We start from the raw sequence: 71,397 nt of genomic DNA, 5'->3' as shown, positions 1-71,397 counted from the left end.
TCTGATGTTGAAATAGTACAGTTAATGAAATTACATGATTTTGTGGCAAGACCAGCAAAAATGTAATTATTCAGAGGCAGGGTTGTGAATTATTTTGGTTGGGTTTTGGCATTACACTTGAAGTTAAGTTTGTTTCATGAATCAGAAAGTCTGCTTTTGGAATGAGATATATGTAAACTCGTTCACAGCATTTCCTCTCACTACCAATCATTCTTATACCATGTGTTCTAAACTAAACAGTCTAGATTCCAGATGAATGTTGATGTCTACAGTACAAACATCTGGTTTATCATCCTTTAGTACTGGTGAGAGATTTCCTCTGTTCAACTCTGAGTTGTGTATGGAAAAACATTCTGTCTGTGAATTGACCAGGTCTCATTATCCTCAGTTATTCTGACTTCAGCACAAATGTGGGTATTTCAAACTGAGCCTTACTGTGTTGATATCATTTAAAGTTGCTACTGCTCTTGACAGGAATGTTTTCAAGTTTTCATAGGTCAGTGTAAAAAATAGGTTTTTATAATCTGCTGTACCTAATTTAAAAATTGTTTAAATGTATTTTTGCCTTATCTGGGTTACTCCTCCTCCTGTAATCCTATATGTTTGAAAGTTAGCTGTAGAAACCTGTGCTAAGCTTCTCATAGTATGACTTTCTTCATGGAAGTCACATCTCATATTTAGTTGCTTACTTCATCAGGCTTATTTGCTTAAATTCTCTGCTCTGTCAGTGCTTAACAATTTAATCCTTTACAACACTTAAGTATTGCATCACCTCTATAAGATTTAGAAAGCCAGTGACCAGGCTGGATAATTTTAGGAACTCAGTTTCTGTATTAAGCTTAGAACTGCGAGTTAATGATCGTTCTCTCAGACAAGTTAATTTTCCCTCCCTGTTTTATTTCTGGTTTCAGCCTTTGAGAGTTTAGAATTTTCTAAAAAAACCCTGGAAACAAGGGTTCTTCTCTGAAATATATGAAGAAGGCAGGATCAAAGTTTGTAAATAAGAATTCTGCATAGAATTGAGTACATGACTTTTGTTAGAATACTTGTTGAGGTTTTATATTACAGTTGTGAGATTAAATTCATTCTATCAAATGAGAAACAAATTACAGTCTCCTTTGTGCGAGGATCTGTCACCTTATATAAGCATAGATACAGGTCTTCCTCTATGCCCACATCCAGTGGCTTTTTTATCACACTTTTTGTTTTCTACCCTGAGTATATATGAGGAAGGATACCATTACACAGGCTTTCCAAAAGATTTCCTTTTTGCAATGAACTTGCTGCCAGGCCTCTGACAAAATTCAGAAAATGTATTCAGCTGTATTTATTAATTCAACAGAATGATATCAGTGATACTGGATGAGCAAAGTATGGTCTAACACTCAAGACATTAACATTTCTGGCTACAGTGTCTTAATTTCTAATAAAGCCATATCATTTATTCCAAGATTTCAAGGAATACCCTGAATATAACTTTGAAATTTTCAACTGATTGTGTTTATGCATGGAAAATCTAGTTTCTGTTCAGTTTATCTGATTTTATTTCATGTATCTTAGCCTCCTGGAACATTTCTAGGTGGTCAAGCAAAGAACGTCAGAAGCCCTCACATAAAACAGAAAAGTAGGGACTTGTGGTTTAAGGGTAAGCACTAACGAAAGGCAAGCAAAGTAATAGTTGTTGAAATGGATGGAATTGATGAAATGAGAATTCTGGTATGATTTCTTTTTGTTGACAGAAAACATGATTTTTCAAATGTAAAATGTTTTCTTAGAATGAAAAGAATTCTTGTTGTCTTGTGGAGAAGCAGATGAGCTGCTTCATTTAAATTCTGTTTTCCAGCCAAGCAAGCAAGAGCCTGAGGGAAGTGTGGAGATACACATTTATTTCATTTACAAAAATGCAGCTATTATATCTTTATTTTCAAGGCCTCCTTGCACAGGAAGCTTCTGGGTCTGAAGATCAACATTCACTGCTTCACGTGTCCCAGACTGAAAGATATTCCACATATGATGTCTTGTAACATCTTGCAGGGAGACACTTGGAGACAACTTACTATGCAGGGTTTCATTTTGCCACTGTACTGTGGAAGGAACTACTGCCATTAGACAAACTGTTTGGATCAGGAAGGCACTAAGAAATCCATCTAGCTACTTGAAGTTTAGTCAAAAATTGCAGGGCTTTGTCCTTGTGAAGCAGCATCCTGCTGGTTCCAGTCCTTTCTGCTAGCACAAGTGGCTTTGTGTGGACTGGTTTACTTTTAAGTCAGTTATGTCAGACATGTTTCATATGTCACATTATGCTTTACTGCTGGAAATAATCCAGTTCTGAGTTTTTAGGTTAAATGAATAGCATTGTTGAAAAATGTAAGCTGTCCCTGCCTTGATTGTAGTAAGCTTGTATGATCATGATGACACCTACAGTTTATCAGTCTCCAGCAATTTGAGCAAGGAATTGTGAGGCTTGGTAAATTGGAAAATGAAATTATGCCTTTCTTGGTCCTTCTAGAATGTAACCCATTTGTCTTTCATACGTTTTCTGCTTCTTAAGGATGACTTATTAATTATACAGGGCTTAAAAGTCAGAGCATTATATAGTTCCTTCCTGTTTCAACATTTCACAGAATGGTAGTAATACACAGACTATTCATGAAAAAGTTAAAGTAAGTTAACAGTACAGTGATTCCCTAATGGGTGTGTTTCCAGGAGTTAAAAAGAACAAATAACAATGCATCAGCCTCATGCTAAAAATAGGTTCCTGGTGTGTATGATTGAGTGATATGACTATCATTTATCACTGTGCTCTGATTTTTATTACATTTTGTTGAGTCAGGGTTGATTAGCTTCAATAAAAAACTTGGACAAGAAACATTCACGGACACTTTGTGTTTTAGGAATTGGTATTAAAAATGCAGTATTTGAGAATCACTCTTTAAGGAAGGTGCAGGGGGAAGCTGTAATACAGAGGTGTCTTGGAAAGCAGCCATTTGTGGTTCAGTAAAGATTCTTTTCAAGGTTGTTAACCTCTGTATCCTTAAATTATGTTTATATAGCTGCCTAAATTATTTCTGCAGTTTCAGTTGGAATATATTCCCCAACCAAAACAGTTGTGTAACACAGCTTTTACCATTTGCCCTGTGGACACTTACCTTTCAGTTACAGCTGAAGTAATCTCTGGCTGATCGCTAATATAGTTGCACTGGTTAAAATTTTTCATACTCATGTGTTTGAATATTAATTAGGGGTTTAGGCTTATTAATGTTATTATTACTGCGTTTTGTCAAGACATAGGGCTGTCATCCAAGAAGTCTCTGTCTGTTGGTTTACAATCTTGCCTGAGGGTTGACAACTCTTTTGTTTTTAGAATTTGGAGTGTATTTGTTGTAATCAACTGTTGTTGCTAAAATGTTTAAATCTGTAATGTAAATGCACTGGAACACTATGAAAGATGCATTGTTTTCTACTGAATATAATTGTCAGTATTTTTTTAAAATGAATACATGTTATGTTCAACAAAAGATATATAAACATACCTTGTTCTATTTCATTTTCTCTTGAAAGTGCTCATATATTTTCTTCCTTTCTTAACAGTCACAGTTTTTGCAACAGAATGGAATGTTTGCATTTGAATAATTTTTCAGCAGAGCTTATGTTTTGTTTTTTGTTTGTTTTTTTTTTTTTCAGAATGCTGGTATCTTACCCAAAATTTGGCAGGTAGCTACAGAGAGCAGGAGTGTGTGAGCAAAAACAGCCCCTTACAGTTCAAATCTTCCCAAGGTTCATGCTCCTCACTGAGGAACCATGACATGGCAAAGTATTTTGAGGTTAATGAGAAACTTGAAGGGTGTTTTTTGTAATAAATACCAGGTCCAGACCTATACAGTGAATCTGCCTCTTACAGCCGTGTCAGTTCATGTTGTCAGTGTTTGCTGTTATCACAACCCGGGCATAAGAGACAAGGGACTGATTTTTATCATGCAAGATATTAAGGCATATGTCACATGAATTAGGGTAGTGTCATTTTGCTTCTCCAAATATGTGTGCTTGGGTAGAGGAACTTGACAGAACAATGATAGCTGTTCCCTGCTCTCATTGAACACAAGAGGAGATAAATACTTAACTAAGTGCCCAAGCCAACAGCATAATAAAAAAGGAGGCATTTCAGTTTCCAAAAGCTCAAATTACCTTTTAAGAGTAAAAACCCTGAACCACTGGAGTTTGTGTATTAAGCGTCACACTGACATTTTGTGCTGCCCTTAATGAGATGAACCCACAACTTACAGCATTAGCCACACCTACCTGTCCTGTATTTTACCTAAATCTACCTGTCTTAGAAGTGTCTTAAAAATTAAGTTAGTCTTAATTTTGATAGTCTAGGTGGGTTGCCTGTCCTTTCTCAGTCATGGTGAATAACTCTCGGGCTTGCTGAGGGAGTGGCCATGGATGATGTTTCTAGGAGGTGTAACATTGTGGTACTACACTCCACCTTGCCTGAGGCAATAGTGAAGTGGTTGCATTAAGTCTGTGTGCACTGTGCATGTCACTTTTCCATGCCCCTGAACAAAACTTTGTGATTTAGCCAGAATAATTTTTAAACTGCATGAGTAAGAACACTTCTGTAGTATGCATTTTTAAGTTCTCTTCTAATAGAGTGTTATTTTGCCCTTTGCTAGGCCTTTTTATTTGAGTGGTTGCAGAGGTTAATGGGGTGTCTTGTGTTCAGATTGCAATGCTACTTTTATATGGCTGCAAAAAATAGCTTGGTGATACAATCCTTGTACTTGTAAGCCTGAGGAAGTATAGGATCCCTGGAAGTGTAGGTCAGTTGCAGTATTGAAGGGCTCTTATTCACTCAGAGGCACTAAAATTTTAACCTTTTTAATGTTTGCATGTGAATAATCATGTATTGTTAGAGTTGCACAATTACCAGTTCCCCCCACACACCCCCAGGCCTTGTTGTGATGTGCTGTTGAGCTGAAAATAAGAACCAATCTCCCCCTCTTGGGCTCTGTTCCAGTGGTGTTTATGTCCTTGGGAACAGATGCTTCTTTCTCATACTGCCTGCTGTTTGCCTGCAGTTGTTTCCCAGTTCCTTTAAATCACAGCACTGAGATGCCAGCAATCCAGATACCAGAGATTCTGCTTCATTTCTCCCGGCCAGAAATGGGATTTAGCAGTTACCTGTTCTTTGACTGGAACTTTTTAAGACACCTTAATTTTACGTATCTGGGCTTTCTGTAAAATACTTCATATGCTGTAAATGAAGATGTATCATCTCAGAAATGAGAGTCACATGATTAATTGCAAATGACTAGAGTTTACTGCATTTTGTTGTAATTTGGTGATGTCCTCAGCCAAGAAACAGCACATGACTCTTTGTAAGCCTGCCATCTCCAGGAGGAAATTCGATAAGGCTTTCCGAATCTGCGTTGTAAGGCCAGTAATTGCTGTGATCCAATAAGGGAGCGCTCTGTGGTGGCATCACTCGAGAGAGTAAGCGTGGTGTGACTGCTGCTGGCTTCTCGGATCATGCTGTCTAATGAAAGATTAATGAGGAGATGATGCTTTGTAACAAACATCTAATACTGCCACCAGGTCACAAGTTTGATTTGAACCAATCAATACCATTCATTCTCTTAAAGGTAGCTAATGATAGCATGCTTATGAGAAATGAAATGGCCTGCTATCTAAGACAGCCTGCTCATTCTTACTGTGTCAGCTTTAAAGGAACAGTATTCATTTTATGGTGTCATCTAAGCCTTGGGAAGAAAGAAGAGCTTAAATTCTGAGGGAAAATGTTAACTTATTTTATAAAAATGCAACTCAAGAAAACTCAAATAAGGGAATCCTTATATTAAAAATAAATTAGAATTAAAACTCAATGAAACATAAGTTGGAAGGCAAAAAGTCTCATATTCTCAGAATTAATAGTATCTGAAAGAAAAAAAGAGAGTTTGATTTGATCTTTGGGTTTAAAGATCAGATGTACATTAATGTGTGTGTGTTCTTAATCCATGGCGTGACTCACTTGTGCGTGAAAAGCAGGGGGTCACGTACCCACCTATGTCATATTGACCCATCTGAGGAGAAAAGAAAAGAAATTGGACCGTCATTTCTCCTTCAGGACCAGATAATTTGCTGATGTAACCTAATGAGTCTTTTAAAAAAAATTATACCAGCTATATTAATTCCAGAAAGCAAGTATAGGACACAGGAAAGTATGTGTTCAAGTATTTCCCCCAGAGATAATCCTATGAGGGACTGAACAATTTTAGGATTAGGGAGCAGAATGAGTAAATTCAAAAGCAATCTTTTCTTCTGAACTTGTCCCTAAAACATTTTGCATTCTTGCTTTTATCTAAGTAATACTGTGCTGTGTGAAAGTGTTTGCAGTTACTGTAGCTACACATGGAATAAAATACTGTAAAATACGGATAATGGAGTTTGACTTTTGAGCTCTTGATTATGAGACTTCAGTGTTCCAAGATGCAAAGTGGGAAATCCCTACTTTTCTTTTAAAAAAACCAAAACAACCCTAAAAAAAGTGCCTCAAACTCAAGTTCGAATTGTCTAATGAAATATTCTGATTTTCACAGCAAAATAGTATTGCTGTTCTCTAGGTATATATAGGACCCTACTGACCTTGCTCCAGTTACTTCTTAGGTACAAAATAATATTCTAAAAAATCGTGATCATTTATTTCCTAGATGAAAATAGTATTTGCTTAGTATTTAGGATACTTGCCTGCGTGGTACTTTCTTTCTAGGTCGGTAACAACATAAACCTCTTAAATGTTAGCATTATTTTCATTAACAATGTTACATTCCTGTTACCTGGAACAAATTGAAGTTGTCACCAAAAATATCCAATTGTCATCAAAATATCAATACTAGAAAAAGATATTAAAAGCAGAGCAAATTTTCATGCTAGCATCAATTTCCAGGAGCACAGCTGCACCAAAATGCTCCCTTGCAGTGAGTAAGCAGTGTTTGGTGAGTAAGCCACTTCTAAAGCACTGAATAGAAAATCTAAGAGCAATTTCAGACTTTTATTTTGCTACTTTTTATTTTGCTACAGTAATAAGAAAGATATATATTGTCATTAGATGACACTTCTAAATATTTGAGCTTTCTAGTTTTCATCATACAGTAGGGATAAGAACAAAAAAGTCACCCCTAGCTGCAATTTGAGGATCTTTGCTTCAGTCACTGAAGCAGTATCTGTTTGATTTGATTTCTTCCCCTCTATATTGATTACATTTTCCTTCCAGACTGCACTGTGATCAATTGCTATCGCATTTCTTGGATTAACTTGGATTTCTCATCTTTTCTATTTCCTTTTTTTTTTTTTTCATTCCAGTAAGTGCTTTAAAGTTTTAAATGTTTAAATAGAACCTCTTTCCCATAAAGTCTGGAATTTGCCAGGATCCCTTCTTAGAAGAGGAGCATGGTCTAATGGACAACAACCTGAGAGATGGAAGTTGCTCTGTTCTTATCCTAGTTGATTTACTTTCATGGTCTTAGGCAGGTCTCTAAACTACTTGCAAGGAGAGCCACGAGGATTAATTGAACAGACAAACTGCCATGTAATGCTTAACATTGTCTGAGGTGAAGAATACTGTACATTTACTGCCAGTCTTGAAAACAAAGCCTGTGATGTTAGTGGGGGAAATGATGGGATTTTTAGTGATCTTGCCTGAAGAATGACAATAAGATTCTTGACTCCAGCAGTACAAATTCATAGTTGCACAGACTTGAAGAAAACACTGCCATTTATTTCTTTTTGATAATTGATATTCCTGCTGAAATTTCCTGTAACTCTTAGGGAAAAATATAAGTTTTTCTGTCATTGTGAGGATCCATTTTGAAATGAATTTCAAACTTGTTGCTATCCATAGTCCTGGAACAGAAGATGGAGACAAAAAAGAGACATGTAGAAGAAAAATCTGCCAAAACTGATGTCTAGAGAAACAAAGTAGTGCATAATGCTGGTCATTTTAATTTGTAATTATTTACAAGTAAAGGGTATTGTAAAGGAAATATTCAAAGTAGTGAATTTTGTCAGTTTATTAATAGATCAGAATTTTCTTTCATATGACTTGTTTTCTCTACATCTTTAGCATTTATCTTATTTTTATTAGTGTCAAACAGAAGTTCTCTGTAATTGCTCTATTGTGATTTAATTTTTCTTGACTGTGAGTGACAGGATCTTGCATGTAATATATTTCATTCTGGTTAGCACTTTGTATCCTGACATTAATACTTCTCTTGTCTTTCCTGACATCTCACACAAAATATCTTAGTGTTATGTGTGCCACATCATAGTGATTGCTCATAGTCATCCTCTGATGCACTAGAACACCCTCTTCTTTCTCATTTGTAATTTCCAGCTTGTCACAGGAATTCTTACTCCTATGTGTGTGACCATGCACTTTATGTAATTTCATTCTGTTTCTTATTGCAGAGTTGTGTGCTGTCCTTTGGTGTGGAATACAGTCTTTCTTTGTACTAACAGCTTGTCACAGACCTTGTTTCTCTGCCAAGGTCACAAGGGAAATGATGAAATATGTCCCAAGACAGATACTTGAGGAATTACCCTAACAATTTCTCTCTATCCTGATATTAGAGTTGTTTGAATTGTTTTCTTTTTAAGTAGTGCTGTAGAAATACAAGGGCATATATCCAAAATATTCCCTTTAAGTGTATACACGGATCTTATTGTAAAAATTGTAAAAATCGTATTGAAGGATGAAAATGGATCCTCCAACAGTGGTCAGAGAAGTCTCTTAGGAAGTTTCGGACATTCTTCAGGTATTTGCAAAGCAGCTTCACTCAGTCTGCTGTGCCAGCACAAAGATTTCCAAGCCAAGCATCACATTTAAAAAGCATCACTGCAATTGCTCCTACTCTGCTCCCCGTGTAACCATGAGTAACCATGAATACTGCCAAGGCTGAAGCATTTGTAACCTCTTTGGACAACCTGGTACAAAGTTTGGCCGGTGAAAAAGTTTATTCTCTTTTCAAGTTGCAGCCTTTCTTGTTACAATTTGTCATTTTGTGTCTCATCCTTTGGCCATGCAGTGCTGAGAAGAGCCTGGCTTCATCTTCTTGGTGTTGAACCCCTCCTTGGTGTCAGCACCTCCTTCCAGGTGTTGAAAAGCTGCCACCAGCTCTTCCCAGAGCCAAGCTGAACAAGCCCTCTTCCCTCAGCATGTCTGCAACCCAGCCTCTGCTCCAGCATCCTGACAATCTTGGTGGCCTTCAGCGAACTCACTCTGGTTTATCAGTATCTTTCCCATACTGAGAGGCCCAAAAGTGGGTGGAGTACTCTCAATGCAGTATTCTCAATGCCTGTATGAAAAAACCTGCCTGGCATTTTTCCTTCACAACTTCCAGACGTTTGTTTGTTCTTTTTGAATTTCATAATTTTGTATCAGCCCAATCCTCTAGCCCATCTAGGTCCCTTTGGCTGGTGGCCTTGGTCTTGGGTATATTTGACTGGCCTACCCAGTTTGGTGTCACGTGAGAACTTGGTGAGAACACATTTCATTGCTGTCTCGAGATCACCAATAGATGTAAAACAGAACAGGTCCCAGCACAGACCTGTGTAGTACTCTACTTGTTACAAGCATCCAGGCTGAGAACAACCCATTAACCACAGAATCCTGAAACCAGCTATCAAAGCATTTTTTTACCCCTTACATCAAGTCATCAATGAGAATTTTTTAATATACATAAATCTGTTATTTTAGAAATACACTTCAGCCATGATAATGAGGGACCAGGATAATCTAGAGCAAAGCAAACTGTGGGTAACACTACCGCTTTTAAAGCTAAACTTTCAATCCTCAATTGATTTCATTTATTCTTAGCTGATCCTGAGCTAAGAAGTCTCTGAACTGGCTCTTCAGTGTAGAGTTGCCCCTGGTGCATTGTAATAATGTAGTAATGATACCTTGAACCTAGTGAAGTTCCCTATCTCAGAGGAAGAGCTATGTTAATTCTGAACTATGTTAATTCTGAGCTCAGGCTTGCCTGAGATCATTTGTGTGCTGTTGCTTAGGCGTGATGCACTTCAGCTAGCAAGCACATCACTGGTTTAAGCATCTCTGCCCTGTGTCCTCATTTATATGCAAAATATGTAGCCCACTCAAAAATTTGACTGAGTTTTTGCATGTGGACTGACAGTGGAGTCTCTTAGTAACTTGATGGTTGAGCCTGAACACATCTTTAGTTCATATTCTCCAAGGCAACTTCCTGCTTCTATTTGGCACATATACTTTATTTGTATATTGGCAAATATACTTTAAATCATTTAGTAAACTTGTTCTCCAGTTTCATTCACAAATTAAGGAAATGTTTAAATGATCCTGTTTATCTTTATAGTTATTTGAAATTGTAAAATAAAAGGTGAAGCAGGAATCTCTCTAAAACTGAGGCCCTGAACGTTTTGTTCTTGAGTTTCAATTGAAGTTGAAACTTTTGGAAAACTTGCCACTGATGTCAATGGGAATAAGGTGGGGCATGTTTATAGAATAAAGACATTATGTTGGCTCTTAGTGGTGCAATGCATGTGAATAAGAATGGTTTATCTCACTAAATGTTAAGATGTTTGCCTGAAATCACTTTCAATATCCTTTTTTGTTCTCTATACAGTAAAGTATGTAATTAGGGAACAGGTTATACAGCAAACTCAGTTTGAAAAATGGATTTTTAAAGCATAAAAGAGGCAGTGACTGAAGTCCTGCCAGGCTCTATCGAATACTCACATGTATTATATTGTAAACATAATATGGTTATACTGTATGTTGTCATAATAATTGGCAATGGTATTGGAGTCAGTCATTTAGTGCTTTGTTCATGTGGTAATAGATGGCAAGGGCTACAACATTTGTTGGCAGGAAACTTGTTTTTCTTTCTGTTTTTCTTTGTAAATTGGTTTCAGAATAGTTTTGTGGGTTTTTTTTCAAACTGACTGTCTTAGGATCCAGATGGCTTTATCTCTTTTTAATGAGATTTGGGATATTCTCCTTAAAAGTGTGTTCACTCAGTGCTTCCACAAAAGCCGCATTCTTCAGTTTTCTTAAAGCACGGCACTGTGACAAGAGAGACAGGGAAAGACTAAGTAGTGATGAACAGCACAGAGGGGTGGATAGAGATTCATTAGGATCCAGGGGATGAAAGGTAGCCTGAGTCAGGGGAGAACATGAAAAATGAGTCTGGAGGGCAGCAAATAATTTTAGATTGCTGGATAGGAACAGCCTATCTGTTTGTGTCTGTAGGCTTGATTTCTGTCATCCTACCTCGTGCAGGCCATGTTACTGGGTTTCAGCAGGCTGACATGGGACAGGACATATTCCTTGTGAGTAACTGTGGCAAAACTGCCCTTATTCATTTGTGAAGGTTCTGAAGGGGCAGTCAGAGTAGGTAACAGTGGAGAAATGGGCATTTTTTCCTGCAGAAACTTCCTAACATTTGCTTCTGAATTAGTTGCTTCAGCTTTACAGGACATAACCCTCTTCAATTTATTTCTTTAAAGATCCAGACCACATGCAGGACAGGGCTCTGCAGGGTCCTGAAAGACAATTTGTAGTGGCTTGAGGCATTCACAGTAGGTATGCATTTCTGTTGTGATGGAGTGAATTTCACCTTATACAGGTTTAAAAGCTGAAAAAATGTTTCCTGTACCAGCTTTTCACCTTCCATCAAGTTCAGACTATAAGCCTCAGCTTCAGATTCTTGTAAAATCTGAACCAGCACACAAGCTGTGTATCACCATTCTTTTACCGTTACATATATATTTTAGTTTTTGCCAGTTTGAGTCAGCTCTTCCTGCCTTTAGTTACACATAATATATCCACATGCTTCTACCCTTTTCAGCCTTCTATGCCTTTTCTTGTAGTGTTTATGTGCTTGTCCTGCCTGTCCCTGTGTCGATCATTTTCCATCTCATTCCACGTTGTGTACCAGTCTCCGTCTCAAAGCCAATTTATGTCTTGTCTCCATTCTCACTGTTATTTAGTGCCTGATGCATTTTTGGTAGTCTCCTTTGGATTTCCATCTGCAGAATGTGCCACCTCCACATATCTCTAGTCCTGCCTGCAGAGAAGCAGTTGCAATGGAATCAGTTCTGTGAGAATGTCTTGTGCCTACAAAGCAGACATAACTTGATTATGTTTTGCACTGATGTGTGCACTTTGGCTTTCTTTGTTGTGCACAGAGGCATTCAGGATCTGCCTGGGTAGTTATATAGAAGGGATGGCATTCAGCTGCCATGAGGTGTCTCTACATGTAATCAGCATTTAGAAACTGTGTAGCTGTGAGTGGAGAACAGCACCTTTAGATCAGTCTTGAGATGGAAATGGAAACTGGTAGAATACTTGCCCAAAGTTATATTTATCATGACCTCTGTCGCTCTTTTCCCTCTTGGAAGATGCAATCAGATGTGTGACTTCCTATCTGATGTGGTACTTCCCAAATGATATGGGGGGATTTAACCCAGTACTGAGTAATAGGGAAAATTAGTTGGAACCACTAATACAATTCGGAGTAATATCTTTGTTCTTTAGGGTTCTCCTAGCTAGGGTATATCCTTCTATAACTATATTTAGTTTGTGAGTATCTTTTAAAATTCACTGCTCAAGATGTTTTGGTAGTTTAAGACTATATTGAAAAACAAATATCTCAATATCTTGTCAAATATCTCAACAATTTCCACTTAGAAAGCACACAAATTAACATTTGCAATGTTTTTTCAACATTGTAAAGTGGTTTTTTATGTACTGGGATGTAGTTCTGTATCTGATGAAATTGCTGTGTTTTTTTTCTCACTAATACATAGCAACGTGTGTATGTGTGTGTGTGTGTGTGTGTGTGTAAATGCTGTTAAACAGTGGATTCTTATCTCAGGTATCATCATTGCAAACTGCAGTTGGCCCAAGTACTTTTCTCCTCAATGTTCTGATTGTTAGTTGTGTAGCTAATCTCCATTTTAAAACCAAATTTGTACATAAAGAATTATTCATTAGGACATGCTAACAGGTTCTCTCCCTACACCAGTGCTCTGCACAGTAAGACATTCATTAGCTGCATGGATCAAAACAGAATCAGAACAGGAGAGTTTTCACAGCACACAAGGCAGCTGAAAATTGTTTTTCAAAACCACTATAAATTTTTTGTGGTGTACTTTACACCCTGTGAAGGGAAATCTTCATGCAACGATGCCCAATACTGTAATTGGGACTCATTTAGTTTGTACTTAATAAAAAAGTCCTCATGTCTGCACATTTTTCCGTGACTTTTGTCCACTGTGCTTCTTTAGCAATCAAGATTTTTAGACCATGAATAATCTTGCAGGTAGGGCTGTACTTAGCCACCCACACCTCTCTCTGTGGGGAATGGCAGAATCTGATAGAAAGGTTTCTTGTACTGGAGTCAGTAACCAGAAGTTGGGGCTGCTTATATCCTCTACACTTGAAAATTCAGAGGAGAGTAGGTTTGACATTCCTGAGATTCTAAGGTAATATGCTTGAAGGCACACAACAACCTAGTTGTAGGAAAATTCCCTCTCCAAATGTTTTACAGCTTCATTGTACTGTGTAGTAAAGAAGGAGAGGAGCACACAGGCACAGCTTTTCCTTGATGAGTCATCTTATTTATTACAATTCTCCCTTTGAAACAGTTATTTTCTAAGAGGTTTAAAGCTCTTGTTTTCTTCAAACTGGCACAGTTTGTTAGAAAACTGAAAGATCATGTATTATCTTGTACATGTGCATCTTACATGAAAGGTTGTGTAAGCTTCTCCTTCCTGCACATTGATAAATTCTCACCTTGTTTTGGAGGCTGCTCAAAGGACAGATGCAGAGTTTGTAAGCATGAATGGGTGCTGCACCACTTTGGAGTCATGCTGAACTCTTTGTCCTTCATAATACTCTAGCCTTTCAACAAGTGCTGTGGAAAATGTTGGCTGCCATCCTTTAAACAGCACAGTATTTGCATTTCCCTTGATCATCTGTCCCAGAGCAAAGTTCAGTAGGTTGAGGAAGTATTGTTTGAGTGCAATTGATCTAAAAATATATCAAAAGGAAAACTAACTACTGTATATGAACAAATCATGGAGAGGCTTTGTATAGGCTTGTTGATATCTGTAAATACCTAAAACAAGGAAGCAGCAGCTTATGACATGGTTATTTGTGGAAAAGCGGAAGGTCTGACTGTTGTCATTATTATACCATATCCAGAGCCAAGCAGTTGCTCCTGGAGAAATTGTGAATGGCAGTAAGAATCCTCAAATTAGAAAATTAGAACTATTTCTGTTGGGTTATGAACTGTTCGCTCCAGGTCTTGCCTCTGCAAATCAATGACAAATCACGTATTAATGCCAATGTGATCAGGCTTTAGTGAAGTGGTGTCAGCTCACTTCTTCAGAAGAGAGAGAAAAATACATTTACAGTATCCAGGTTGGGGGATAAAGCTAGAAGGACCTACTAAGTCAGACAGTTACTTTGCTGTCTGTATCAAAGGTCATTATTACCCACTGACCTCTGTATAGAGTACTTTATGTTCAACTGTAGTAGTAAGCAGGCAAAAACATGCTGAGCTACAACACTCAAAGAGGTATCCAGACTTGAAGACCTTAAGAGCTGAACATGCCATCGAGAATTCCCATGGTAATTTCAGCTATAAATAACTTGTTGTTTAATATGCCATGTTTCTACATGAACTTTGTGTTTACACTAAATAACCGTTAGGAACCAGTATTTTCTCTATATTAGGTCAAGGTAGTTAACAATGTTAACAAATGAGTCTTTCCTTCAAACATGTCTCTGTAAGACATTTTCCTCGTCAAATAATTTTGTCTGCCTTTTTTTTTTTTTTTTTTTTTAATTCTATTTTGAAATCATTCTTTCTGAAATGTGAAACTTGGTGTGGTGATTCACTGCATGTTTCACTAGTGAAAAAGCTGGGTTTGCTTTTCATACATACAAGGAACAGATTAGGAGTGGCTCTTTGGTGTGTGGTTTTGGTGTTTGGGGTTTTTTTGCTACAATGTCAGGTGTTTGTCACCTGTAATTCTTGGTACCTTTCAGACCATGTGTTTTCCAGGGAGGGGGCTTGGCTGGTCGTGGAGCTTTTCGTTCGAATCCCCATGCAGTTGGCTGTATTAAGACATGTTTAATTAGAACTGGCTGAGTTTATTAGGTGATTCAAATTATTATTACTATCTTTAGTTTTCATCCTCACAGTTTTATTGACCTCACAAATCTTATCATGGATGTATATATTTATTTTCATATCATGAAAGCCCTAAAGTTTGTTGCAAGTCTCCATTCATTATTACTTTGTTAGATCTTTCAGTTTTCAGTTCATTTAATAGATTTTATTGATATTATTATGATAGTTTTCTTAATGAGAATGTCATACACTATTAAGTCCACTGCTCTCCACAAATATATTGCAAATATACAATTAATTTCATCATCCAAATGTCTGTCTCATCAAACAATGCAATAACATTATTTACTAATCTGTTTGCCACAAAACTGGGTTCACTGGTTTTATAGTAATTATACTCCATCACTTTAATTATTTATTAAATTTATAACAACTTTATTACCTGGAAGCAAGGTCAGACTAACTGTCCATTAGCTCTCTTAGTCATCCTTCTGGCCTTTGTTATTATTGGCACAACAGTAACACTTTTCCAGTCAAATGGGATTTCCCTGGAATGCCCTAATTTATTAAAATAAACACGATTGGCTCTCAGGTCTTCTCAGTCTTAGTTGTGAGGCAAATGAATTGGCTGATTTTAAAATGTTGATTTTTAGTGCATGTTGTATAACATCCTGCATGCTTACCAAGGGACTGGAAAATAGTCAGCATCATCACGTGACATAAGAACAGCTGTCCAAATATGGAATCAAAATATTTCTAAAAATGTCTGTCTGTTCTGCATAACTATTAAAAGTTTTATCATTTCCATCTGGCAAAGAGTTTCTATAACTGCTGAGGATATTGTGGTCTTGATAAGTTTGGGGGTTTATTAAATTCTTCACGTTACATTGGTGCTGTCAGCTGTGGACTTTCCACTGATGATGCTAGCTTATTTTATCAGTGTTTCTCCCTTTGTATCTTTTAAGTTGTATGGATTATTACAGTTTATATTTATTATTATATAGTACCTTTTTATTATGAACTTCTATTTGCACTTGAATAGTGAAAGAAGACAGTGTTTTTGGCCAAAATTATCCTTTCATTGACTGCAGAATTACAAATTTGTGACCTTCCTAATATTTCTTCTTGAAGAAAGCTTCTCACTTCTGACTTTCCAAATTAATTTCAATCATTTTAATTACTCAGCTAGGATTTTGAACTTGCAGGTTAGTGACAACTGTAGCACATGTATCATGCTCGTGGCTTTATGCAACAGTGTCTCCCTCATCTTATCTGCTCATTATGCCTTCTTGGTGTGGTTTGTTGGGTTTTTAAATCAGGTAAATCCTTGCACAGAATTCACTAATAATGGCATCATTCTCTTGCATTCGGGATATTTTCATGTTCTCTGGCTTATTACCTCTTCCAATTTCAGTACATAAAGGACCAAAAAATCTCATGCTTTGTCTCCCATGGTAATTCAATTTTGTCAGAGACTGAGTATGTACTGGATTTGCTTTCTTACCAATTTCCTCAGGTGTTGCTACTTTAACATCCTCCTGCCTACTCCAGCTTGTCTCCAAATCAGTAAGAGATTAGCACTTGCACTGTCCACTTTTAAAAGTTTTTCTAAGAGGTAAGATTATCATGGGAAATGTATTTTCATAAAAAGAAGTTAAAGAAGTCTTTCTGAGTCATGCTCTTGTATGTCTGTTATCCATCTAAACATACTTACTCCGAGGATAATATCATCTGTTCCAGAAGTGATGCTGCAAAAGGGAGATTTCAAATGTATTTCATCACATTATGTATGTTCTCTATGGAAAATTTTCAGCAGCATGCCTTCCGCAGTGGTATGCCATGAGTATAGAATCTGTGATTTTACCAGCAGAAGCCAAAAGTAATTTAATTTTTCTATGATCTTATCCAGCAGACCTTCTTCTTAGTTTTGTATGTTCTGCCTCTATGACTCAGACTCCTGCATATCTGGAGGATGTGTCAGCTTTTTGTTTCAAACTAGTGTATGTTTTTCTTCTTTTAGAACAGCTTGTAGTAAATTAAATGGGATGATATAAAGACTGTTGAGGGATCTATAGCATCCAGCTGATTTGTAAGTGGTGTTAAAGGCTGCTCCTAGGAGTAGGGCACAGTGCATATTTTGCAGTGAGCATTCAAATTTGGCCAGCATTCTGAAACAATAGCTGTTCAGGGGTGATTAAAAATATGACTTGGACATACCTCCTTGCTTCAGCATTTTAAGTCAAATGCCTTCCAAGGGCAGGGCTCTTAGCAGAGTTCTCTCCTCTGACTTCCTCTTTCCTTCCTGAAATATAATTGTCAATGTAGGTTCTTCTGCCTCCTGCACGCCTAGCAAAAACTGTTTCCTTAATACACACATGTTGCAATTAAACCTTTTAAAAATTATTTTATTAATAATTATTTTAGTAGTATTCCTGCTTAAACATGCCAATTAGCTCAAACTAGAGAGGGGAAAACCAGAAGTAAATAATAATTTCTTTTGGTATATTTTCCTGTCTGAGAATAGACCACTCATAGCAATGACCAGAGGAAAGGACAGTTGATAAAATTCAATTGCATCTCTTCTTTTATGAGCTTTCAGTCTGGTTTATAACTGAGAACAGGAGAGAAGCAATAACCAAGCAGAATTAGGACATACAAAGAATTTTAAGTACAGGCTTTTATTTTCCTAATTCTTACCTTGATAGAGATTAAGAATTTAATGATGCCCAAGTGGTGTCACACATTTAACCTGTGGTCTTGATATGATTTCTCCGGATCACGTTGCTGAGGAAGTCTTGAGGGTCTCGTGAGTACATAAGAACACTAATTTCCTTCCTGAACAAAGAGCACAGAATCATTTTCTGTGATAAACCACTACAGCCCTACCGTAGTAGCAGTGTTATGTTTGACACAATAAAAGCGGAAAAAGTACTAAGAAAGAGTCACAGTGGCTGAGCCACACAGTCTTTTTGAATCCAGACTTGTTTGGATGTTTTGAAAGAGAAAATAAAATTGTCACATGGTTGCTGATTACATAGTGACTGAATTGTTTGAAAATCGTGTGCTTTGGGAGTCTGCAGCTGGGAAATCCCCAGCATGTGACTGGTACAGCTGTGTTTGATGGTGTAGTTAAGCTTTACTGCAAACCTGAGTATTTCACCACATTGCATCTTATACCTGTGGGTGTCTGCCTGTTGCAGCATTCCATTAACTGCCAAACATTCCTGGACTTTCAGAATTTGCATCATCTTTTGAACATCTGAGCTGCTTGAATTGTGCTAATCTTTTGTTTATAAAGCAGTGTAAACAGAGTTCCAAATGAGGCAAAGGCAAATTTCTCTTCAAGGGTGAATACAGTAGCTTTAAGTCATCTGCATTTTTGCCACGCTGCCAAATGATATAAATCAACGGTTAAGAAAAAGGGAACTTCTGGACTTCTGCTTTTCTTCAAGCTATTTTTATGCTTATCCATCTCCATCTTGTTCCTGTGTTTCATCCTCCTGTGGCATCTTGTCAGCAGTTGAGATGGTGTGTTGTTTGGGATGAGAACTCTTTGTTACTTATTGGTACGGTGCCAAGGGTAATGAAACTCAATTCCTTATGGGGTTTACATGATTTTTTATAATACAAATCTAATATCAACTGATGGTTCGTTGGCTGACTCATTTTGACCCACTGTGTTGTCTAATGTGTGGAAGTGTTGGGCACAAGCTTCTAGCTACCTGGTTAGAAAAACTGTGAAGCATCCCTGTGGTGACTTCACCTGATTAGTGGTCAGCCTTTTTCACAGTTCGTCCACTCCCTGGAGATTTTCCTACACACTGTGGACTCCACTGTCTCTCCCAGACACTCATAGCACAAGCAGCAAGCTCCATGACATTCCAGGAAACCACCTCATTACAAAGTCTTATATACTGTGAGAAGAATGCACCATTTTTCACTGTTTGCAAAGTGTTTGCAGGACGGGATCCCTTGAAAATATATTTAGCCTTTTCTTCTCAGATTTATCATATATTTCTTTTACATGTCTGATGCCCAGGTAGAATCCAGTGGGGCTCTAATCTTTCTCTTCTGTCTTAGCTCTGTGGTTTGGGGTTTGCATTATAATGGCACCACTTTAATCTTTCTGCCAAAGCTTTGCGTAACATTTAAAATACATTTTCCTCTTGGTGTGTATCACCTTGTGTTTCTAGAGACCAAGAAGGGTTTTTTCTGTGGTATTTAATGAATTATTTCAAAATGCCTAATATGGTGAGATATTTCTGGTAGGTTCCTGAGAGGATTTTGGTCCTGTCTAATTTTATGCCTGCAGTTATTCACATGTTGTGGCAAAAAGATCCGTTTAGCATGTTAACTTTACCTTGTCTAATTCTCAGTATAAGTTGTGTTTGTTGATAAAATTCAACGTTTGTGCTCAGGGTTGCTTGTTATCAGCTTTACACTGCAAGGGGCAGAAAGGAAAGTTGTACAAATAATTGTCACTTTTTTAATACAGAACAAGATTATCTGCAGATTGGTATACTATTCATATGATGTTGTTTCTCTTTTTTATAATATTTTTCAAAAAATTATCCCTTTGCAAGGCCACTGCATATTCTTTGCCTTTGGTCATTTCATAACAAAGAGCAACCTGTGCTTTAGTGGATCTGGTTAATTAGTCTAAGGACAGCAAGAGATGACAGAAATGTTTGATAGAGCATGTAGTAAGGATTGATTAGCACAATAGCAAAAAACATCATGAGATGTGCTATTATTATTCCCTCAGTTTGCTGGTTCCTGGTTTCTGTATGCTATATATATTTCTCTGTATTGTGTTTGAGGAAGTAGTCAGATGAAAGGTCACAACTGTTTTATGAAAGTGGGTGAATCACATACTGATTCACTGTGTACAGGCAGTGAATGCTCAGTGTATTTGTGACTGTGCGTTCCTGTATCAGTTTGCCATCCATTCTGCTGTCGAAACCAACTTACAAGAGACAAGTTGGGCTGCAAATCAGTTAAGCAGAAACTGCAGTATAACCTGATGGACTGGTGCTGGAAATTATATAGTTTGTTTAAACTGCACATTTAGTGCAAATTTAGGCTGCCTTCCACACAAATCTTTGAGATGTAATTTGGATAAGCAGGTATTTGCTTGATAAAAGTAGGAGCAGGAGCATGCGCGGTCACGAGATGGAGAATGCACTCCCTTCAGACTTTTGTGATCATATGCAAATGTTGTAGCTTAAAAACATGTTGCCTCTCTAGATTGACAGGAAAATACATAGAGCAATGTCAGGGTCCAAGACAAGGTCTCTGTGACAACTCACATGATCCAGAGCAGCAGTTTTGCTCTTGCTTTCCTGTCAGTGGCACTTTGGGTTGGGAAAACTCCCACAGCTGAAGTTTGAGGAGGACAGAGAGGGGGAAAATCACATGACACAGACAAAAATTTGGAGTAAAATAATCACCAAGGATCGTAATCAGGATGATGGAAGAGTCTGGATTAGTGTTGTTTGCTTTTCCTTTAAGATTGTCCAGGGCAAAGTTGACACACTTAAGTGCCACATCTGCTCAGTTGCTTGTCTGACATGCCCAGTTCTCTGTTACATATCAAATTATATAATGTAGTGGGATTTAGCCAGCCTCACGTGCTTCACCACAGTGGGGTAGGTCGCTTGACAGTATGAGGAACATAGTATGATAATTAGGGAATCTTGTCTTTCTTCGTTTTTCCCCTCCAAAATAGACAATGTCGTGCTTGTGGGAAGGTATCATGCTGGCAGTTCTGGGAAGTGATGCTTTTCCCCTGAACAGATACCACACATATGGTTATGCACGTTGATACCGTACGTACAGTTACACAGCACCTTTTCCTTGTGCTGACATGACAGCATCCTCATTCTCACATGGAAAAGCAACCTTTAGGGCTGAAAAAGCAGATCAGGCCAGCTCAGGCATTTAAGCTGTTGTTACTACACCTTCTTGCCAAGACCAGCAAAACTTTAAAACTGGAGAATTTCCTATAATATCAACCAGAGCAGACAAGAGTCCATCTACTAGAGGTACTATCTTCTACTTGAGACATGACTGTACTTCTCATACATCATGTAGTACAAAGCTTTAAAGCTGGCTAATACAGCCACGGGTGCAGCTGTGATATGGGCAGGGGACTGCATGAGCATTAAGCAGTCGCATGACTGGGTACTGCTCTATGGAGTGAGGTAAAAACAGCCCTGCTGAAAAGGCTGATGAATCTACTGTAAAGTACTTGGAATCCCAATCAGTATTTAGGATCCTATCTAGGAAAGTACTGCTGGACATCTGTGTAGTACTCGGCAACTGAAGGCTAAGCAATTTCATTGACGTATTTCTGGACTGAGGCCTTGAGTTTCTTCTAATGACAAGTATAATTACAGCTTGTCTGCTCTGACCTTTACTTGGCTTAATGTAGGCATCCAGGCTTTGCAAGTTGTACAGTGTACAAAGGGAGTTCGAGTTTGGTTTTCTCTTACTACACCTACAAGTGGAATGCCAGTCTGATGTGCTCAGAAATGAAAATAAACACTGAGCAGAGCAAGTAGAAGCACTGTTGGACAGAAGGGTTCAGTAAAGCTTGGTCATCATAACTTCATTTTTATAATGCCATCCTGAAGATATTTTTTTTTTTAAGCAGAAGTAAGTCTAAAAAAATTGTTTTTCAGCCTTTCCTCATCAGATGATATAGGGTTAATGTATGTGGTATTGAGCAAATTTTCTAAGTTTCACAGTGCACATCTTTGAAATTGCCTTAAAATGTATTTATTGACTACTGCTCCATTCTAGCAGCCACTGTGTTTTCTGCAGCTAAATGAAGGCTTTAAAACCTGATTTGGAATATGAACTGACGAAACTGGGAAGAGAGATAATGTCTCTGTAAAATGTCTGTAACTACATACCTTCAAACATGCAGACGTTATGCAATATAGGATCATAAAAGTGGTTTTATCCCCTCTTGATAGGCACAGAGCTTATCTCTTTTTTAGATCGAAATGTACAATATTCAAGGAGAAAAACTAGGGCTACTGATTCCACTTAAGTTTTTTTTACAATTATTTGTATTAAATTTCCTTTCCTATGATGAGTTTAAGCTTGTAGATACATACATGACTGTATCTAAGGGGAGGATGCAGCTGGGCTGAAGAGATGTGTTTGTGTATGCTTAAATATTCCATTTTTAACTAGTAAGGTATTTTCCTGAACTCAGGTGGTTTTACTTGATGCCCTGTATTTGTTGTAATTTTATATTAAAGAAATGATACCTTGTTTTAAAAGATGCTCAAGCATGTCAGCAGTTCTGGGAAAAAAATAAGCACAGGCTACTCAGATATTTGGACAAATTGTACTAATGGCAATATTAAGTAATCTTGAGAGGGGAAGGCACGTATGCAGAAGAAGGAGCTAAGTTCAGGAACTAAACCAGAAAAAACCACAGAGTGAGTAGGAAGCATGTCTCAAGTAGTAGTAAAGAAAAGCTGAGCAAGAGCTCTCAGGACAGCATCATGCTTTACCAGCTGGGGGCACTTTCAGCTGTCTCATTTGTTTGATTCTTCCACAGCTGGAGATCTGACCCTGTAAAAGGGCTTGTTAGTTTTATCTTGAAAGTATAGCTGATAAATAAATTGGGTGGGAAAGAAGAAAAACAAACAAAGAGTAAAGTCAGCTCTTATTTCTGCCTTCTCTCTGTGGGAGGTTTCTAACTCTTCAGCGAGAGTGCAAGTACTCAAGTAGTTTGAGTACCTGTAGTTGGCACAGCTGAGAGGCTGAAACTGCGGTGTGGAAACAAGGTCAGAAGTCTCCTAAAAACAGTCCGGCATTGATGAAAGTTTCTGTGCTCCCAGCAGCAGAGCTATACCTGAAGTGTCCACTTCTTCCCTGGCTCCTCCTGTTCCTCTGCTGTGGCAAAGGCTGATCCAGCAACCTTTGCAAGTGTGCTGTGAGTGATGGGGTGAAAAGCCCAGTGAGCCAGGTGGAAGTGAGCAACAGCATGAGAGGATGGTGGAATGTCTTGAAATTAAAAATTAATGCTAGTTATTAAAACTAGCAGTTAAAATGAATTATTATATGGGAGCTTAGGAATAATTAAACCAGCACTGTTTTGGAGTTAAATTCTATATCAGGATCTCCTAACTGGAAAAACCTACCTGAGTTTTTGCCAGGTGATCAAGTTAAATTGTTAAGGGCCGAATACTTTGACTGGTGCCAAAGTTAAATGTGCTTCAAGGGTGATTAATGGTCAGGCTCAGCCTCCACCAAGGCTGTGGTTTCACAAACATAGCAATGTCATCTGTTTGTCATTCATTCTTGGTTACTGCCCATCTTCACCCACATATTCACGTATGCCACTGTAACAGTGTGACTGCACAGTAAATGGGATTAGGAAACTGATTAATGCTTTTTTAAGTTTGGTGGGGTTTTTTTGCAGGGGGAGGGAGGAAGGAGTAGAAGAGGGTTATTTTCCTCAATACAGTTCAATGTGTGCCTGTACCAGCAGTTGTCCTGGCACAAGTAAGGTGGTGGTATAAGCTGGGACTAAACTGGAGGGACTAAGGTGCTAAGTACTGCTGCTGAGAAGTTGGTGAAAATAAACCTTGTTTCGGTGCAGAGGAGCAGGAAAGAGGGTGTAACTAAATCTTTTGGGAATTTCTGGGCTATATGTCATTATTTTGCTCAGAACAGAGGTCTATATCTGAGTGCCGATGGATCCCCATTTAGATCCCTCTTTTCTGTAGCAGGCTGAACAGGAATCTCATTGCTTCTAAACACTGGAAGAGCATTCTGTGCTAGAATGGAATGGACGTAAGTTTATTCACTGGTAGGACGAAAAAAACCCTAAGCAACCTGAAATTTTCTGTATGATACTGTTGATCTTTGGTGCAGTCATCTCATTGTCCTTTTCTCCATTGTGTCCTGGGCCCTGCTGCCACAGGAGGTGTTGCAGGTTGAAGCATACAGTGTTCAAGTCAGTGACTTGATTCTTAAGTGGGTTCAGTTGTGTTGTACAACACAATAAGAAGATAATGGTATTAAAGAATAAAGAACAGTAATTACCCTTAATATTTTCTTTATTAATTTTGTTATATTGATCCCTTCAGTTCTGTGCATAATCTGTTAACTGGTCAATTGCTAGAAGTTTTTTCCAGATTTTACTCAGGTCTCAGGTAGGCAGTTTTCCCTTCAAAATTTATACAGTTTTGCCTGAGAAGGGGACCAGTGAAAAGGAGAGGGCATTTCAGAGTTTGTGCCATGTAGCAGCTTTAAGTCTTTAAGACTTCTTTGTAACCCCCAACCTGACAGAGAAGCAAAGACACCCCATCAGCTCTGCCTGGCACTCACAAGCATGCTCGCACACCAGGTTCTCTTGGCTGTGGCTGTATGTGGGTGCTCCTACTCCTACCCAGTAAATCATTAATGTGCCGTTCTTTTCTCCTCCTCACCTGACTACACGAAGCCCTCTGTCTTCATGTTGTCAGATTCCTAAACTGGGTTGAATCCAGGAGTCTTCCCGGCCCGATGCAGCGTTTTCTGGAGATTGCGTTATGCTGCTCTCTAGTGGTAAAATATTCTGCTCTCAGCCCTCCAAGGCAAGCACTCCCTTCTCTGTGCTGCTCACACCTCAATAATGTTCTTGAAGGGCAGTAATACTGTTCTGGCTTTGCAAAGGTTGTCTAAAAATAAGAAAAACATTTAGGAAGAAGCTGACCTGTTAGAGCGAGTCCAGAGGAGGCCACAGCAATGCTCAGAGTGCTGGAGCACTGTGCAGCAGGCTCAGAGAGGTTGTTCAGCTGGAGAAGAAAAGGGGAGACCTCATTGTGTCCTTCCAGTACTTAAAGGGAGCTTATGAAAAAGAGAGAGAGCAGCTTTTTACTGCTGCACCCAGTGGTAGGGCAAAAGGGAACGGTTTTAAACTTAAAGAGGAGAGGTTCAGATTAGATGTTGGGAAGAAATTCTTTACCCAGAGGGTGGTGGGGCATTGAAACAAGTTGCCCAGAGGAATTGTGGATACCCCATCCCTGGTAGTGTTCAAGGCCAGATTGAATGGGGCTTTGAGCAGTCTGGTCTAGTGGATGTCATCCCTGCCCATGGCAGGGAGATTGAAACTCAGTGATCTGTAAGATCCCTCTCCAAACTATTGTATGATTCTGTGGTAAGTTCTTAACAGAGGAACTTCATAACAAAGTTGATGAGACTTGTAATAGTGGGACTTTGATAACATAATTCAGTTTTATGTTTACTTTTAAGTTTTGGTTGGCTGCCTCAGCCATTCTTTTGTATTTTTCCTTGAACTCAAATGGAGGAATATTTGTTGGAAAAGTACAAAACATCAAGTTAAGGGATTTGAGTTAGTGTTCCATTTCAACTGTAAAGTGTTGATGAAACTTTAGGTGTAGTTTTTGCCTACAACTTTCTATGTGGAGAATGGAGGGACAATAATAGCTACTTTATCACAATGTCTTAGCTTAGGGTTGTTGATTGAAACAAAGTCCTCAGTGCAAAGAATATGTGGTGTAAAAACCAGTCATACGTTACCCATTAGAATAGGACCCAGATTCTTTCAGAGAATCCCACCTCTGGGGTGGATTGCACAAAATCAGGGTGACCTCATGCCATATGTAGATCACCATTTTAAAGTGACTGTTTTAAAGTTAATTTTTTTTCAGTGAACTCTTACCAAAGACTCCAAAGCAGATATAGACTAAGGAAAAATATTTACTTTACTTTTTGTGTAGGCATATTAGAGTATGTTTTTTAACATGTTTAGACCAAAATTATGAAATAATTGATTAATTAGTCTTAATCAGTTGTTATTTTTTTCACCTTTATATTTTAAAAAAAAATTCTTTTGAGATAACTAGAAAATAATTATTTCATTATTGTCTGGTATCCGTGTAACTGTGTTGATGTATAGGTGAAAATTCCACCAGTTACCCTGTTGATAATTAACTCTTCTGATAGAAGAAAATTCACATGCTTTTTTCTGCACTCCTCCAAAGGGATCAGGGTGGAAATAAAGAAGTTCATAAGAAACAAGTCGCTAGCCAGTGTCACTTTTTCCCACAATGGAGCAGTAATCTGAGGGACTTTAGATCTCCGGAGGTAGATAGGCAAATAGGTAAGACTTTTCATGAGTACAGACAGATGAAAAGGTGTCTCTGTTTTTGTCTCCCTGTTTTCAGAGCCCACTGTTCAGGACTTGGCAGATGGGCATTTGAGTTCAACATAGGCACAGGTCATTTGAGTGCAACAATTGGATAGTGAATTTAACACTTATCGAAGTTAATTGGAGGGGTGGCAGATGTATGTGGGGTGGGTTGTAGCTCACTGTGTTACAAAGTATTGCTCTAAAGGCATCCGTGAAGGATTCGTTGTGGAGGAAATAGCAGGAATGCAAGTTCTGTGACTCGTCAGACAAACCACATTATTCTGTGCCTGTGCCCTGTAGTAAATAGTTGTTTGCATGGGTGGCTTGCTTTGTATGTAATAGCTCACTGACATGCAGGGTTTTAAGACACCAAAGTGTTGCTTAGACCTTAGTACACGTATGGTTCACCACCTGTGTGGTTGTGATGACCCACCCTTAAGGGGAAGGAAGCACCTGAGATTCATAAATGCTTGTGGTCAAAAGGAACAGCGAAAGTCAGAGAGTTCACAAGCAATCAGAAAGTTTTATTAGTAAATTACACACTTGGCATGGAAATTGGTACGTTAGTCTTCTCTGACCTAGTATAAAAGCACATGGCAGTGGGTTTTGGATAAAGGGGCAAGGTGAGAGGGAAGAGAGAAAGGAAGAGATGAACTAAAGAGGAAAAGAGAAAGAAAAAGAAATCACCAGTCCTGGTTCTAATGTTGATCCAGCTGATGGGATGTCAATCCTGGTTTCAGCATTGGTCCAGCTGCATTGTTCCAGCTGATGGGGTGTCCTGGGGAGTGCAGTCCAGGCTTGGTGGGGGTATCTTTTTATGGACATGTTTCTCACTTTCTACACAAATTAGTTATCCTGCACAGTCCATTCTTTCAGGCCTTTCTGGAAATGGCTTGAAGGGCTTCAGGAATCTTTAATGGTGTTAATCCCTCACTACAGTCCTTGCCTACTTCTTGGCCTCATTGCTGCACTTGTGCTGTACTGTGTTGTACTTACCTCCAGGAACTACAACAAAGATGTTTGTCCCAGGAAAGTGCTGCCCTATCTCTGCATGGTCCCCCTTCACGAGCCCCATCTTGTTCGTTCTCATGGCGTGTTAAAACCAACAGGCCTTGGTTATTACCAACAATTCTTACCTGTTATTGCCAGCAGTCCTTGGTTGGCTCCACAGCCATCCAGCTAGCAGAGTTTGAGACATGCACATCTTCTGGGATTCTGCAGTGGTACACCACCACTCGAGGCCCTGGAGTTATTCCCTCCCCAGACTGGCCAAGGAGTGAGGCTTGCTGACAACTGACTTGCTGCTGAGGCTTGAGATGAAGCAGTTTATCCTAGGCTGGAGCCATGGACCCCCACCTGCATGAGTGAATTGTGGATAATGTTCACCGACAGCTGTTATTGTTTGATCACTTACAAACACAGGGCACAATATTGAAACCAAACAGCCCTCCTGTACAGGGTCAGCAGGGAAAATATAAGCTCCTCACTTAGGTATTCCCAGTTGCCTGGGGGAGGGGGATTTGTTGATTGGGATGTGCCACACAAATACTCAGATACACCCCTAAGGTGAGACAGCATGAAGAACTCAGCCTTACAGCAAGGCCAAAGTACGTCCTCTTTTAGAAGTATTTAAAATTGAAAAATAGTTATTCTACATTTCTATTTATTACTTTTTTTTTATTGGGGGGATGGGAGGAGGGTAAGTGTTTATCTGGCAGCACAGTTAAAAAACCCTTGCAAGACAATGCACAGTAGAGTGCAATATTTCAGCAGAGTGCACAGTACTAGACTTGAGCCTTCTGGGTTTTTTTAATTGTGTTTTGTTTTTTTTGGTTTGTTGGTTGGTTGGGTTGGGTTTTTTTGCTGTTGTCTTTTTGTTTATGGGGGTTTTTTTGCTTTTTTAAATAAGGAATAACTGTATTGCAGCTTGATATGTTGTTTGGCTTATGTATGATGGCTTTTCCATTTATATATGTTTTAAAAAGGAACCAAATTTCTTCTCATACTAGGTATGGGTATGTTAGTTTTTTCCCAAGTAGCATATTCTGCTAATTTTGGTTCATCACATTATCTGATTTGACCCTATTGACTGGATAGAGCTTTCTCTTTAGAAGCTGGGAAATTCATCCCTTAAGTGTATTCCTAACACCTCATCCTGCACTGCTGTAAGTGAAGTCAGCAATTGCCTGCCTTCAGTTCTCCACTAAATATGGAAGATTTAACACATTCCCTACTCCATTACCAGAACTTTTCATTTAGATCTTCTAAGTTTGTAAGGGTCAAGCCCTTTAAAAATTAGTTACTTATTATGTAGAAGTGACAAAGTCGATTTTTTCAATTAAATTACTTCTAAATTAATATTGTTAATACTTTGTAAAAAAAATTGTCCTTATGTTTCCCTTATATTTCCCCATCCTGTTTTCAGATTTTTAAGTTTATAAGCCCCTTTGTGCTAATTTACGTTCCCAAATAAGCTGTCTTTTTATATACAAGAAATTGTTTATATGTGACAGTAAGAACATGGAATTTTCTTATAATACTGTAGATACTACTAATTTTTTTCAGTAGATTTAACAAACTGTTTCTCTCTGCTCTTACATGAAGATCAAACCACTTCTACTGGGATTTACAACTCATTTTCTGGAATTTTGTATCAGTATTGACTGGGAACTCTATTTACTATGCAGATAAAAATAAGTAGTACAAATAGACTTAAGGTTAAGGAAAATATTTGAACAGAAGATAGTACATGTGAAAAGTACATGTTGGAGTGGCAAAGGATTGGAATGAGATTCTGGGTTGACCCTACCAGTATAGCTTCATGGAAGTTAATAGACCTATCCCAATTTACAAGTGGAGTTCAGAAACAAAATAATAAAATTAAGCTTCAGAGAAAAAGGGAGAACTACGGATGGGACTTGGAGTATGCAGTGAAGAAGTTTGTAGGTTGCAGGAGGAATACATAGCAAAGATGACAGTAGTGCTTCAGCCACTGGAATATTTTTTTCTCTTGTTCTGGAAGTTGGCTAATAAATGGATTTTTTATACATGCAAGATCATGGACTAGTAAAGAAGGTGGTTCAGTTTGTCTCTAGTCATGTTTAAAAGTAGAGTTTAATGGTGCAGCCGCTGGATGTCTCTCTTGTTCTGCTTTCCTGAACAAGGACCAGCCTTTCGGAGTGAACAGCCTACATCACGGAAAGATAAATGGCTCGGTGTGGAAAGCCAGCTGTTCACTGCTGCCCAATTGACTGCAACGATATCACACACCAGTCCAACTCTCAACATGAGAGACTATGAGATATAAGCGAGATTAACAGATAGGAAATGCATTTTTCTTCCTTTATAAGGGCACTTTTTACCAGCCCATTCTTCTCAGTCGTGCTCTGTATCATTGTACTTGCTGCCAATAACTGAGCATTATTTGAGAAAATAAGTTAAAATCAGTACTGCCTTTCTTAATAGTTACAATATGTAAGCAAATACTATGTTAGGCTGGATAGTGAAATGCACCATCTACACTTCCTTTTTTCTTGACAGGGGTTTCTGGCTCAGGTCAGTTGAAGTTAGCAGTAACTTCAGATAAACAAGAACTAGATTTCCCTTTTCTGGAAAAGTCTGCACCTGCTATTTAATTCTCTGTTCTGAAACAGATTTGAGAGAGACATACATTTAAAACTTCCCATGAAATCCTATTCTAGAAAAGTAGGCATTAGGAGTGAATTTTGGTTACCTGTGTGAGTTAAGGGTACAGGACCAGGCCTTTGTTTTGCTCAGCTGCTGTGCTTGCTTAAGCAATGGAAACCTTTCTGTATGCACATTATCAGCTCGTGTTTGTTTGAGGCATCAAAAATAAATGAATGCAGGAAAATGCTTTAAAAATCCTTTGGAGGTTAAGAACTTCAAGGCCACTGACTTGTGTAGCATCAAAGAGCTGTGTACTCCTTCATAGCACACAGCTTTGGATGATGTGAAATACAGGGGAGAACAGAATAATGCCCCAGGCAGTGATTTCAGAAGGAGCTGTCAAGGTGACTGTTGAGAATTTTGTGTTTCAGTGATTTAGCTTGGCTAATACAGGAATTTGGGGTGAGGGAGGAATATAATAGAGATCTTTAGGTTTCAAGGTAACACGATGACTAGATGATTTTTTCCATTCTTCAATTCCCCGCACTGTTTTCAGAAAGCTTCATCTGTATATTGTGAAATGGTATGCTTCCTTATATTCATATTATATGTTTAATTCTTTAAGTTAAAAAACAACTTAGATAACAAATTCTGAATCCTAAAACTCTGATATATTTCAGAATTCTGGTGTATTTTTTTTCCTGCATATTTTTCTTCTGTATATATGAAAGAAGTTACATAACTTTTTACTTTAGTTGTTGGCCAATATTTGAGATCCTCTAGTTTATTTATGTCAAAAAGCTTTATATGAAGTGATATATCTTTGTGTACATTCTTTGTAATCAAAGTAGGATTAAACTGAGGTCCTGTTTTCCTGAATGTAGCAGGAAAAAAGACAATAGGAAACAGCTCCTTTGGCAGTAGCCCAAGCCTCTCTTTTCAATCGGGGCTGCACTCAGAAAACTCTCGCTCCCTTTTTTCTCCCTTTGTGGGAATTCAGGATCGTTCTACAAAGTGCTTCACTGGTTTGAGGTGTTTTCTTTCCTGCATATATAACATTTCTGACTGGGCCACACCATTTTGCTAAAACTATATGCACATACTTTTGTATTTGCACCCACATGGCTTAGATTTTTTTTTTTTTTTAATTTACCTGTCCTGTGGCTGGTGCTTGGGAGGCAAATACCTATTTGTCTGCATCCTCTGTTTGCCACAGCTATATTTCAAAACCATTTTCTTTTCTAGGACTACAAACCAGTTTCATTCCACTCTGTTTCCTGTCGGTTTTCTCTGAGGCTGTCCAGGAAAGCAGTCAGGGAAAATGTGCCTCCCACTTCTTTGTAAAGGGCAGGTTTAGGAACCAATCTATTACCGTATTTTTAAATGTGCTGTTGTCAGTTCTTTTGAGCTCCACTTCCTTTTAAAGGACCTAAATGGCATTTAGTTTTTCAAGAAGTTTTGGTCTTTCTTATCTCAGACAGTGAAATTTAAAGAATATCAGAAGTGTTGTTTAATAGTCTAAACTAAGCCTTAAACAGGGGAGGTGCTCATTGCCATGTTCTTAAAGTCTAAGGCTGACAAATCTGCATTTTGTTATACTGAATATTTAAAGGCCTTTACTCCTTCTGGGTTTTAGGTTTTCTAGGTTAGTATTGAGAAAGATCTTTGCCTAATCCTGATTATGTATAAAAACAATAATCAGAAGTGGTTACTTAGTGCAAGAGCCAGATTGCATGGTTGTTATCTTAGACTGGCAGTGAAACCCCTGAAGAGTTATTTCATTATGTAAATTAGCATGCAATCATAAAACAAGGTTTAATTTGAATTTGGGGGGGGGGATGTTGGTTTTTTACCCCAGCAAAATCATGAATAAACATCATCAAAACATATAGTTTGTTTCTATAGCTTTTAGCTAGATTTAGCAATTGCTTCAGAGTTCGTCATTGGTTATCCTATAGCGTATCTTGCAACAACATTTGCCAAAACTCCCAGTAGTGTGGATGTCTTCAAATTCTTCTAAAGGAGACATGAAGGGAAATGGATAATAATATACACGTGCAGTGCAGCACAGAGCTTTGAAATTCCAGTGTGTTTTTAGCCAAAAGCAAGCACCCATTTAATCTTAGAATTCTGGAAGAAAAGTGGATCTGTAATTATATTAATAACTAGAGAGGTCCTTTTTTTTTGGTGCTTAGTCTAAATGATGTAAAATATATAGGCTTTTGAGCACCATAGAAAACATTGAATTTGATAGTGTAGGAGGTTATTGTGGTCCAGGGAAAGGAGGAAGGACTGGATTTTAAAATAGGAAAAATCAGCATGGCTCAGTTGGAGCTCTGTATTTCTCTGATGTACACTGGCTGAAAGTTGGTTTATGATTTCAAGTTCCATAGAAACAAAGCAAACAAAAGAAAAACCTGCTATGAAAGCATCAGTCTAGGAAAACATTTGAGGAAGAAAAATACAGTGAAAACAGCATGCTTTCTAAATTAAATTTACTATTAAATTTAATAAAGTTTCCTAGTGGGAAGTTCCTGGAAAATATGGACTGAAATGTGAAGCAAACTTTGATTGCTCTTTAAGCTGCCTTGATGGGATATTTGCAAGAACTAAATGTCTTCATTTCTTTTTTTTTCTTTACTTCTAAAGAACCTTTCTAGAGAAAAATACCCATGCTTCATAGCCACCTGAAGGAGCATTTGCTATGGTTCTTTCCAAAGGAACAGCTTAAGAGTTTTATAAATATCAAAGTTAATAGCCTTCTAAAAACAAGGAAAATTGCCTGTAGGTGATTTCTGCTTATACAGAGAGAGCTGCTCTCTGAACCGAAATTTTCTTTAAACTTTCTCTGCAGACCTGTTGCCTATTACTGCATACTTTGCTGTCCTGTTCCTACTTCCTTTAGCTGTTTTAAATCAACAGTGGGTAGAGCAATATTTACATGAAATGTACTTGAGGGTAAAACATGATCTCACAAATTACAGAAAATAAACAATATTAAGTGTAGCTTGTGGCTATAGGGAGATCAGAAACAGTCTAATGGGAACACACTGTTACTTTGAAAATGCAACAGTTATGCCACACTGTCATAAAGCCATAGTTATGGCTGGATTTGAAGAAGAGAAAATCTTTCAAAAAGTGTCTTCCATAAAGAAGTCTGAGAACATTTTTTTTTCTTGTATTGAGTTGCTATTTGGTGTGCAGTAGGACATGCTTATCCTTCATTTTTGCTGCTTCCCTCCCCCTTGATTTTAGTTTTAATAGTGTTAAGGCATCTAACAATATTGATAAACAGCTTTTACTAAAAATATAAAATAATTATTTTCTGCATAAACACAATAATATTTATATGCCTCATAATGGTCATACTTAAAATAAGAGCTCTTTCCTCCCCTCAGAAGTGCAGAAAAACCTTGTCTTTTTTAGCCAGCTCACAGAATCGTGCTTGTAAAATTGCATGGGCAGTATGAAAAGACATGCTAGAACATTGGGTCTTTCTGTTAGGGTTTCTTAACAGGCTTTGAGTCCTGGTGGATTTTCTGCTTCCAGAGCCTTAAACCTAAGTCTAAATGCAGTAGAGTTGATTTTACAGAGGGCAGCAGGAGGCTGAAACAAAACTGAGCAGTGCTGATTTATAGCACAGGAAGAGCCTGGTGAAAGCTGCTGGGGCTCTTCCCATCAGGACTGAGCTGGTTCCACCCAGAAAGGGCAGGTGAACTGTGGTTTAGTTCACAGTATTGCATCCCCATTTAGGATGCCCATTAGGTACAAACTAAGAAGCCCTTGCTCTACTCTTCCTTTCTGTTCCAGGTTTTGGTAATTTCATTTTATGTGTAGACAGCTGTTGATCATGTTAGATATTTGTATTTCACATTCCTTAAATCACCTAAATTCTTTGTTGGTGGGGAAGAAACATTCATTTTACGTGGCAGCTTTTATAAAAATCATTATTTTTGGAAGGTAATTCTAGAAGTACATTGTTACTAATAACATCCCCGGGGAGACTGCTTCCCTCTGGAAAATGTGGGCCTCCTTTGCAAAGATAATGAGATTCTGTAGTGTTAAGAGTGAACTCTTCATTCCTTCAGTTGCTGTGTTTTGACAAATCCATCCCTGATGCTCCATTGCAGGGTGTAGTGTACAACAAGGAAAAACGTTCCTTCAGGCAACAAGTAAGCCTCTCCCTCCTTCCACCCATTCAACTGCAGTTGAACAAAAAGCATCACAGGAGCTTAAAGGGAAAAATATAATTCAATATATATTTCTTCTAGTCACTATGTACAATATAAAACAACACTTAATTCCCAACACTTAATTCACTCTAAAGCATGTGTTTCTTCTTTCTTCACTTCACTAGTCTGAAATAACAAGGCAGAAACCAACCACCCAGTTGGGCTGGCTCTGGTCTTCTCTTAGTCTGCTGTGGCTGCCAACATCAAAATTTCCACTACCTCTCTCTCGATGGTGGGGGTCTGTTCAGTTTGCTCCACATTGGCAGGAAAGAAGCCTACTATATATTTTTTTCTATCTGACTGGGAAAGCTGAAAATTAGCATCCCTTGGACTTCTCCACGTTTTGTGTAGTTGAATTGTCTAGATTGTTAATCATCATCTGATTATTCTGACATTCTTGATGAAAAAATATATGCATTAAAATAATAATGTAATCACAGAATCCGCTTTTAGCATGAATATATTTCTTCTTAGTGACATTGAAATTATTTACTACTGCAATATTTGTATATTCTATTGACAGATATGCAGTGGGGTTTGAGCAATTCTAAAGTGGCAGTTTACTCCATACAGCTTAAAAGCAAGGATTTTCCCCCTCCCCTTTTTCCCCATCACATTTTATTACTAATGGACACATCTGAATTTCCCAAAGCCTGGGCGTATGGGCTGGAATGATCAGATTAATTGCTTAACCATGCTGTCACTAACTAGGAGTACTGAACACCCTCACGTTCTTGCTTTATCTTTTCCCTACAAGTTCTTCTGTTTTGTTTTTTTTTTTATTCATCCTGTTAGTTTAAACATAAGGATTGCAAGCCAAAATAGTAGTGTGGAAATGTAGGCTTCCAGGAGCTGTGTGGGCTAGGAATAAACTTTTGACTTTGTCTGGAGGCAGGATGCTAAGACAGCTCAGCTGGCAGGTTAATGGTGATTGTCATGAATATTAAATGATAGAAGCAAAACAAAACTCCCAGAGAGACACTTATGCACAAATCTTACACAGCAACACAACCAGCTCAGACAGCTGGCTCTCTGTAGGCTTTCTTGAAAGAAAGCAGTGCTGAGGCACATTGGGATGATTTTTATAAACCGGAAAGCCAGTTTGTGATGCACTGTTTGAAAGTTAGAAGCCTTAATGATTTATAGCTTGAGGCAGAAATCTGTTCTCTGAAGTAGATAAATAACAGGTAAATTATATCCATGCTGTTCCCCTTTGTAATAAGTGTTTTAGAATATTTTTGAGTTTTGTGCAGGCTGAAAATGTGTGAACAAACGTGTACAAGCCTTACTCTTAAAGTTCATACCAACTGTCTGGTGTGCAGGTGTAGTCCCACTTTTTCCTCTGAAGTTACTCTAATCCCCTTTTTTGTTTTGCTTTGGGGTTTTTTGTTTGTTTTGTTTTTTCTCTGAAAAGACCACACTGCAGGGCACAGAATAATGAACTACATTTGGATTTGTTTCTGTTTTGTGATTTGTCCCAGACAGGGTAAGAACTGGTTATTCCTTTGGCTCCAGTGGTGTAAATCTATCTCCTGCTACATGGAAAAATTGCTCCAGTACATGCAAAAAAGTTACAATTCAGGAAGCTTGGATTTATTTGAAGTAGCACCAACATAGATCTGGGATGATTCCATTAGCAGCACTGCAGTCATGCTTCTAAAAGGATATCTAAAGGTGAGACATTCTGTACAGCCTAAAGAGTAATCTTTGTTACACTGTAAGTTGGAGATCAGATTCTTGCCCTTACCTTCCTTGACTTTCACAGTTATGTAAATTTATAGCAACTTAATATGGGGCTCAGTGATTTTCAGACTCCAAAAGGAATGAGCTGAAATAGCAGAGTAGGTTTTCTCAGATAACTACATGTAGGCATGATCCATTTTGTGGTGTTATTTTGAGTATAAGAAGATAAAGTAAATCTAAACTATTTTTAGATGCCATTAATCAGCCTAAATGAGTTGATGGAAAACAATATAAATGAAAGGACAGTCCAGTTAGAGGAAGTTATGGAGAGTAATGACTTTATATAAACATTCTTTTATATAAACAATTCATTTGGCTTTCCAAAACCTGCCTGTAAATCAAGAAGTGCTTTCCAGTAGCTCATGGAGGCTTCTCTAGGCATATGGTGCTAGCTGCCCTTGCTTTCAGTTCAATTCCATTGAAAACAGAATTTATATATTTAAAATAGAGTTTTTAAAGTATTTCTGTAAATAATTGATGCAGATATTCCAGTGATACCACATGACTACGAACAGTGTGGGCAGTTAGAAACACAAGTGGCCAGCAGGTTCCCAGCTGTGAAGAAGACATGTTCAGTAAGATAATTTTTCAGCTACTATCAGGGTAACCCCTGATTAATTTCTGTTGTTGTTAAATCAAACACCCTAGTGGAATGCGAAAGGGTTTTCTGGGTAATGTACATCAGATACATTTAAAAGACTTAGACTAAGTTACATTTATGTTTTTTACAGTACCATGAGGAATTTACACACACACCCTCTGACAGGTCTTCCAATAAAATGAGCTTCAGTATTTTAGAATAATAGTTTATAACTATTTTCCTAGTAACTAGTTTCCCATAAATACATATTACTTTGTGAAGCAGATATAGCTAACATAATTATTCAGATAATATCTTACTTTTTCAACCTGAAAAGCTCATTTAGGTGCTTGGGGAAGTTCAGGTTAATGCCTCTTAGTCTGCAAAGGCTACAAACGGGTGATTTGGGATCAGAGGCTCATTGCTTACTTATTTGAAATATCTAGTCTATTTTATCATAAACTAGCTTAGTCTTGTGGATGAAAAGTTTATTTCCAGCTTCCATCTGCACTTTCATTTTCCACATTTTGAATGTACCATTAAAACTCTTATACACAATGTGTATAAGTGGCCAAGCCTGAAATACTGTTGGGGTCATCATGGTTTCTGCCAGCATTTGAACAAACAAACAGTGAACATGTAGACAAATTCCAAGCAATGATAAACACGGATCAATGTGGGTAAAACCTACTCACTTTGGCTGAGAGATGAAGCTCCACGAAGTGATACCCCTATGGAGTTAGGAAAGTGAAGTTAGAACTTCATAAAGTAGCACTCTTGATACCGTAGCCATCTTGGGGTCCCACCAGCCCAAACGTCCAACCAACATTAACTGCTTCAAATGTTGGGCTGACAGTCCCAATAGTGATAAAAGGCAAAGGGAATTCAATGTAAAAGCCAGCTTATTTAACAGCCAGGAAACCTGTCATTAAGGATTGCAAAGTTGTAGTGAAGCTGAGAATTGCACCTTCATTTCTGTGTCCCTGGTCACTTCGCTGGCAAAACTCCAGCCTTTTTTCTCAAATTGGAATGGGGAATCATTTAAAGACAAAATGAGAAAAATTGGTAAATTGTGGAATGAATAGAAGCAGCCTGATTTTCCATTAATGCAGGCACCTGCAAGGTATCAAAGCCAAAGGCATCAGTGTTTTTGGAAAATGAGACTGAGGATGTCAAGCAAGGAGCCAGCAATCACAAACTGTTTAATTCATGCTGATTTCCCCAGAACTGTATCCAAGGAGGATGTCACACTTTCCTGTTCTCAAGTTCAACCTTATCTCTGAGTGCATCAGCAAGCTTCACCTCTTCTGAAACTGCACTCTCCTTGAGTTATTTATAATCTCCTGCTGCTTCTTGTAAGTAGAGTTTCATTCACCTTCCTTCCCTCTGCCTCAGATTGTTATATTCCACTGATATGCTACTGCTTCACATACAAACCTTTCAGCAGCCTGTTTCTTTCCAGCTGCAAGACACGATAAACTCACAGGAGACCAACCAGGGGAATGGGAAGGAATTTTGGGAAACGTGTAATACTTAATGTGCAGAATCATAGAGGCTCACAGCACATATCAAACATCCCTCATAAGCATGTGTTCTTAAAATGGTTTCAAGTTCACTAAAATTGGTAGGTTGGTCTTTTGCACATTAATGCTGAGAACTTTTCAGATATCCCTACAGACTCATTTCTGTCTACCATTTTTATTCTGTCAGGGAGCTATTTGTGACCTGTTCACTTTAAGAAATACATGGAATACATGTTTTAAAAGACTGTGGGACTGCTGCCTTTGTATAAATTGTTAGATCCATCTGTTGTGTATCTCAAGTGCACATGTATGTCTCTCTGTAACAAAAAAATACCTCGCAAATGCCTTGAAAGGCCTACTGTCCTGTTCTTAACAGGTATTGCAGAACTATTTTAAAGAACAGACTGTGATTAAACAATAAATAAGGAAAAAATCAGTGAAATGCTTGAGGCACTTCCAAGTATAATGTAGGAGACACATTACCTAATGTAATCTCAATTTAAACATGTCATCCCTTCTAATTATTACAGGGTTAAATGTAGTTAATAAGTTTGCATGTACTTGGACTTTATCTGTGATCATTACCAAACTAGCACTGCAATGTAAAATTAAAGGCTATGTCTCCACAGCCTCCAACAAGACGAGTAACCTCCTAGGATACTCTTGATCTGCCGTGGCTATTTTGAACCAGTTATCATTTTAATCTATAAAGTTGTCCCCCAAGCAGTGAATTGCTTGGTAACTAAGCTCTGCATACCCAACACAAATGACTTCAGAATCTCTGCAAAGCAGCACAGAACTAGGCACAAGGAAGTTTTCACTTCAGTCATCTTCTAATTCTGTTCTGCCCAAACTCGCTGAAAACAAATGCTACCTTTAAGGGATTTTTTTCATTCCAAGATTTTGTTGTCTACAAAAGAAGGGTGCAAAGCTGTAAGTTTCAGCTCTGGATTCAGACATTCCTGTTAGTTTAGGCCTGTTTTGATTCAATTCATGTGTTTGACTCTTTGTAGTCCACTATCAGGGTCACCATAATCTTTAAAGCCCCAGGAGATATGCCAAGAAATGGATTAAAATTTTCACAGTGAAAGGGATAGATCCAAGCCTCTGCTTTATATGCTGCCTTTGCACACTATGAGAAAACTTGCAGCAAAATCTGGAAGGTAAAATACAGGCACTGGAACATTGATTTCCTTTTTCAGAGAGGTTTCTTGAAGTAGAGGGAAAATTAGGTCATATTTTGATTTTTCTTGGCTGGCTTATCTCCAAGGTGGCTTGCACCCAGTTTCTTTTAAACTTTGAACTTCTCAGAAGGATGTATCTCATGTCAGAATGATAAAGGATCATGTCAAGAAGTACTTCAAACCATAGTGATCTGAACATTCATTAATAGTACAGAATTTCTGATGGCAACAGCTACAAATAACTTACAGGAAACAGTAATAGGAATTGTTTATTCCAGAGTACTTCCTGTGGCTGTGCAGTTCATCCAGGTGCACAAAGGTCTATTTTTCACAGACAGGTTAATCTCTGTTTCTCTTACTTTGGGTTTCTCATCAACAGATGACCCAAGCCAAGGTCTAAGCATAAGTTTTGTAAACAAGTAAATTAGGACTTGCACCTTCTACTAAACAGGAAGAAAAAAAGCTAAAGCAGAAGGTGTTATGTAAAGACCAACAGATGGGTAGTAGTTTACATTGTTATCATTGACCACATTTGGCAGAAGCAAAAATAGGAAGCACTGTCTGTTATCAGACCTGCTCTGACAAATCTATCTTGCCAGTATAAATCTTCCCAGTAGCACACTAAGATACATTTTCATTTCCCATGTATTCTGTTTTCTGGGTTAGGGGCTTTTTTTGGTCATGCCAAAATCAGAATCATGCCTATGCTATGAGTGTACTTCTAGCAGTGATGCCCACCCACTTAGTTCTTTGAGACTCCGATTGAATAGCCTCAAAAAAAAAAAAACAAAACCCTTTTGATATGGCACTGATTGTTCTGTCAAAGCAGACACATTGTATATTACAACTGTCTGAACTAGCATTTGCAGATGGAGCTCTGAGTGAAATGGTTACTACAAATTTAAGAGTCTAGGGATTTTTTTGTTTGTTTTAAAGCATTCAGAGACAAGGACTGATTGCATACAGCCATTCTGTATACCATGTAAATAGCTTTCAGGTTATAGGTTCATGAGCATTTTACTTTATCAGACTATTACTTATGGTGTGTGTATTTGTCATATAAGTTGCTTGGTTTGGATATTGTTTCCTTAGGCAAAAGCATAAATGGATGATGGATGATAGAAGTGTACAATTGTCGTCACTTATGTCAGTTCTGGGATTTCAAGATATCCCTGAGAATATCCAGTGTTCATCTGAAAATATGCAAATACTAATCAGAGCTACTTAGCACATCTTACTGATGTGCAGCTGAATCCTTCTGAATGGCAGTTTTTTCACTAACAAATGTAGTCAGATGTTTTTTGACTTTTTTTCCTTTCAGTTCAACAAGATCAGCTGAAGAATTTGCATTGGACTTCCTCTGTGAAAATTTTCACATCTCTCACATTTTTCTCTTGAGCAGATGCAAATTACATTGAGCTCCTTTCAGATAAATATATTGATCAATAAAAGAGACAGAATACATGTGAGAAAGTCAGCTAAACCTTTTTTTTTTCTTGTTCTACAGGTTCTTGGAGGTCTTGCAAAAGAAAACTGCAGCACTTTAATGCCTTTCCAAATTATCATTTGTTGCATATATTGCCTGATGGTAGTTTTGAAACAAAAGTAAAAGGAGGTGATTTACAAACAGCATTCAGGCTTCTCCCGTTCCAAAGCACTGTATTTGAACAGATAAGCATCTTCTTTTAGTTTTTACTGAAACATGAAAGTCTGGCAGGTCTGACAAGAGCAGTCTGAAATCTGATCCTACATTGACTCCTGTTGTTATGATTTCACAGCCAGCAGTATCATCAGACCACAGAGACAGTAGCTGAGGCTGCAATTTTCAAAGAAGCACAAGGCCTTTTCTGCATAAGAAAACTAATACAAAATCTGATTTTTTAAAACCAATGAAACACTCATATTTTGGCAAAGGACTACAAAAATATTTGTGTTCATATACACATTAGAGTTAGGAAAGAAATAACTTTGTTTTATGAGTAATCCCAAATCCTTGGAAAATCTCAGTTGCTTAATCTGCAGGATTCAGAGCCCCTGTGTTCTGGCAGGTGGTCTTGTTTAGATTAGCATGCAATAACTAATAACTGTGACTAACAGCTGCTAACACACACATTCTTGGTAGGATTTCTCTCAGCTGCAGTCTCTACAACTGCAAAAATAAAGATAATACTTTCATTTGCATTTCATAACCCTTTTATTGAATTATGGTTGCTTGTATTTGTAGTCCTGATGCTCCAATTGTTAAACAGAGAGGTCTTAAAGCAGGGATGATAGAATCTATCCTGTCACAAAAATTAGTCAACTATGTTAGGATCAAAGTGAGGGACTACTGAAAAGAGTGTCGGGTGGAAAACAGCAACTCAGGTTATGCATCCTCTAAGTGAATGAACCCATCTGATACTTCTTAACATTCTGTAGACTCAACTATTATTGAATACTAAAGTCAGGCAATTCTTGATGCAGCAATTCATTAAAGATGCATGTTGGAAGCAAAACAGCAAAAATTACGACATTTGCAACGTTATCTGAAGCAGCAAGTAAATTGAAAAGAAATTTTACACTTTCCAAAGGAGGTCTGGAGTAGTGGGAAGGCTACAGTAGTGCTTCACACAGCTTGTTTGTTTTGAGTGCAATTTATAGATTGTGAGGGCACCTGTTTTACTGGAATAATACAGAGGTCAGGGAAATGCAGCTGACTGAACAAAACAGCCATGGCAGACAACAAAATACATTCCAGGCTGCTGGCAAGTAAAAGAACCCTAGACATAAAACAGTGTTGTTAATTTAACACTAAAAGAAATACTGTAGTACTCTGAATGTATTTTTTAAAAAGCGGTCAGTAAAAACGTGCAAAGGATGTATGTCCACTTAAAGCCTCATTACCATCACACCTCTACTGAGTGGGAACCCCAAGTGAAATAGCCTAGGAAGTGATTAAATGTGAATCTGCCAGTTCCCAAATTGAAAAACAAACAAAAGTGCACTCAGTTGTGATAATCTTGTCTTTAATAATAGAAAGGAAGGACTAAAGCATCTCCCTCACACACCTGAGCGGGGGCAGTTTGGATTCACAAGGATCTTGCACTACAAGAGGGGGTTTATATCACCATTTCCTGTTGCAACAGGAGCATTTCTTCACTGAAAAGAACCTGAAATTTAATACAAATAGGAGCTGAGTTATCTGCTTTGAGATCAGCAAAGGTGACCTTCATAGCGAGAACAGGGAAAGCAGGGAGAGAACAGTAACACTAAGCCCCTCAGTGGTGATGAGCTGCAATCAAACCACAACATTTTTGAAATGCAGCTGGATGTGACGGTTCCAGATGAAGCAAAGATTCTTACAGTAATCACAGTAGCACAACTACTGAAGCTGCCCCATAAAGAAGCATACAAGGAAGGGAAGAGAAGGAGAAAATTATTTTTGAAATGCTGGCAACCAACCACCCACCATTCCCACCAAACCCACACACATTCCTATAAAGATGGCAGGTATTACCAAGGAGCAAACTCCCAGCTGCTGTTGCTATCTAATCAAAAGGTCAGCAGTAATAGTAATAATAATAAATAATAATAGAAAAGCAATAATCTGAATCAATAGTCTCTGAGATGCCAATTTATTTACTTACTCTACCCAGAGCACCATCCAACAGCAGGGGGGCCCATGGGAGTCCCTCCTGCAAACGAAGTGGTATAAAATACAAAACAAGTTTAGAATAAAATCGGTAACATTGTAAAAGGATGGGCAAATACATAGAAATTACTTCTCTACTCATTCAACTGACAGGGAGCTGTTCCCTGGAAACTAGAAAGCGGAGAATCACCTAATAAAATCTTCCCTTCAAAGAAAATGGCCAAAATGCTGAAGAAATAGAACAAAAATACAGAATTGTATTTTTATAATTTCTGTATTATTAATATAGAATTGGGAGCAGCTGCTTAGTTTCTCCCATATCAATTCAAACTGCCACAGTGGCAGATAAACCCATATTCAAGACAATTCACATTCTTCTTAAGTTAGTGAAAGTCAGTGGTTAGCAGCAATTTATGTAGCACAGGCTTTCACTGGTCCTCTTGTTGCTGCAAGACTGCCAGCGAAACACAATAAATGGGGTCTGCTTTCACCCTACAGGATCTGCAGTTTCATATTAGGTGAAATGGAAGAGGAACATGGGACTGCACGCTTCATTAGAACAGCAATGATGAAACCAGAGTAAGAACAAAAAAAAACTAAGAGACATAAAAAATGAGAGCTGAAATTGTCAATATAAAGATCCTAACAACATCCACAGGACACTAAACTGCTATAATAAACTTGTGCTGTAAGAGTATGAGGTAAACAGGGGGCTATCATTTCCTTTTTGTGTTAGAGAAAGAGTGGAGGGAGCTAGAAGGAAATAATCATAATCTAATATAGATGACACCTTTGATAATTATTTTTAAAAATTAAAGTGTCATTTATCCAAAAATGACATAATAGTCTTATTTAAAATGTCACAGTAGTTCTCTCATGAGGGAAATAAGATTTATTTTCCTTAGTTTACAGCTGTAGGCTTTGCAGAAATACTCTACAGTAACTGCATTTTAAGAGACTGAGTTGCTCTTTATCCAGTATTCTCAAACCTATCAAATATTAAACCCCACAATGCTTTTTAAAATGTAAGCCTCTGTTGGACCTCTTTGTACTTGTGATACCTACCCTGACATGAAGCACAGAGAATTGATTTTTGTCTACATAATGCATTCACACTTTTCCAAGGAGTAGGAAACAATTTGGGATTTACAAAAAGACTGGTCATGTTTCAATTATTAAAACGTTCCTTCTCTCTTCTAAGGAATAAAATTTTCTCAGTAGACAGAGAAATCCAAGCAGAAGAAATTTGCCTGTTAAATAATTCCCATGTTTCACAGCAAACAGCCCAAGTGTATGACACTGCTACAGATTTGTTTGTTTCCTCTAAACTATTCCTGCATGCACAAACGTATTTTCTGAATAGAAAACTGGCTTGTGATTGCTAATTGTTGTAATGAACTCCAGAACATAGAATCAATCTAATATTCTACTGTGCTTCTCCCCAGGCATTCTCTAGGTGCAAAAAATGTTCCTCAAAACTCATCTTTAATGTTGAAATGTGGCTGATCTTCAGGTTTAAAGTCCAGATTGGGGCTGCCATCCTCATTCAGAATTCGTCGAGAAGTATAGCCAACAATTGGATATTTGGCCTTATAAACATTATTGAAGATATCATCCAGGGACTTCAGTTCCTCTTCTGTGAGTCCTGTCTAAACGAAATAGGAAAATGAAAGTCATGTCTCAAAGAAATAAAAATACAGATATTTACACGCATTTTTTCTTTTTTTACTGATTACTATAAAACTTAAGGTCAGCTTTTGGGTTTACTTTGCAGAACATAATGAACAAATTTAATAGTATTATCTGTAGTTTGATTGTTTTCATTCAAATTCAGCCTTGACAAAACTTCGATATACTCAGGTCCACTGAGTATATTAAACCACTAACCTCCCTTCATTTTGCCATAGTAAATCACATCTCAGCTAAGTAAAAACCCACTGCCAGAATTAGCATCCACTGCCACATTAGTGACACACAATACACTAAACCAGCTGACAAAGAAATGGATTTACTCTCTTTGTGAGCATTTTTAAACAGCAGGTGATTTTCCCTTTACACACTTACATAAGTTGTATTGATTTCACAGATAAAAACTTTCCTCTTGAAGGTTGTTAGCATCTTTCATGAGCAGTAAATACATATCTATTTTATGTACTTTAAGAATATTAATGCATTTTGGTTTTAAATATGTGAATCATCCTAAACAAATACAAGTAATTTAAAGGTATTTATTCATCTTTCAAAATAATTTAACTTTGAAAAATGGAATTAAACCAAGGGTCCATTTTCTTACTGTGTCATGTGTAAGATCAGCTGGATCCAGAGACATCTTTGCAACTCCTCTTGTTGAGTCTTTTCCAACCAAAGCATTGTATGGGGCTCCTTTTCCATAAAATTCTGTCAGAATTAAAAAAAATAAAATCCAGTTTAAGTCTAAAACCCTTCTTTCCAAAACTGACTTTGGATTTGCTACTTTTTGATAATATATCCTAGTCCTTAAAAACAAAACAAAACAAAACACAACAAAACCAACCAACCAACCAACCAAAACAACGGAGGTTGGGGTTATATAGCTGTTGAACTTCCTATACTGCAGTCTTAAAATTTACCAATTCTTTAGGGAGCTGTGCTTTCCATTCTCACGAGATGTTCGTAGCCTCCAGAATTTGCATGGCAAGCCTTGTCTAACTTAGGATTTAAAGATCAGCCAGCAGGTATGGCCAGACAAGCTGCACTAACAAAGTTAGTATTAAAAAAGCAACCAGCCATTAGTTTTCTTATGATGACATTAAGTCAAGTGTCTAAGACCCTCATGGCCCCTTCAAACATTGTATAGAAAATCTGGATTAAGTAGCAGGAGTTCAAATTAAAATATCTCTAGTTCTTAGAGAAGGCAGAAACAGCAAATTCAGCCATAGAAGGTTTAGGTGTAAATGACAAGACGCTTTATGAAATAAGAAAATTTTCAAGGAGAAAAAAAATTACTTGGCTCCCTGCTCTACTTTCAGAATCACAGTGAACTCTTGCAAGAGTTTTGATCAGGCCATTTGGACAGCACAGATAGATGAATACCAGCACAAAAGATAAGCTGCAGCTGCGTTCATATTGTGTAATGCCAAACAGGTACAACCAAGTTAGCTTTGATCTGGTCAGGACAATGAAGTGCTGTAGCAGCAGCTTCCATGTCGCCCGACCCCACATCTGGTGACTCAGAGGTCTGGGCAGGTGTCTTCAGCATTTCTGTCAGCAGTGCCCAAGCTAAGTGGGCAGTGCTGGCTTGTCTATGTGTGCTGTAATCTCAAACCAGTGTAAGGGACCTCAAACCTTTGTAGGGGAGCCGTCAGAGGAGGAAACCCAAGTTTTTTAAAAGAGGAAAAACGTGTTCTTTTTGTTGCAGTCTTCTAATGACTGAATAATAACATGAAAGCAAAGCAGACAGCAGATGAGACACAAACTAACCTTTTCCAGAGGTAACATCAAATACTACTCCCTTCACTGCTAGGTAGATGGGCTGTCCTTCCTGGAAAGAAAGACATCAATATATCCTCAGCACTTAAGCATAGGCAAAAGGCAGTTACTTTTAGCTATGAAGTCCATAAGCACTCAGGACACAAAGGAGAGAATTAAATTATCTGTTGTATGTTTTCTCTTACTGTGTGTGTACACCAGTGTACACATTCCATCTCTTGACTTTTCTTACTTGTGCTTTACGCTGTCCCTGATTTATTTTTTTTACATTTTAACAATATGCAATGAGAGAATCTTTTTAATCTAAACAACACAATCACAGAAGACATCCCTCTTGCAGATCACTTCTCGTCTGCACAATTGTCTGCTCGAAGCCCATCCACTGCATCTTTCTATTCCTAGTGCAGATGGATATTGCGCCCAGAAAAAGGGCGTATGGCCAACAACATTATTTGATTAAGAAACAACAGATGTATGCATAAACACACACAAATCTGATCTGATGACATCTGTTTTACTTAATAAGCCAGTGCTTCTGCTTTGTTCTTTCACACATAAGACGTATTTTTAGTCAGATATTGATTAGTTTCTTGAAAGTATCTGGAGAAGACCCTGAGAAGGTCAGCCAGCAAGTTTTTTCAGAAGAGAAGTTGATGTGTTTGAAGACAGGACTTCATTGTTTTGAATGTGAAGTTCTGCTGAGGTTTCTGCATCACAGAAAGCTAAAAACTTTTAAGTTGAAATTGCGTGGTTATTTCCATAATCCTGTAAAAAATAAAAAAAGGGGGAGGCTGTGTCTAAAAAACGTGTGTTTGATGAATTACAGAGGGAAAATTATTTTGGCTCCAGCTCACGGTAATCTGAAATTCCCTGGCATGAGTCCCTTGCCAAGCAGGCAACGAATAAAACAGGCACATGCCATCTAATTGTGTGCGTGCAGCTTCAAAACGGGCAGCTGCCAGCCGGACAGACCAACAGAGGGACGCCCGCAAACTTCTCACGGTGTCTAAAAGGCAGGCGATCCCCAAAATTCCAGGGCCAGAGGGAACAAGGGGGCAGAGCAGCAGAAGCAAAGCACGGCAAGAAAAAAAAAAAAAAAGAACAGGCTTTGGGGCGGTTTCCGCGCACGGAGCGGCGGGCACGGAGGGAGCGCTGGGGCTGCCGGTCGCCTCTCCGGCCGCGGCCCGGCCCGGCCCGGCCCCGGCGTCCGGCCCCGCTGGCGGCCGGCCCTACCTGCTGCCCGTCGTATCTGGCCAGCTCGGGCTCCGTGAAGAGCCTCACGGGGGCCTCGGCCGGCGGCCTGAAGCGCAGCCGAGGCTCGGCGAGGACGGCCGGCAGCGCTGCGAGCAGCGCGGCCAGGAGCAGCCGCGCAGAAGCGCCCGCCATGGCGCGCTCCCCGCCCCGCCTCCCGCCGCTGGCTCCGGCTGCGGGGAGGGACGCGGGACACGCACGGGCACCACGTTAAAGAGCCACGAGCGGGGGGCTCAGAGTGGGCCCGGAGTGCTGAGTGTGGAGAGAAGGGGGCTCAGGGGCGATGTTATCGCTCTCCGGAGCTGCCTGGGAAGAGGCTGTGGTCAGGGGCGAGTCGGTCTCTTCTCCCTGGTAACGAGCAATGAATAGGACAAGAAGAAACAGACTCACGTTGCACCAGGGGAGGTTTAGATTGGATGTTCGGAAAGGGTTGTCGAGCGCTGAAACCGGCTGCCCAGGGCAGTGGTGGAGTCACCATCCCTGGGGGTGTTTAAAAGACGTGTAGATGTAGCACTTAAGGACATGGTTTAGTGATGGACTTTGTAGTGCTGGGTTAGTGGTTGGACTCCCGTGATTTTAGAGGTCGTTTCCAACCTACACGATTTTATGATTCTCTTCCATACGGGATGCACAGTTAGCGCTTTAACACATTTGGTAGTAAAAAATATTCCTTAATTTTCATCCTTTTTCCCTTCTGAGGTTTCTCTGCTTGCTGTTTTGAATGTTTATTCACAAACTCACCACACATAGGATAGGCTTCACCCTTATGACTTAGAAAAGACAGACATTTTTAGCCTAAGAACCGAGAGAATAAATAGGAAATTTTCAGATTACATGTTTTCCCCATGCTCATAAATACATATCAGGAATACGTTCATGGCTGGCAGAAAAATAAGTAGTTTGATGCTTATAATTCCATATAGAATTAAGAAAATTAGAAACATTTTACAATTCAGATACATCCCTTCCTGCAGTGCTGGCAAATGAGGATCTGAAGGATTTAAAGCCTGGATACTGCAGCACCCAGGCTTCCTGACTACTGTGCTGTACTTCAAATCCATGCTTGGTCAATCTCCACTAGTTTTGCTAAAGTTTGGAGAAGGATCTCGGACAGTAAATAGTAGGTAGGAATGGGTTTGATGTTTATTTTAAGGATTATTTATAAACTCTTCTTGTGTAAAATCCCTATGTTTGCCTTGGAGGACACCTGTTCCACGTTGCCTAAGGTAACACTATTGACCAAAGGAAATTCTGTACATTGGTGTAAGCAGAGCTGAAGTAGATAATCCAAAGCAATTTCCCATAGTTCTCTTCTGGGTGACAACAGCAGCACAAGATGAGAAGCACAGGGGACTGAGGGCATGTCACCACAGTATGGGGGTGACAACAAGTGGGCCACATCCCCATATGAAGAGTCAGGCCAAGCCTGCAGAGCCAGGGCACGGGGAAGGCAAGTTGCGGTGGCCGTCTGGGAGCTGACTGCCACAGGCTGCCGTCTGGTGTGGCAAGTTGAGTATTGGTCTTGTTAGGGTGAAGGTTTACAAGGTTTTTACTGTGTTTCTCCTTAAGCAGTGAAATTTGCCTTTACTGCCTGAACAATAGCTTGGCTTCAGAATGGGCTTCCCATTCTGGCTGCCCATCACATCCATTTGATGACTTCACATGCCACAAGATAGGTTATGTGCGAGAAAGAGTTTTGGCATTTGACTGGTTGCTCTGTCTGCAAATCTCCCATGTGCCTTCCCACAGAGACCCATGCTGCTGGGAAAGATGCAAAAGTCTGATTTGTCGGTTTGGTTCAATCACATTATAGGTTTACCTTTTATTCTAAAATAATTATTTATTAATGTCACCCCAGGGGAGGGCTACAAGTGCTGAACACTAGCCAGCATGTGTCTGAAACGTGATTTTGGGTCTACCTTTGAACGACAAACTTCTGAAAAATAACTAACAAGAACGTTGAACAAAATAACTAACAAGAACAAGAATGTTTTCTTTCTAAAAGGAGAAGCTGTGTATTAGGATTGTTATTGTCAAAGGACTTCAAACTTTGGTTATTAACTTACTAGATCTGGCTCTTGGGCATAGGGAAATGATCTACTGAGCAGGGGAATCCCCTGCCGTGCCATGTCTCAACGCAAGAAACGTGCATGTGTTTTCTTGATGATGAAACATTAACAATTACTTCCATGCTGGGTAAGAAAAAAATAGCCGTGTAAGTATTTGTGGACAGATGGGTCATGAGTCGGCTCTTAGGCTTTTATCTTCCCGAAGTGCTCCACTGCTGTGGGCGCAGCATTGGTGGTGGGTCATCCTAGAAGCCCTGCAGAAGTTCTGTCTGGTTGCCCAGCGAGTCTGTTGTTTTGGTGTTCTGCCAACCACCTCGAGCAGAAGAAAATAAAAACAAGAATTTAAAAAAAAATTATTAAAGAGCAATATTTTGTGCAGCTTGGGGAGATCTGGCAGAATTATCATAAACTGCTTTTCCGACCTCGCTCCTTCTTGTGCTAGTGCGTGGTGTAGAAAAGACTCATCTCCCGGTTACTGCGCAGCACTACACACCTCCTGGCAGAGGACAACGTTCCAGCAAACCCTACAGCCCCCCTCTCACGCGTGTGCAGCGCTGCTCGCCCCCCGCCCGGCCCCTCACGGCGGCTCTGCCCGGACTACGCTTCCCAGCAGCCCCGGCGCGGGGCGGGAAGCAGCCGGGGCATGGGCGGGGGGTCCCGGCGCTTGCGTGGCCCTGCCCGGCCAGGGCGGCTCGGCGGGGTTGTCCTCGGTTTGTCTCGTCCCATCCCGTCCCATCCCGTCGCTGGCGCGGTGTCGCTGCCACGCCCCGTGCGGTGCCGCCGGGTGCCGCCCGGTGCCCGCGGCGGCCGCCCCCGCCGATGCCATGCTAAAGCCGGAGGTGTCCGCATCCTACCAGGAGGTACAGGGGGTCGGGGCAGGGCTGGGGGGTGGCTTGTCCTGGCTGGCCGCTGGTGCCGGACTCGCCCTGGCCAGGGCTCGCCGCTTGCCCGTCGGTGACACCCGTGGCTGTGGCCGTGAGCTCGCTCGGCTCCGGCTGCGGCTCCGCCGGGTGCCTGCGGTATCGGAGGGCACCTGCGCTCTCCGGGAAAGGAACGGGGGTTTGGGGTGTGCGTAGTCTCGGGTTTCATCTCTGAACGCAGTTGGAATAATGGGCAGCGGTTGTGTTCAGGGCATGAGGTAGGTACAGCTGGCCGGTGGACTCCGTAACCGGGGTTTGGTAACAAGGGGATGGTCTGTCGGGTGTGAGAAGCGCCTTTGGTACCAGAGCTCCCGCGTCCGAAACTGAAGGCCTCTTTATCACCCTGCCAAGACCCCGAGGCAGAGCCTGGTTTGCATATCAATGTACAGTCTCAGCAGCCGGAATTCCTTGCTCCTTCCTATCTCTCCTGTTAGAGATACAAGCTATCTGTGCCAAGTTCAGCAGCGGTAGAGAGTTACAGCAGGGCACTTTTCTTTTGCCTGCAAGATACAAAGAAGTTTGGATGTTTTCCTTCCTCTGCACGTGACGGGTATTTTGGAGCTCAGTTTTAATACGTTCTAATTTATTTTAGTGCTGTCTGTTTAGTTTCAGCTTCTGGTTTTCATGCCAGGCTAGAAGGCATTGGAAGGTGATGAATCAGCGGACCAGCAAAAGGCCTGTGAGACCAAGTTCTGCTTTTATTTAAGAGGTTTTTATCTAGTAGGAAGATATATCAGGATGAACTTGACTTGTGTGCTTGTACGTAGGCGAGGCACTTGGGAGAGTTAGAGAGAGTTAATGAAGTTGCATAAATGCCTGAAGTATGGACTGAACTATGCATGCTGTGTGTGTCAGCCACCACTGACACTGGTCCATACATTTGGGATTGTCTAGGTGATATGTGTCTAAGTGCAGCACCTGTGTTTCCATCCCTTCTCCAGTGCCTGCAGCAGTCTTTGGTGCTTCTACCCCAAGCAGGGATGCTCGAATATCTAGAATTGCCTTTTCTGAGCTTCCATTTACCCAGTACTTTTCTGCGTGCAGATCTGAAAAGGAACTGCTGGGACATGGGCAAGCTTCCTCAGTTGTTTCTCACTTAGCTGTATGTGCTGAGCCCAGAGGAATGCTGAACAAAGTCTGTTTCATGCCCTTTCTGCCCTTGACATCCCATTCTATCTCTGTATCCTATTGCAAGCTTAATTGCCCTGCAATTTATGTCGCTTCTGCATTAGCACTATGCTTCACCTCTTTGTCAAAAATACAATGTAGGAAGAGCTGGCCTGTGAGGCTGAACACCGCTGGTGTGCTCCAGGTTCATTGTTGACAGAATCCCCAAATCCAAGACAAGTGACAGCTGTGAACAAACCAGAATCTGCTGTCACACAGTAATGCTGTGCTGGCTCCCCAGTCATTAGGAGAGTGTGTCTGTGAGTTGTTGGGTTTGTAGGTGTGTGCTGCCATGCCTTGCAGAGAGAGTATGCTGTGTACCCTACTCTCTGAACACAGGGGCTGAGCCATGAACAGTGTGAGGCTCTTGGTCACCTCAGTGGCTTTATGCAGCTTCACCTCTTGTCAATTCAGGGTTTCAGGATCTGTGGTAAAATATAGTTGGTTTTAGGGAAGGCATCTTACACATCAACCTACTCACTGCGCCTGAGGCAATGTTAGTACTCCTGCTTTTGACTGGCTGTGCTTACTGGCTGTCCTTCCCTAGTTTTGTGTGTGAAAAGGTTATGAAACTGTGTCTGCCTTGTCAACCAAGATAAGAAAACATAGTTGCATATTGTTTGGGTTTCTGGTTTTGTTTCTAAGGGATGCTGAAAGTCTACATTTTCTGAGCTTATCACAGAATCATTTAGGTTGGAAAAGACCTCTAAGATCAGCTTTCTTCTAATTGTTGAAAAGATTGCTGTAGGTTCTCTTGAGAGGATAGGAAATATTGCATATTGTGGTGTTGTTTAAACTTGTGTTGGGATTTCTTTGCTCTCAGGAATAGAATTCACTTGTCCTCTAAATAATGTCAGTCAATGAGGTGCCTGTACCTGAGGAGTCAGAGAGGTATAGGAATCAGCTGAGAAACTGTGGTGACTTGGTAACTTACATTAAGTTTTTGGATCAGCTCTAGTATAAGGAATTAGCACGAGTATAACTGGAACTGGCTTCTTATCTAATTTACCTTAATCAGTACAAGAGGTTCAGTGAGTACTCTTCTTGTGTCAGAATGGCTTATTTTGGGTTAGGTAAACAGATAGAACTGGCATGTTTCTACAAAAAGGAGCAATGTGCTAATTTCCCCTTATTTTATGAAGATAATTGAAAAAAATGTCTTCAGCTAGACCCTGGTAAGTCTCCTACAAATGAGCTGAGTTTAGCCTGTTAGATACCTATTCACACCATGCCACAGGAAATCATGCTTTATTTATGTGCTAAGCATTTAAAAACAACTGGGTAACTGCTTTCATCTTGCTTTGCATGGTGGAAATGAATACAGAAGCACAGCACGAGGTGAAGGAGACTTTTCGTCAGACTTTGAAGATGTAAAATGAGTGGACTGTTTCCTAATAGGTGCTAGTGATGATATAGTAATGATATAATGATGATTTCAATACTGAATTAAAGTTGAGTGAAGTAAAAGCACTTCCTTATGGATACATGCATGTTACTGTTGAGTAAGTTAGGGGGGTGAAGCTCATAGCATTCAGTATGGCTGCTGCATTAACTGTGCCCCTATTTTCTTTGAAATAGGAACAAAGTTATTCTCCCTTACCCAGTTAGATAGGTGATGCTGAGTTGGACGGTTGGACAGTCACTGTGCAACACATGATGTGCTGCAAGCTTCTGTGCCAGTTTGCCTTGCTATAATCTGTATGTCAGTCCCTGCCAGAAAAGAAATTTGGAAAACACATAGGAGATTATCTATCTATCTATCTATCTATCTATCTATCTATCTATCTATCTATCTATCTATCTATCTATCTATCTAATGTATAAAAACTGTTTTTCTTCACGATCTCATGTGATACATGTCTGATGTGACAAGCTTCTGACTGAGGGAAGTGTCTTGGCAGTTTGGGCCCAGAGCTCTGAATAGCTGAACAAGAAAACATCTGGTCTCTGTTGCTGTTTCAGAAACACCGTAAGACTAATTAGTTGCATAACCACTAATATATAATTATCTGTACAGTGAAATCAAATAAGTACCAGAAATATAGGGATGTTTGACTGTTGTCTCATAATGACCTACCTATGTGGCTGAGACTGCATTTGAGTGACTTGCCTTAACACCTGTCAAAATGTGTCTCGTGCTTTTTACACCTCTTTATTAAGAAGTGCTAATGCTATGTTTACTGGTATGTGCTGTGGTTTGTTTATGCCTGAAAATACGTTCTTCAGTGACAGAACAAAGTTCCTGCTTACATCAGAGGACATTGTCCTAATTGGAGGTTTAAAGTGGGTTGGAGCTGCCAGGGAAATAATGACTTGGATCTTGAAAGAAAAGGTAGTGTTATTGTTGAAGCAGCAGGGTAGAAGCAGGTTAAATTTAATGTGGTGTCTTTCTCTTTTTGCAGTGTGCAAATCACTTCATTTTTAGCTGTAGGTTTACATAAATGTCACTCTTGTCTGGTGAACTAGTGGAAGATATATTGAATGCTCTTGGGCTGGGGGCATGTTTTGTGTGTTTGGTTAGTTGGAGCCTCTTTTATTTGTACCATAGAAATTCCAGCAATTGCAAGTTGAGAGCATGTTTGGAAATTGAACCACTCTTTTAACTACACAGCTGAGTGAAGATGTGGAGCGAGTATCTGAAAACCCAACAGATGAGAGAGAAGGAGAGATGGAAGGTCATGAAGATACCAGCTCTGTTATTTTACCAGGTGAGAACTGTTGACCCAGAAATTATTGATTCTTGTTGCCTGATAAGCTACTGCTATGTGTGGCTTTTGGTTGTTTTGGTTTTGTTATTTTATTGCACTTCTGAAAACAAACAAAACACCGAATTATTAATTTTTTGTGAGTCAGTAGTGATGTAAAACCAAGGAGGTTTTCCAAGGACTGATGTGAAAATATTTCTTTGTCATGAACTGTGCTCCACCAAAGAAGATCCAGCACATCTGGCTCTGAGATAGCTTAGTATGTCATCTTCCTTTGTGTTGTGTCCAACTTGAGTTGCAGTATCTATGGTGGCAGTGGGTTGCAAGCAGAGTCTGTGCCAGCTTTACATGAGCAAGATGCAATATTGAACAGATGTGCTTTTAAACACATTTTTAGTAAGACTGTTTGGACCTGCTTTTGGAGGGTGTTAAAAGGACTTATTACAGCTCAGGTGTAGGCATTAAGGTAAGCCAACCTGAAAGGAGTATGACCTAAATAAATGTCTTGCAGCTATTCAAGACATACTTGTTTCAATAGTGCAATTTTATGCATATCAGTGTCTTAATTAATTAGCCTTGGCTGCCCTCTCCTAACATGTAACTTGGCAAGATGTGTGTGACCACAGACCTCTGTAAGAGGTTATGTGTGCAGCAGGATTTACTAAAAGGCACCGTGCCATTAGAGTTGAAGAGCAGCATGTGGCATGGCCTCAGAGGGCCTGACTCATTAAATTATGCCACACAGAAGAGTCAACATGAAGTGTGGCTTCTTATCTCCTTTTCTGTGTTGGGTTTTAATGCTCCTTTTTTGTGTCCAGCTATATATCACTCACAATCAAAGCGTGATATGTAACTCGAGTACGTGAGTTTTTTCCTCAGTAGTATTTCCAAAAGAAATGGCAAATGCACAGAGTATGGGGAAAGCAGTATCTGTGTGTGAGTGAGACTAGTCTGAAGATCTTCAGAGAATAAAGTTTGAAGGCAAGGAGACTGTAAGAGAATTGACTCAGAGTTTTTCTAACTGTAATTAGAAGAATCCTTTTTTGAAATTTTATGTAGAATGCACAAGGAGTTATGAACTGGAGAGTAACAAATATTCAGTGTCTTCTACCATGGTGGAGATGCAATGCAGAGAGCTGGGCAAGAGCACTGGAGTATTAAATCATTCTGCCAATGCATATGCTGAGTGTCTAAGAATCACATCAGACTGAGAGGTGGGGAAGGGAGTTGTTTTTTCCAGGAGCGAAGATTGGCCATCAACAGACTTCTTCTTATCAACTTTAAACTTTGTTTCTGAGTTGTTCTTGAAAATAGACCTTGTTTCATGACTTCCTTAAGCTGAGTGTCACATTCTGATCTGTGAGAAAGAGGTACAATCTTAGGATGATTATATCTCATACTTAAGAAGGAAGCATCTGTTTGACTGATCGTCAAAACCAGCAATAGCTCTGGCTTCTTACGTCAAGCTGAGTTTGAGGCTTACTTTCCTCTCAAGTGGTTGATCTTTAAAGGAAAACTGAGTAAATGTAGCCCAAATATCTGTATTTTAAAGCCCTAATCCGTATTCTGTTTGGTTCTAGATGGTGAACTGGGTACCACTACCCCTTCTTTGCGTTTCAGCAAGACCTGCTTAAAGAATGTTTTTTCGGTAATTCTCCTCTTTATGTATCTGCTGCTCATGGCTGTAGCTGTGTTCCTTGTCTACCAAACCATCAGTGACTTCAGGGAGAAGCTCAAGCACCCAGTGATGTCTGTCACTTACAAGGAAGTGTCCTTGTATGATGCGCCCGGTAAGAGCGGTAACAAACAAAATGGGTTAAGTTGTTGTGCACATTTTTCTTGGATTGTTAAAGATCTTTGGTGTTGATTCTCCAGGGCCCAGATTGCACATAATACTTTGACCCAGGTCTTTCACTTCCTCTTTTTCTAATCTATGTTGTGTTGACTTTGCACAGAAATGTTGATATTGTACGGGAGATTTTGGGAGCTTTCGTGCCAGTAACACAAACGACAGAAACTGTGACGTGTTATGCAACATTTGATAGATAAGAAGTGTTTTTAGATCCAGAATGAGTCCTCTTTTAGAGAAAGAAGATAATTCCTTTTGGAAATATTCCCAAAACTGTATTGTTTAAACAGGGTAGCACATAGGATGTGTGTCAGGAGCTCAGTGCTGCTCTGGACAGTGAGATGCCATTCACATTAAAGAAGGTGAATTTCTCAGACCAACCACAGTGCCACTTTCCGCTTCCGTCCTGCGTTGTTTACGAGTTCATCAACAGGCAGTGAAAATGTGATGTGACTGCAGGGAACAATGTTGGCATAAAAATGCAACATGGCAGCAGAAACTGCGTTGCAGTTTGCAAGAGGAATTACTCCATGGGAGCATTTTTGAATAGTGAGTTGTTATCATTATTTTTTACAATTATCCAGCAACCATTCATAAATAGAGCTGGGGTATCAAATGCAGCTCAGTCAGTCATTGGTCAGTTTCCAGTTTAACAATAACACTTCTGTTTGAAGTGTTACCACGTTTTACAAATAACCACTCCAGTAATTGTGGCTGAAAGGAGAGTGTTTCAAAGTTGTTGCCATATTCCTGTAGTTGTTTTTCTATACAGTCAGTTAGGCTTAGTTCTGTGAGTAGGTCTTTGTGTTTGAACCATATGGATTTGACTTAAGTGAAAGCAAGCTCAAGCTTTTCCCCCTTTTTATTTTTTCCACTTGAGCTTTTTATACAGCAACAGGAAGAAAATTTCATTTAAAGAAGCAGAGCAACATACATGTAAATCCAAAAGTACTGTTGGGGATCCGTACTAGATCAGAGAACCTAAATTAGTGTAGTCCTCTAGTTTATTGCTGTATTAAAGTGATGAGATGGCAAGTTGCAAACATGGAGCTCTGAAGAAAGGGATAAAGCATTTATAGACTGATACATGGTGACTGTTTGACATCTCACATTGTGATGGGCACATCATTTCAGTTGTGTGAGTTAATTATAGCTAATAAATAATAGCGGGTTTTTTTTTAGTTGATCTAGATTATCTTCCAGCAACACTTGTTTACAATAATAAATGTGGCATATGTGGTGTAACAGGGTTTTGAGGTTTGGATCTTGTATTTTTCTAGCCTTCTAAAGCTGAGGTGGCTGAAGTTCCAATGAATGTTGTTGGACTGAAATGGGAGGTTTATAATACATAGGAGTTTCCACCCAGATGAAGTAGTAGCCTGCCCTACCCAAGTAGTATAAATAATAAAAGATTATTACTAAGCAACAGTTAGTGCTTATTTGATGCCTTTGGTTTTTATCATGACATCATATCCAGTGAAGAGAAGACATTAGATGTTCTGAAGAGCATCTTTTCAGTTTTATTAGATCAGCCAGCAATCTTTGATCTGTCACATATAGTTCATACATTATTTCCAATTAAAATTTGATTCTCTCAAATGCTAATATCTGAAAACATGAACAAACTGAAGCACTACAGGTCCATTTGCCTTCAGTAGTCTCCTAACTTATTTTACAGATTCATTTGGGGTGAAAGGGACTGACGTATTAGCTGCTGGTTTATGGTAAGACTAGGGAAACTTAGTAGCTTCTGTGAACCATGAGTTATTGTAATGGAATATGAATGCTGATTTTTTTCAATGCGTGGTGGGGGTTCTGTCTTGATGCAGCTGGTGCTTTTGACCTGCTCCAGAAAAATACTGCAGTGCATGGTTTAATTTGATTGTTTTGCTGGATCTTGAGGATAACTCAGTATCCTGTCAGATTAAATTCCAGAATGAAAATCTATGTACTTGGGAAGGAAATCAGTGCTCTCTAATGTTTTTCTCCTGAAACAGGTATTGCCTTTTACCCAGGGAAGGCTCGGCTGCTTAGCTGCAAACATCATTACTACGATCACATTCCTCCTCTGATAAATCCAGGTCAGCCAGGACACATTGAATGCACCACTCAGAGAATCAACTACACAGATCCTTTTACTAATCAAACTATGGTAATTATAATATAATAGAGCAAAGCTTATTCAGTATGGGTTTTCTGCTCGTAATTGTATTTGAAAGTAAAAAATATTTCCTACATACTATTAAAAAAAAAAATCCTTTCTTCCAGGTTTTTTTTCCAAGCCATCTGTCCTTTTGTTTTCAGAAATGTAAAAGACCTCAGTCAGTGTGTATATGTGTTATGGAAGATCAGCTGTCTTGTGGGTGTGTGCAGCATAAAAACTTGAATGGGATAAAATGAGTAATTTTTCACAACAAAACTCTTGCTTCATTCTTTTCCTAAATGAGCTGGGATGCTTCCTCCTTGATATTGTAAACCTGGCTTTGATTGCAAGCCGTAGCAGTTATTCCATTAAAGCAAGATAGCTAATCTCTTTTTGTATGTTTTCTGGGATTTACATGTTGTAATTGTCACACTTGGAAGAATCTTAAATGGCCACCAAACATTTCATTACACTGAAGTACTGTGAGCCAGAAAAACGGGTGCATTGAGTGATTGTTTTAAGTTGCCCTTAAAAATGCAGGGAATCTGGCTTCTATATAAAGAAATGCTCAAAACCCACAAATTACCATATTTAATACTTTAGATAAAGTGATTGCTCAGATTGTTTTTAAGGAAACTAAACACGAACAAATAAACTATCTAGGTACCCATTTGGTCAGCTTTGTTCCTCCTCATATTTTGCTTCTCATCAAGTCACCATTAGTTTTTGGGAAGCAGCTTCTTAGTACATTTGAAAGTAATAGTCTAGGTGCAAGTCTAATTTAATTTCTGCTCCTATATGCTCTTTTTGCATGTTCTAACAAATTAAGAACATATATTTTATGCTGTGTTGTAGATTCATTTAGAGGCTGGCTGATCCAATAGGCTTTAGTCCTGCTGTGGAACAGAAAGGCACTGAGGCAGAGACCTCTGATGTTCTCCACATCTGACTCCACATTAACTTGTTTCATGTCAAGAGCAAAGTTCCAAGACTTTAATACTCAAAACAGTTGTGATTGTCCTCCTGCAGAATGCAGGGCCTTGACTGGTAATTCCATGAGAACCCAAAGGATGATGACAGAATTAAAGCCGGTTTCTTAGAAAAACACTTGGTGTAAAGACTTGATGTACATCTTGATGTAAAGACTTAATTTTTAAACTAAAAAGATGGATTCAGTTGGCATTCTTGTCAAATATTTTAATAGATGTGTGCTTAGTAGCAGCCAAAAAACTCTCAGTGTGTATTAGATTTCTATACAATATTAGTACCAGTTGACAGATTCATGAACAGTAAATGAGGATTCCTTTGCCACTCTCACCATCTCTGTTTGCTTACAGAAGTATGCTTTGGTTGTTCAAGGCCCTCGTGATGTGAAGAAAAAGGAACTGGTGTTTTTGCAGTTTCATTTAAATGAAACAGACCAAGATTTTAGTGCCATTGACTACCTTCTGTTTTCTTCTTTCCAAGAGTTCGTCAACAGGTATGTAAAGGGATGAGCTTGTAACTGCATTGAACTTGCTACCGCAATACTTGGGAAAGCAAGGCTTTTCTAGTAAAAATCAGACCGGCTTTTATGTTGGTTTTTTTGGTGGTTGTTTTTTTTTTTTTTAATGTTTGGATTATGCTGATGCTCTTTCATATCTTTGTTTGCTGATCATACTTTTTAGAAAATGCTTTGAGAACTTTTTCACTGGCAAAAACTGTTCTCAGCTGTGCTTAAACCATTTTTTGTTGCAATTTCTGGAAGTCTGAAGTTTGTGCTGACTTACTGCTGTCTGCTGCTGTGGGTGATCAGGAAGTGTGCTCTCCTGGGTAGTGTGTCAGGAAGTGCACAGGGAACACCAATATTTCTGTACCATTTGGGTTTCTTTAAAGGAGTTACTGTAAAGATCAGATCCATAGATTGATTTGTTGTGATTTCATTGAAAGATTAACTGTATGTTGTTGTCTTACTGGCTTTATGTAGGATTCTACAGAATGATTCATGTATGGGGTTTTCAAAACTGCTTCATATTTGTTCAACATTAGTGCCACTGGAGTGACTGATCACCTTCTTTTAATTTTAATAAGAGTGGAATTAACCTTGAACTTTCTTCAAAGTCCCACCCTTTTACCCACCTTGTGAGAATAAATTTCATACTAAACTGTTAAAGTTTTGCTTTAAGTTCTGTTCTCTCTGTGATCCAGATTAAAAGCTAGACAAGAGATATTAGTCATATTGACATCTGATAAAAAGCTTTACTTTGGTAATACATGCTCAGTGAAAAAGGGACGGGGGATAAAGGCCATATGCAGAACGAAATTGGGTGAGGGAAGGGAAATTACAGATTTTATTGTAGCAACATATTCTCAGGGGTTTGAACTTCTCATAGTGGTGCTCTCAGATACAGCAAAGACTGGAAGTGTTCAGTTGCAGCATCACTGGGTGGCCAAAGGCCAGTTATCCGAATTTCCCTTTTACAAAGCTTTTCTACTTCAGTGAAGGAGAGATTTTAAGTCACCAAGTACTTTCTGTCACTACACTGAAACACCTCATAAAATGCTAATGTTCCACTTTTTTTAGGCATTGATATTTTAGGGTGAGAAAATACCAGTTAGCAGTAGTGATGTAGAAGGTGCTACTTGTTCCTTACGTGCTGTTTTTGCTCAGTTTTTGTGGCTTGTGGTGCGGTTGGAAACATGTTGAGTGGGACCGGTTCCAGCAAGGTGCTCAGCTGCTTCTATGCTGCCAGACATCAGCACTGCCTGAGGCCCCCTCTTGTGTTGCATCTGGGTGCCCAGCTCTTTCCAGAATGAGCTCTGTCTGTGCATACCCAGGCCTGGGAAGCCAGATTTCTGTGCTCGTTGTATTGACTTGCAGATAAGTGATTTTTTTAAAGAGCTGTTTCTTCCCAAGTTAAAACACATGTGCCCCCCTTCCACTGACAGTACTTCTGCAAGGAGGCTGTGGGTGTGCGTGCTGCTGGCCCAGTAGTAGGAATGGGAGTTAAAACTGGTTTTGAACTAGCCCAGGTTAATGGTAAAATTGGCAAAGGCATGTAGGCCTTAGTAGTAAATGATCTGCATGTCTAGATGAAGTACAGGAAGAGAACCAGTTGTGAGCAGGAGGCCAGTAGTGTCTCTTTTACAGCATACTCCAAACCTCGGTACAAATTGTATGGCTTGTCTTGCTCAGTATAGTGTTTGTTGTTCCTTCTGTCCCGGGGCATGAACTGGACGGGCTCGGGGCAGGTTGGAAGTTTGTTTTCTCCTGACTATGAAGTGCATGTGAAACTGCACTGCATATGTGGAGTGCACTCATTCTGTCCAACTTTCAGTAAATGAGAAAATAGAAATGATTTCTGCTTCATCAGCAGATGCTAAATTTAGTTGATGGGAAGTCTGGACTAAAACATCTCTAGAAACTGTTGTGTGTCCTTCCATAGAGCCTCTAAAACTTCAGTTAGTGGCCTCTGTCAACTACTTGTCCTGACAAAGTGTCTCACTTACTGGTTATGAGAGCACAGTATTAGCACTGTGTCCAGCAGTTCATGTACAGTGTTATCAGGCATGCTAAAAGTCGTGAGATATCATCATTACAGTTTTTTACCATGGCTGCAAACAGCTTGTGTTGGGCTGGGCAGGGAGACTGTGAAATGTATAGGGTATTCCATCATCTCAGATCATGATCCAAACCCCCTTGAAACCGGTGAGAAGAGGCCTGCTGTATCTGCACCCCAGTTTCTGTGTAGACAGTACTATCTACAGCTCATTTGTGCCTTAAATAGCAATAATTATATCAGGAGGGCTGCTGAAAGCGTCAGCCACAAGCAGTAATAAAAACGGCATCTAGAGACTTGTATCTTTAAGGGCTTTTTGTGGCATAGCAAGTGGTGAGGACTCAAGCAAGGTCCAGTTGTTTCTGTCGAGGGTTTTATTCTCTGCAGCTCTTGTGTTAAAATTGGATCACAGATTACATGAAACTGGCACTGCTCTCAAGTTTTGATCACAGATTACATGAAACTGGCACTGCTCTCAAGTTTTGTTCTGGTCCCACAGAACACTGCTGCACTGTGTGCTGTTGTTAGCCTCTGAGTTGGAGGGATACTGCTGCTGGCTTCTTTTCTTGTTTTTTTTTAAGGCAGTGGCAGCTGCTGTCTCTACCGTATTAATTGGAGGGAAGGAAATAATGAAACCCTTGCAAATTACCCAAAAAGTGTGGCTAAAAATACAAATTCCTTTCCTGAACTGCCATTAGTATAATGTATGGGTTTTATAAGAAAGTCCTCTGAACGTACTACTGACAAAAGTATTGTTAGCGTAGCATGTAAAATAACTCATGGTCCTGTGAAATTATGGATACCAGTTGGAACAGATCAGAGATTATTAAAGGGTCTAAACAGAGCTCCATGTTCATGCCTCTGATCTGGATTGCTGCAAGCAGAGAAACAGATTATTATGTGGAAGTGTCAGGACATTGGGAACCACACCAGCTGACCCTTTATTAGATCCCATAGCTGTCTGAGAGCTTCCTGGTCTGGATAAATGAAAAAGCAGTAAACACAAATTGGGTTTGAACCATCTGTGGCTTTGGCTCTTGCTGTTGCATTGGAATCTGATGGTAGGGTGTCCTAAGAGCTACCTCTGGCTCACGTGGGTTGGTCCATAGAGACTGGTGTTAGAAGGATCCACTGCAGAATTAGGTCAGTGACTCCCACATTTGGGACAAACACAATCTCTCACGGTCTGACATTGACTGCTCTGGGCAACGTGGCTGTTAGTAGATTGAACAGCCAGAGAGCACTGGCTGAGAGGAGACCAGGGCTTTGTAGTTCACCTGAGTGAGACGGTGGCCTCTTGCAGTTCTCTTTCTCTGCTGTGATGTAGCAATTTTTGCATGGTCTTGAGGCACCATTAATGTCCTGGGAGAGCCTAGTGAAGATTATTCTAGGAACCTTGCCATACTTCTAAAGGGCAGTGTAATAGGAAAAAAGAACTTCCTGAAAAACAACAGCAAAAAAAAAAAAGGAAAAACCCTCCAACCAACAATAAAAAAAGGTGCATCTTTTGTAGGTTGTCTGTCTTTGGAGTGAAGAGAGAATTAAAAGAAACTACTTGGAGAACTGTTCTTCAGCTTAAAATCGCTTGCCTGCCTTGTGCTCATTTAGTTGTATGTGGTTTTAAAGCTGCATTATTTGCCCTCTGCCATAATTTATGCAAAGCTTGTGCCTCTCTGCCCTAGTCCTGCCATCCTCCCCCTTTCCCCCCCCCCCTCTGTAGCAGTGGTCTGAATTATGGGCAGATGCAAGGAGATGCCTTCTCAGATCCCTTCTCCACAGCTTCTCCTGGGATATTATTAATCCTTCATTTTCAAACCTACAATTACTGTTGAGGGCAAAGTGTTCTACTGCTGTCTGCCTACCCTGTAAGTTGTGGCTGTAACGTTCAGCTCTGTGTCATAACTTCCTACCTCAATTTTCCACGTTGGTTTGGAAAGCTTTTCTAGGATGCTCTATTTAGTCTGACATTAGGCATATGACTGGCTGGCAGAGTGTTAATTATGTATGTTCCTCTTGAGTGGCAAAGCACTCCAGTGCTCTTCTGTCCCATCAGTTTCTGCTCTACCCGCATCCTGAAGGGGGTTGTCGGATTAGGTGTCCCTGCACCCCTGGCTTGTATGGTGAGGAGCAGTCAGGCTTTGTCCTTATGCTCTGCCCGCATCTTTCTTGCGGGAGTTAGAGAGGTGCACTGCCATCCTGTTGGGTTCACTAAACAAGCACCTCATGTCACAAGTAAAGATATTCCTAACCTGCTAAAAGAACCCTGGAATAGCACGTATCTTGATGGGTAGCAAAGAGTGTTAGTTTTCCTTTCCAGGTTCTCCTTTCTGTGTGTGTGCAATGGAATTCCATGTCTGAGCCATCGCCTGAAGCCCTGACAAGGGCAATGGCTTTGCTGGGTTTTGCCTTCCTATGAGCATGTGTATTCACCTATTAAGGCTGAGCAGGAGGCACAGTAAGAGGAGCCAGTAGTGTGATATTCTCTTTATCAGCGTGTGCTTTTCCTGCCTTGTAGGCAAGGCCACCTTGGTTTCTAGGAAGAAAATGAGCCCTGATTTTGAAAACTAGTTAAAAAAGACAAGAAAAGTCCTGAACCAGCACTGACTGGATTTTCCCAAGTCTTTGTGATGGGACTGTTGTCTGGGACAAGAGCTTGCTTATTTTAGCTCTGCTTCTCTACTTCTTTGCATCTTTCTCCTGAAAGACCAAAACACCCCAGTCTCTCAGCGGAACTGGTCATGCACACCATCTGCCATACAGAGAAAAGTACTCTCTTTCTCTTCACTAGCAAGAAGGAAGTTTGGGTCAAAACCCTCTCTTTTGTTTTAAGGATCAACATACCCTGAACATGTCTCTGCAAACTGAATCTATCTTTAGTAAAAACAGGCAGCATGGGCTTTAATGATTCATGACTCATCACAGTGGTTTACCCCTCCTTCTCAAATGAAACCTTGTTGGAAAAGCAGCTTCAGGACTGGGCTTATTTCATAGGGATGACATGAAAGTGGTTAAAATCACAGTAGGTAAATAATAGTAGATAAATAATATCTTGGAGACATCTCCATGTAAATAGCATGGTTAATGCACTGTGTCCTGTGCAGCTGGTAGAGAAGAGATGGAGACCAGATATGTCCCTTTACTTGCAGCATGAAGGGTATTAGAAGCCTTAAAATGGCTTACAAGCCAACTATTAAAAAAAAATCCTCAATCAATCAAACCAAAAACCGTACAAAGCAATCCTGCTGTTCTGGAGGTTACAAATATCTGTGATTGCATACTGGGGAAACAGCCATGTTGTTGCAGGTGGGAGCCTTACAGCAATGATATGGTGTTTCCAAAATAATAGGAATATACTGAATGTCAATTTTAAAGCATTTTAAGTATGTCTTCATTGCAACTGGTTTATTTGGCAACCAGTTTATTTGCATCCCAGAAATGAGGTGAAGCAGCCTGCCCTGCCTCTAGGCTCTTCCTTCTGTCTCTTGCTTCTTAACATGGTGACGAGTTGTTTCCTGAGGTCCTGGCTCTGCTCCTTTCTGTCCCAGAGATGACAGATGAGCAGAACTAAACTCCCCTATGAGGCAGAACAATTCCCCAGGGCAGGCAGAACTCCAGGGTCACAGGGCACCAGGTAAGTCTTCTGCAGTTAAGGATGTGCTACCATTAATGAAAACACCACTACTCGCAATGTTTTAGAAATGTTGAATTTAGCAGGTGAGAGATAAAAGGAACTGTGACCATTTTTTGAAGTGCCTGTAGGTCTGACATTCTCCTGCCTACAGTGCTCAAAGGGTGATCAGTAAAATAATGGTCTTTTTCCCTTTAGTCCAGAAAAAGAGGAGTTCATGAAGGACTGTGAAAGTTCATACTCCAGCTGGAAGTTTTCTGGAGGCTTTCGAACTTGGGTCAAGATGTCCTTGGTCAAAACAAAAGAAGAAGATGGTAGTGAGACTGTTGAATTCAAACAAGAGGTAAAAAAAAAATAATAAAAAAAAAGGGGCGGGGGGGAAGAAATAATGTTTTGGGATCTCGTAGTTTATTAAGAATTAGTTACTGCCATAGTTTTAAATGATAACTGGCCAACAGAACTAATTCCTGGGGCAATTAGCAATTTGAGTTGGAAGCAGGGTGGGGGTGTTGGTTGGTTTTTGTTTAATTGCATCCACCATGCCACTTGCTACTGCACAGTTTTGGCTGTACAGTTACTCAGGTTCTTTCTTAACGTGGAATGGTTCTGTAAAAGTGTAAATGTCTTGATGTGCTCAGCTGTTGGTTTGGCCTAGTGACACATCTCAGGAAAACATCTAATAGGCAAGCCAGAAATTCAGGCCTCAGATGACTCCTGTAGTCTGAGGTAAGGGTCCAAAGAGACTGACATAGAAATATTAACACAGCTACCTTTATTTCAAGGTAGAGAACAATTGCCAAAAGAATTGTCCAAATAATAGCTAGTATTGGAAAGAGGTATTGTTTAGGTTACCATAGGGGCTGATGTTAGGATGAAGAGGTAAACGTAAGCCTTGTATCCTTTGTAGCATTCTTATGCCTGCTTTATGTTTGGGTTTGGAATTTTTAGCTGTTGAGTGTCCTTAGAAACATGGAGTGACTTAACTTTACATCATTTAAAACTAGAAAATATGCAGGTAGAAGATGCAAACTTATCTAGAGAGGAAATGAGTTTGACTTTCATTCCTGATCTGTTGACACTAATGGACAGGAAAATAATTGTGTTTTGAGTTTGTTTTGCTCCCAGTGTTGGTTGAAAAGGAAGTGTCTCATCAGTGCTGAGAAATGAGGATTTTAAAAGCAGTCCTTCCCAGAAGTGTCTCTTCCAGAGACTGCACTTTCTCTTAGTCCATGGTGTGCTTGGAAAGAGTATTTTGTGGAGAGCAAAATGAAGCAGCGTCTTCAGTTCTCCCATCTTTAGTTCTCAGAGTTACATGGCAGAGCCTTAAGGGAAGAGCAGAGCTGTGACTGTGAGGTGGGTACCCTGCTACTCCACTGGAAGAGGACAGGAGGCAAATCCCAGAGTCATGCAAGTCCCAAACTGATGCTTTAGTTTGGAGGGCAGGAAAGAATGCATCAGTCAGCTGCTGCCATGTAAGCACTGACAGCAGTTGTCTGCCTGTCCATCTCCTACAGCTCTGTATCACTTGACATTTGGTGCTTACCAGGTATAGGATTTTTGAAAGTCCTCCTTTGGACGTCTAACGTACCTCAAAGTGAAAACAAAAGGCTGACTCAAACTTAGGTTAAAAAAGGAGCTTTTTGTGACCATAAAATCTACTTAGTTCAGCAGTTACAGACTCTGGTCATCAGGGTAGATGTGTTGGGAGTTTTTTCTTTGTTTTGTGGGTTTGTTTATTTGTTTTTAATAAAACCTAGGAACTAGGAATCAGATCCTCATTAATAAAACAGCAGAAGTTGAAACAGCTCAGACATAAATTGCACTTGCTTTGCTTGACAGTACAACATCTGCTCAAATTGCCTGAGGAAGTCCATTAGCCTTTCAAATCTAAAACTGGGAGCTGGCATACCAGAAAGATGGATACAAATACTAGGTCAAATAGCACAGTCAGTCACCCTGCTAACTAGCCCAGTAGTCATTAATCTGAATTTTCTTCCTTCCCATTGCCTTCATTTAGCTTTGTTTGTACTGTTTGTTTCCCAGTGTGCAGTTTTCTTGGATGAGTGTAGTTGGGGTGCTGGTACCCTGCAATAATGAAATGAGCTCTAGAAGTATGGGGTAAGCCTGCAGCAAAGGTGTTTGACCAGAAAACAGGTGGTGAAGCTCCCGTGTGCTCTGAATGGACACACATGCTGTTCTGGCTCCTGCTTCTACTTGTTTGCAGCCTAAACTCTGGTCAGGGCAGGGTCTATGGAGAAGACTAATAAAACCCTTGAGGTGTTTGTAATGAATCTGTGCCATGGTAAATGGGAGGCTTTTGTAGCAGGTCATCCCTCATACAGTGGAAAAGCTTGTAAGCAGGTGAAGATAGCAGTCTGTTTAGGGAACTTCCAACTAGCCTTCCTCTGCCTGGAAAAAACGGGTTCATAAAATATGGGAAAGGCAGGTTCTCCCATCATCTGTCTCATCTTCCCATTTACAACCCTGAAATGAAGTTACAGTACTGCTGGATTCTTCCAGTTCAGAATTAAGCAACTGTAGGCCGAGCAGCAGTACTCCCTTGTGCACACACCAGGATGTAAACACTCCTTTGAGGGCTGGAGAAGGGAGAAGTCTCTCCATCACTGTGCTTTCCTTGAGGTCACTGTCTGGCTCTTGAGCAGTTGTACCATGCCCTAGGATGGTTTATTCTACCACTGATTTGTCAAAAAAGGAATCTTCCTGCCACCACTGTGCGGTTCTCTAGTAAATAAAACTAAATTAGCATTCATTCATGAGAACTTTCCAAATGTTATATTACTCCAAGTAAATGAATTTTGTAAATTATTTCCCCTTCCCCCTTGAAAGGCAATTAAAAGATGGTATGTAGTGTGATACTGAGTGAGAAATAGGAAAATTATGTGAACATGAAACAGATAGAGGAAGCTATCCTTTTTTGGGAGTTATCCCTATTTTGGGAGCCCATTGTTCCAGGTAGAGAAAGGCTGAATTGGAAGTCCTTAAACAGTCTGCTATTTTCACCTTCTTGCAGGCCTTTTCTGTTGCACAGAAGACTCGTTGTGCCGCAAAGAAAGTAACCTGCACCTTTTATTTCCCTCTCCCCAGACTAGTGTGGTTAACTATATTGACCAGAGAACTAAACCAAGAAGTGACCAGCTGTTTTTTGTGGTATTTGAGTGGAAAGATCCTTTTATACAGACTGTTCAGGACGTGAGTAACACCCTAGTCCCCATGTGAATTGCTGTCTCATGGTTTGTGTGTGCATGTACTTGCCTCTGTTACCTCACTCCAAGCAGAAATGCAGAGGAAGAGTGAGGTTACTTCTGACATTTCAGGCTATGCTCTTGCTTATATCCAGTAATGCATAGTCTGTGGAGGTCAGGACCATCTGATGCCTTCCCTTGGGTTGGTGACACTCAGCATTCTGCTTGCAGCTAGAGGTACACATAGCTAAGAAAAGCCCATGTACCCTATGTTCTAGCAAAGTGTAGTTTCAGCTCAACACGGAACTTTTTGCTTAAATAAGTGTGCTTGGATAATGAATTTTGATTTAGTGACTTTTTTTATTGATTGACAAACAAGAAACCTATAATAAAAATAGCCTAATTTTTTATCCATTATTAGAATAAAATTTGGTACTGTATTTAAATGTACAAAACTGTATTTAAATGTACAAAAATTAGCTAAATATGCTGCAGCCAGAGGTGTAGGATGTGCCAGACATGATGTGCCTACACCACAATCAATCCCTGGAGCGCTTAAAAAAAGAACTCTGCAGGTACATGTGCTGTAAGCATTTCATCCAGAGCTTGTTTTCCAAGTGTTCTAGGGGAGAAGGTCAGAGAGATTTGCCCTCCCCAGAAAAATGTAGAGTGGCGAAAGTGTGCAGTGAATCCATTTTACATTTTGCATTTAAAATTATCCTGCCTGACAACCAAGGTCCAGAAGCAAAATCCACAGCGTTCTTGTTTTCCTGCCCAAAAACCATGTGAATGCAGACTGTGCTGACCTGTTTGTGCTGGACCCAGGCACCTCCTTGGCCTTGAGAGCCCAGTCTTATTCCCAGACCTCTCATCCCTCACACCTTTGCCACTTTCCAGCTGAAAGCTGCCCTTGATCCAGTGGTTTGGGGGGTACTCATTTCCTGATGCTGGAGGCCACAGTTCACAAGCACTGGCAGCTTTCAGGAAGATTAACAAATATGGAAAGCCTGTATAAGACCTGGTTGAGGGGCATGACCTACTGACACTGTGCTGGCTGGCCCCAAAGTGGATCCTGCCTGTTCATTGCTGGCTAAGCCTAGATCTGCCTGCTTCATCAGGGACCCTAGAAGTCCCTAGACACCCTTCTTGTGTCTAGAGGTGTAAGGAGAATTCCAAACTATAAATAAATTTAACTATTCTTGAACAAACAGAGCAAAAAATACAAAATAGTTGCTGTAGATCAATAGCTGGTTTAGCACTATAATGGTATCTTGGTAAAGCTTTCCAGCAGCTGCTTTTCCTACCTTTGTGTTCTGGAATGTGACTGCTTCTTTTTGTAAATATTTAAATAATACACTAAGTTTAATCTCTAATTTTAAAATTAGCAGTTTAACTGTACTCCTAAAGTTTAAAAATAATTCAATATTCTGAAATAGACTAAAAGGAATTTAGCAGCTAGTAGAGTGTGTTTTCTTCCTCCTGGAAGGAATCAGAAAACCATGATGTGGAGAGAAGGCACTACAGGCAACCTTTGCAGCATCAGGGAATATGCTGCAAAGTGGAGCACCTGATTTCATTTAGGAAAATTAACTGTTGGTTGTTTAATAGGTGTAATATGTGATGAATCAGATGAGGGGACTAGTATTTTTCATCTCTTTCAGATTATCACAGCAAACCCCTGGAACATGATTGCTCTTCTTTGTGGTATCTTTCTGGCTCTGTTTAAGGCAGCAGACTTTGCTAAGTTAAGCGTTAAGTGGATGATCAAAATCCGAAAAAGACATCTGAAGAGGAGTCATCAAGTAATGAACCACATAAGCTGAGACTAAGGCTACCTTTTAATGTTCATAGCAGGAGGAGTAGAAAATAACCGGAATAAACTTCAATCAGCAACGAAAGCTGCAAACCAGGTCTGTTTTCTGCCAGAAAGACAACAGCTGGAGGAACAGCCTAGCAAACCAGCCTTTGAACTTCAGCAAGGAGCTAACTCTAGGACAGGTCTAACAAACTCATGCTTTTCTATTCCCAATTTAACAAGTTTACCTCAAGGTATGGGGAAAAGGAGAAAACTCACCCATGTTCAGAAATTCAGTGCTGTAGTAAGTGGTGAAAAAGTGGACAGAGTTTAAGCACTTCTCAAACAGACCATTTAACTTCTGCATGAGCTGTGAGCTGCACCTGCTACCACAGCACAGTCACTACCCTGACTGTGCTTAGAAGAAGGTAAAGTACTCTAAAAACAGCCTGGCCTCCCTTCTCCAAAGTATGTTTTAAAACAAAACACACTGGACTTCTATTACATGTCATTTTTGATTTAAAGTATAGTGACTTTAATATTAAAAAACTATTTCAAATGAGATACTGTGTACCTTCTTTGAAATTACCTGTTCTCACATTCAGCTGGAGCTTTACAGGAGGCAGTCCAGGCAGGAGCGTTACTGCACAATAAGGTAAAAAACAAAAAAGCTATTCCTGATCAGTCCAACTCAAAGGAAAGTCAGGCAAGGTGATAAATTGGGAGGGGCTGAGATGGTTGATTTCAAAGTCTGTCTCAGGCTGTTCCTTATCCCTCTTTCCCCTCCAGTCTTTGCTAAGGAAGTG

The 71,397-nt window shown here is 39.6% G+C and overlaps 2 protein-coding genes and 1 long non-coding RNA gene across 5 annotated transcripts; 1 reads left to right on the top strand and 2 right to left on the bottom strand.

Annotated features, from left to right (window-relative positions):
- Positions 1–5,316: 5,316 nt before the first annotated feature.
- Positions 5,317–18,139, bottom strand: LOC126639657 (uncharacterized). The gene is made up of 3 exons (XR_007628854.1): positions 17,871–18,139; positions 17,391–17,475; positions 5,317–5,536 (listed from the first exon to the last, which is right to left on the bottom strand). It is a non-coding gene; the product is annotated as an uncharacterized LOC126639657 (long non-coding RNA).
- Positions 18,140–42,211: 24,072 nt separating this feature from the next.
- Positions 42,212–47,727, bottom strand: NENF (neudesin neurotrophic factor). 2 transcript variants are annotated; one of them, XR_007628853.1, is made up of 5 exons: positions 47,556–47,727; positions 46,314–46,374; positions 45,148–45,251; positions 42,850–44,503; positions 42,212–42,372 (listed from the first exon to the last, which is right to left on the bottom strand). XR_007628853.1 is itself a non-coding variant. In XM_050314700.1 (4 exons), exons 1-4 carry the CDS (start codon positions 47,706–47,708, stop codon positions 44,327–44,329), a joined length of 495 nt encoding a protein of 164 aa, XP_050170657.1. In that variant the 5' UTR covers positions 47,709–47,727; the 3' UTR covers positions 42,212–44,326. The 2 variants fall into 2 exon arrangements, 1 of the variants encoding a protein (XP_050170657.1); XM_050314700.1 differs by having other exon boundaries at positions 42,212–44,503.
- Positions 47,728–50,339: 2,612 nt separating this feature from the next.
- PACC1 (proton activated chloride channel 1) lies at positions 50,340–71,153 on the top strand. 2 transcript variants are annotated; one of them, XM_050314694.1, is made up of 8 exons: positions 50,340–50,502; positions 54,341–54,437; positions 56,015–56,224; positions 58,281–58,435; positions 59,764–59,906; positions 65,792–65,936; positions 68,699–68,803; positions 70,458–71,153. In XM_050314694.1, the coding sequence occupies exons 1-8, from the start codon at positions 50,467–50,469 to the stop codon at positions 70,617–70,619; spliced, it is 1,053 nt and encodes a 350-aa protein (XP_050170651.1). In that variant the 5' UTR covers positions 50,340–50,466; the 3' UTR covers positions 70,620–71,153. The 2 variants fall into 2 exon arrangements, with proteins under 2 accessions (XP_050170651.1, XP_050170653.1); XM_050314696.1 differs by having other exon boundaries at positions 50,352–50,502; positions 54,278–54,437.
- Positions 71,154–71,397: the final 244 nt, after the last annotated feature.

This window comes from Myiozetetes cayanensis, unplaced genomic scaffold (genome assembly GCF_022539395.1).
Source record: "Myiozetetes cayanensis isolate MyiCay16 unplaced genomic scaffold, myiCay2020 scf2-11, whole genome shotgun sequence".
In the NCBI taxonomy this organism is placed as follows: Eukaryota; Metazoa; Chordata; class Aves; order Passeriformes; family Tyrannidae; genus Myiozetetes; species Myiozetetes cayanensis.
This window is presented reverse-complemented; position numbering and strand designations above follow the sequence as displayed.

Bases quoted from the DNA above. Each gene is read 5' to 3' on its own strand.
- NENF (XM_050314700.1), bottom strand. From the start codon at position 47,708: ATGGCGGGCGCTTCTGCGCGGCTGCTCCTGGCCGCGCTGCTCGCAGCG. The intron at 46,375-47,555 runs GTAGGGCCGGCC...CTTTCTTTCCAG, and splicing joins CCAGATACGACGGGCAGCAG to GAAGGACAGCCCATCTACCT. The intron at 44,504-45,147 runs GTAAGAAAATGG...TATTTCGTTTAG, and splicing joins CTGATCTTACACATGACACA to ACAGGACTCACAGAAGAGGA.
- PACC1 (XM_050314694.1), top strand. From the start codon at position 50,467: ATGCTAAAGCCGGAGGTGTCCGCATCCTACCAGGAG. The intron at 54,438-56,014 runs GTGAGAACTGTT...GTTTGGTTCTAG, and splicing joins CAGCTCTGTTATTTTACCAG to ATGGTGAACTGGGTACCACT. The intron at 59,907-65,791 runs GTATGTAAAGGG...TTTTCCCTTTAG, and splicing joins TTCCAAGAGTTCGTCAACAG to TCCAGAAAAAGAGGAGTTCA.